General features: G+C 35.1%; 2 protein-coding genes across 2 annotated transcripts; both read right to left on the bottom strand.

The window, feature by feature from the left end:
* Positions 1–12,967: 12,967 nt before the first annotated feature.
* On the bottom strand, positions 12,968–32,940 carry cenpf (centromere protein F). Its single transcript, XM_056476846.1, has 19 exons — positions 32,741–32,940; positions 32,452–32,648; positions 32,153–32,265; positions 31,988–32,079; positions 31,619–31,883; positions 31,285–31,487; positions 30,334–30,459; positions 30,097–30,225; positions 29,869–29,991; positions 29,587–29,722; positions 26,351–29,490; positions 23,868–25,877; positions 23,625–23,777; positions 23,406–23,540; positions 21,613–21,774; positions 21,337–21,511; positions 17,922–18,344; positions 17,616–17,791; positions 12,968–13,538 (listed from the first exon to the last, which is right to left on the bottom strand). Exons 1-19 carry the CDS (start codon positions 32,900–32,902, stop codon positions 13,332–13,334), a joined length of 8,127 nt encoding a protein of 2,708 aa, XP_056332821.1. The 5' UTR covers positions 32,903–32,940; the 3' UTR covers positions 12,968–13,331.
* Positions 32,941–36,670: 3,730 nt separating this feature from the next.
* Positions 36,671–61,286, bottom strand: smyd2a (SET and MYND domain containing 2a). Its single transcript, XM_056477477.1, has 12 exons — positions 60,925–61,286; positions 59,132–59,195; positions 50,444–50,554; positions 44,049–44,109; positions 43,549–43,673; positions 41,279–41,346; positions 41,100–41,202; positions 40,660–40,770; positions 38,837–38,960; positions 37,921–38,095; positions 37,525–37,633; positions 36,671–37,386 (listed from the first exon to the last, which is right to left on the bottom strand). Exons 1-12 carry the CDS (start codon positions 61,095–61,097, stop codon positions 37,303–37,305), a joined length of 1,308 nt encoding a protein of 435 aa, XP_056333452.1. The 5' UTR covers positions 61,098–61,286; the 3' UTR covers positions 36,671–37,302.
* Positions 61,287–72,089: the final 10,803 nt, after the last annotated feature.

The following is a 72,089-nucleotide window of genomic DNA, read 5'->3' as shown; positions in this document are numbered from 1 at the left end:
TGTTGTCCCAACATAAATCGATTAAGTTAACTTAACACTTTTCACAAATGTATGTGGGTTGAACATAAAAAATTAAGTTGTCTCAATGAAATCTCAAGAATGATGTTGTTTCAGCTCATTTTAATAAAGTAGTTTGAACAAGAAAAAATATGAAAAATTTAAGTGAAGTTGAAACCGTTTTTTATATTTTTAAACAAATTTGAAGGTTTATCCTTCTTTAGAATTTATTACTTTTTTCTCTCAGTTGGTTTCAGAACAAACCGCCGCACGTCATGATTTTGCCAAGTATGATGCGATCCTGGATTAACATCTGTGTTGATCCTGGAACATCATTTTTATTGGAAAATGTAATCCATACCTGTTCCCTACCCCCAAGCCCAACCATAGCTGTAAATTATTCCCCAAATTAGAGAGGAATAATAGTTGGAAAGCAATCATGTAGAAGTGCATAAAACTAACTGTAATCCTAAACGTAAACCGTAAACATATCCCTTAATTCTGATTGGCTGATTGGAATGTGTAACATATGTTTATCCAGGAACATGTCCCACTTGGTGAAATCAGGTTTTGGAGAACGAACCACTGTTATTCAATAACTTGCCAAATTAACCTTCCTATAGTTAACATAATAACCTAGTTAAGCCTTTAAATATAAGCTGAACACTAGTATCTAACAAAATGACTAGAAAAATATCAAATAAATCAGTTATTAAAGCTATTTTGTTGAAATATATTAAACAGTGTATAATGTATATTAATATATAACGTTTTTTTACAGAATTAAAATTTTACAGGAGGGCTAATAATTTGGATTTCAACTGTATTCATTCATTTATTCATTTTCTTTTTGGCTCAGTCCCTTTATTAATCTGGTGTTGCCACAGCAGAATGAACCGCCAACTTATCCAGCATATGTTTTACGCAGCGGATGCCCTTCTGACTGCAAACCCATCACTGGAAATACACACTTATTCACACACATACACTACGGACAATTTAGCAATTTAACAATTCACCTATACCATGTCTTTGGACTTGTGGGGGAAACTGAAGCACCCGGAGGAAACCCATGCAAACACAGGGAGAGCATACAAACTCCACACAGAAACACCAAACCGAGCCAGCCGAGGTATGAACCGGAGACCTTCTTGCTGTGAGGCGAACGTGCTACCAATTGCGCCACAATGAAGCCCCAACTGTAAACAATATAACACGATTCACTTTGCTTCAAAAACACTATAGTATTAACAATAATTACTATAGTATTTTTTCATGTGGGTTATAGAAAAATAGATAGTGGTTTGACTCTAAAACTTTCTTATTTATTTGCAAATAAGAAGCAGATGTGATGAAAAACTGCTGTTGATACAAATGTTGATTTGCTGTCAGCTTTACCTGCTTCTGTCCAAGCCTGGAGAGATGCAAACTATCAGGAACTTCCAGTCACATGTCACTTTCTGCTTATCTACAACTCCACTGGGAAACCTAAGGGAAGGATGGCGGAGATGAGGATGGACATGATGTCTCCTCCGGGATTGGATGGAATGAGGAGTCAGCACGTGCTGTTTTACAGTAAATCCCAAGTACAGTCAAGGATGTTGCTGAGAAAATAATCTCTTCTCTGCTTTATTTTGGAACTCACATAACTAGACGCTCTCCGTTTTGTTTACCGACTTTCTCTCGGATATTCCAACACAATCTCACGGCAATTCGTAACTTTTGGATTTAGTGGCCAATTCGTACGAATTCGTATGATGTAATTCGTACAGTTTAGTACGATTTGCTCATCACCCAATGACGGTTGGGTTTAGGGGTGGGGTTAGGTGCCACGCCTCCTTTTTAAAATCGTACAATTTCGTACGACTGAACTCGTACGAATTCATTGGATCTTTTATTATTTATTTTTTTTTTAACAGATTTTTTCCATGTTTTTTTTCTTTTAGTTGTACACACACACACACACACACACACACACACACACACACATACAAAAAACATTCAGGCGACTGGCAGGAATCCCGGGTTGAAGCAAGTGTTTAGATTAATTGAATATTTCACTGACCCATTACCAGGGTGAGATGTGGTCTATTTTTAGCTTGGATGGATGTGTTGGCTCAGCATCAATCGGTTTTCTCCTCCAGTTCTTGCTGACTGAGAGTGAGGTGAAGGCGAGCATTATAATGAGAGGCAGAAATAAAATATCAATGAGAACTCAAAACAGAGGCTGCAGCCAGGGAAAAAGAGGAGCTTATTTTCTCTCTGTGAACTGAATGCAAACGAGTAAATCTACTGGGCTTCTGCTCAAACTGTGTGTCTATTCCAAAAAATCAGAGTTTATTTCTGCATCAAAATAAGAAAACTTTTATCACTTTCCAAATTTGAAAACTAGTTACATTTTAAATTGAGGGTGTTTGGAGCAGAGCACAGTGTGGTGTTGCAACCAGAGCTCACATTTTTGTTTTGGCGAGTTTGTGGTTGAGTTTGTGGGTAACTTGAACAATTTAATTCATATAGATGTAAAGTTTTTAGTAAGATATGTTAGCCTCAAATATCACCCACAAGCTGGTGCTTTTGATGGATGTGGGACACAAAATTGTAAAGACTTCATTTTTAAAGTTCACCATCTGATTGGTTGAGTTCTGCAGGATTTTTGGGAAACGCTCATGCAGCGTTTCTTATCAGTTTGCCTGGAAATAAATCATCATGATGACAGCAAACCCTCTTTTGGTGTTAGGAACTGACAGGATATACTAAAGACATTTGCATTTACAGAAAGTTTCATTTTCAGGGATGAAAGACCACTGTAACATTAATTCATAAATTTTCAGTTTTCTATATTGTGGGTATTCATGCTTTGTTGTTGTTGTTGTTGTTGTTTATTTATGCTTTTAAATTGCATTATGGGACTTTAATCTTTCCTCCAGAAACTTTTGATGTTGAAAGTATTGACAAAGTTACTTTTGTTGACATTTTTAATGGTTTGATGTAATTCTGTGTTGGTGTAGCAAATTACAGTACAAACTGGTAATAAACTGCCAGTACTTAATATAATATAATATAAAATAATATAATAAAATATAATATAATATAATCTAAAATAATATAATATAATATAACATAATATAATACAATACAATATAATATAATATAATATAATATAAAATAATATAATATAATATAATATAATATAATATAATATAAAATAATATAATATAATATAAAATAATATAATATAATATAAAATAAAATAATATAATATAAAATAATATAATATAATATAAAATAATATAAAATAACATAAAATAAAATTATAAAATATAATATAATATAATATAATATAATATAAAATAATAAAATAAAATAATATAAAATAATAAATTAAAATATAATATAAAATAATATAAAATAATATAATATAAAATAATATAATATAATATAATATAATATAATATAATATAATATAATATAATATAATATAAAATAATATAAAATAATATAAAATAATATAAAATAATATAAAATAATATAATATAATATAAAATAATATAGCAAAAAATAATATAAAATAATATAATATAATATAATATAAAATAATATAAAATAATATAATATAATATAAAATAATATAATAAAAAATAATATAAAATAATATAATATAATATAATATAATATAAAATAATATAATATAATATAATAGTACTATTTTACAAACGTATTTTTATGTCTATATCTATTTCTTACAATACAATATATTGTTTTGGACTACTAAAATGTCAATAAAAGTCAACTGCACAGAATTTTCGGAAACAGTTAATTAACTAATATTTTTTTAATTACTTTGTATGTTGCAGCTATTTAACCTTACAAAACACTCCTGTGTTTTTAGTAGATTACGTGCACATTCTCATGATCTTCTCTTTGTATTTACAAGCCAATTTACCATAAATCAAATTTCCCTTATTGAAAAAAGGTATATTTACAATATTTGATTCAGTGAACAAACATGTTGACCTAACTTTCATTTGATTTCATAATCCTGCCAAATATTGGTTTGCAATATTGCAATATTGGTTCCCTGCAGATCCAAAAGTCAGTATAAAACTATAGTCTATATTTGATCCAGCAATTAAAATAGCTTCAAAGTAGAATTGAATTTATAAAATGAACATATATTTACAAATGAACAAATATTTTATATGAAGCAGTACAGTGAATAATTCAATGACTCGTTTGTCATTGTCATCGGGTAAGTCGTTTTTTGGACGTCCATATTGCTCCGTCCGCTCTGCTAATGTGTCATTTTCACCAAGACTTTGTGTCACATGCATATTAGCTTGCTCGATTTACATTAGTTGTGCACGTTTGTGATATGTTAAGTGTCGTACATTGCCGTGATGTTTGCATCATTATGGAAAGCATTGTAATATCTTGGTGAAAATGACACATTAGCAGAGCGGACGGAGCAATATGGACGTCCAAAAAACGACTTACCCAAAATAAAATCAAGCACTATCAATGACCTGTATTTGTGTATGTTTATTTTTAAAAACTTTCCAGGGTCTTGACATTTTTTTCCTACATCACAAACTTTCAAGGATTTGAAGCACTTTTGGAAAGTCTCTGCAAAATTCAACATGGCCAAATCCTTATTTACTTTGCTCCAGTTCCAAAAGTAAGAATAAGATAAACTACAGCAGTACGTTAGAGAAAAAATACAGTTTATTTACTTTGTTCTTTACTTTGGTTTATTTTACATCTGCACAATATATTGTATTGTGTTTTTCAATAAACACTGAAACTACAAATCAGTAACTACTAGAATTCCAGTAGTTCTCATTCTGATTGTTCGCAAGTCATATTTACATTCAAAGCTTCTGTTTAGATTTTAGAATTAAGCCTGAATGTTTGTCATCATATTTTATGTATTATTATTATTACCCTCAATATAAGCTCTTTTTTGAAATATAGCCTGTGTGTACCTCACTTTGTTCAGAAAGTAGAAGTTCACTGCAGTGAAAATATTGTTTTCAAAGACATGTCAGAAGCAAAGTTATGTTTTTGCTATCAGAAAATGATGTTTTTGTTAGCAGAAAGTTGCTAAGCTACAGAGGCATGCATATTCAAAAGCACTGAAAAAAAGTAAGGATGCTTAAATGTATGTGCTCAATTTGACTTTTATGACCATTCAAGATAGAAATACTCAGGAATCATGGGTTTTGTGACTATTATTTTAGAAAACATATATTCACAGGGGCGACGCAGTGGTGCAGTAGGTAGTGCTGTTGCCTCACAGCAAGAAGGTTGCTGGGTTGCTGGTTCGAGCCTCGGCTCAGTTTGGCGTTTCTGTGTGGAGTATGCATGACATGCAGTACAGGTAAATTGGGTAGGCTAAATTGTCCGTAGTGTATGTGTGAATGAGTGTGTGTGGATGTTTCCCAGAGATGGGTTGTGGCTGGAAAGGGATCCGCTGTGTAAAAACGTGCTGCATAAGTTGGCGGTTCATTCCGCTGTGGCAACCCCAGATTAATAAAGGGACTAAGCCAAAAAAAAGAAAATGAATGAATAAATATATTCACAGATTTAGGAAAAGTCAGGCTACTAACGTTATATTGGTTTTATTTTAACAAAGTTATTAAATTACAAAAGTCAAAAAAGAAAGAAACTCAATGTTCATTTTTGGGTGATCTATCAATTAAAATGAGCTTCTTCCATGCTTTCTCTGGTTAGTAGCGGAGTGCATAAAGATTTAAAATTGCCATTATCCTCCTTAGACTTGAACTATTCAAGTATCAGAAACGTGCAGATGTGCATTTTCTATGCTCTTAAGGCATCCATAAATGAAGCCAAGTACATTTATTTTACAAATGTCAATATTTTATAATAGATTTCTTCTGTTCTTTTCAATCAGGTCAAAACAGTTGTACTGCACAAACAATATAACAATGTGAAATTGAAAATAAAATAATACAGATTGTTAGACGCATTATTAAAACTTACTGTTCATTATAACAGTCAGACATACTCTACCGGTCAAAAGATTGGGGTCAGTTTTTTTTAAAGAAAATTATTTTGTTCATCAAGGCGGCAATTATTAAATGTAAAAAAAAATTGTTAAATATTTATTCAAATTATATATAACTGCTTTGTTATTTTATGTTGTTTTTATGACTATTACAATTAACAACAACAACAACAACAACAATAATAATAATAATAATAATAATAATAGAGTGATTTTTTTATATTAAGAGTGATTTTTGAAGGATCATGAGACTGGAGAAATGAACCTGAAAATGTATCTTTAAAATCACTGGAATAAATGATTAAATTAAATGACAAACTACTTTTGAACAGTTATTTTATAGTGCAATAACATTGTACAATTTTACTATTTGTATTGTATTTTTGATTAAATCAATGCAGCCTTGGTGAGCAGGAGAAGCTTATTTTAAAACGTTTAAAAATCCTACTGACCCCAAACTTTTGACCGGTAGAGTATTTAATGTCTGAACTCACTGTACATTATAATTGACAGATATATTTTAACATTTAAACCTTTAAATATGGATTTTTAAATGGATGATAAAAGTCCAATATAAAGAACAGCAGGCTTTCAATTTGGTAAAAACGAACAAACAGTTTCTGCACTCAGGGTCTGAAAGGGTTAAAGATGCTTTCCACAGAACACTGCTGTTTTATGCAGGTAATATCAATATAGTACAGTCAGATCAAGTGGTGCATTTTCATTAGGCTGTAAAAACTGTATTGATTTGTCACCTAGCCATTTTATATACTGGCAGCTCAGCAGTCATCTGATGTAAGTCTTTGAATAGCTTAAAGTTTAGGCACCTTATTAACATCAATGTATTCACTGCATTTTCTTCCCCTAATAGACTGCACATGTATAGTCATCACAGATTGTAGGCTGATTATCTCAAAGCGTTTTTTTTCTTTAAGTCCTCTCAGCATATAATGGATTTTTTTCTGTTACCAGGTTTATAGCACAACAATTTTCATGAGTAGAATAGCCGGATGTTTTAATATGATCAGTTTTTGAAAAACAAATATTTTCATGTGCTTTCAGCGTGCAAACATGTTAGTTCAATATCAGTGTGTTACGAGTCAAAACAATGAGTGTATATCAAGTAAATTTCATTCATTCATTAATTTTGCTCTGGCTTAGTCCCTTTATTCCTCAGGAGTCATCACGGTGGAATGAACCGCCAACTAGTGTCCACACATACACTACGGCCAATGTAGTTTATTCAGTTCACCTATAGAGCGTGTCTTTGGTGGAAATCTTGTGGTGGAAACCGGAGCACCTGGAGAAAACCCACGCAAACACGGGAAGAACATGCAAACTCCACACAGAAATGCCATCTGACCCAGCTGGGACTTGAACAAGTAACCTTCTTGCTGTGAGGCAACAATGCTAACCACTGAGGCACCGTGTCACCCCAAGTGAATTTCTTCTGAGCAAAACATGACTATTTTTTGCCATATTTTACAAAAGACATCAACAAAAATGCCATTAAGTGTGAAGATTTAAAGTGTTAATTCAACAAAAAGTGAAATTCTGTTATTAATTGCTCACCCTCATGTTGAGCACAGAGCACAAGTGAAGTTTCATAAACTAATTTGGAGAGGAGCACGTGATATGATTGAGCACGTCTGGCCACTCATCTGTAATCAGTAATAATCCAATCAGAGTGATCCTAGTTTACTATAAATGGATCATTTTCTCCCTACTGTTTCTATCTTCGTTTGGAAGAATCCCCCCTTCCGTCCTGTCTCCTCCTTTTCCTCCCTTTTCTAAAGGGGTAGCTCTCGAGACCTACCTGATCTCGAATCTCCTGATATGCTTATCGACCGGGCGGGAGCCCTGGACTCAAATATCTTTGAGCTCAGGGTTCTCTCCCGGGACAGCATGCCAAACCTGCTTTATACGCCAAGCATATGTAAGTGGGAACTCTTGAAATGAAGATATTTTAGATGAAATCTGAGAGCTCTCTGGTTCTTCATAGACAGAAATGGTCTTGATATATTCAAAGTCCAGAAAAGAAACTAAAACTCTATCCATTCCATGTGACTTCCATGGTTCAATAGTAAGGACACGTGCTCACCGAAGCATTTTTTGTGCAGCTGAAAATGCCAGTGCTCTTCTAAAAACGCTCCACTGTAAGCACTTCTCCAACTGTCCACAGTTTTCTAAGGCTGCATTTACACTGCATGGTTCAAGTGACCCACTTCTGATATATTTTGTTCTCCCATGTGGCACAGATTGGATATGGCCCATGTACATGTAAAAAAATCACATGGATTCTGATTTACTCAAGTCATATTCAGGCCCTGTTCATATTTGGAAATGTATCTGATATGAATCTGATCCGCGCCCTTCTGTCTGCAGTGTAAGCATGAGGATCTGATTTCAATGCAAGTCGCGCATCATTAAAACCGTAGCGTCAACTCTGACACTTTCATTTCTGAACAGACTTCAGCAGAGTCATTCATTCATTTTCTATTCGGCTTAGTCCCTTTATTAATCTGGGGTCGCCACAGCAGAATGAACCGCCAACTTATCCAGCGCATGTTACGCAGTCGATGCCCTTCCAGGCGCAACCCATAACTGGGAATGACTTCAGTCCCAAAACGTAAATACCTTTAAAAAATAGTTTAAAATGGTAATTTGGCAAAAGTATTTAAGGACGGTCACGAGCGAGAGAGAGAGAGGGAGCAACATCCACACCGTAAAAAATATAAACTAGATAATATTAAACTGTTGCATACATCACGTGCATAAATCATGCCATGGACATGACATTAAGATGTCTACTGGTTTAAAAACAAGCCTAGATTAAAGGAAGATGGCCAAAGGAGAAATCTCCTGTCTTAAACTAAAGTACAGCAACTTGTCATTAAGAATAAAAATATTAAATCCTGCGAACAGCTTAAATGCAGGAATGGAGAAACGAGCGCTCTTTTATTATCAGCTGTCAGTCAGCGCCTGCTCTTTTTTTTCCTGGTCATTGCGTCTTTTTTAAAAGATGAATTAAGCACAAAATCTGAATTGACCACCAAGATCTGCAGTGTAAATGCAGCCTGTATGCTCTGACTGACTGTATGATTATAATATCATTCAAACTACTAGAATTTATTCATCATTTTAAATATAAAACAATTTTGTATAATCACTTTCTTAAATATATTGAATAAACATATACATTTAAATAAACACGTGTCACGCTGAATAACATTGAAACATTAATTCATTTTCCTTCGGTTTAGTCTCTGATTTATCAGAGGTCACCACAGCAGAATGAACCGCCGACTATTACAGGATATGTTTTATGCAGCGGATGCCCTTCCAGCCTCCACCCAGTACTGTGAAACACCCATATACTCTTTCATTCACACACACTACACCCAATTTACTTATTTACTCCGCGAACGAGCAGACGCAGCCATTTGCCATCATGGCTCGAGACTTTCGCTCTCATTCACTTTCATTCGTTTAAAACAGCTCGTTCTGCCGCTTGATGTTCCAAACGGATATTTTCTTATTATATTATGCTACTTTGTCTGTATGGTCATGAACACACTTGTTTGTAGAGCAGGTAGTTCGACCGCTTTCTGCCGTTTATTATTTCTAGTCATTTCTCCCATAGGCAGCTGAAGCGGAAGTTCCAAAACAATTGCAAAAATGAGCGCACTTCCGCATTGAAGAACTTGGACAGTGGAGGAAACTGGAGCACCTGGAGGAAACCCACACAAACACTGGGAGAACATGCAAACTCCTCTTAGCAATGCCAACTGGCCCAGCTGGGACTCGAAACCAGCATTCTTCTTACTGTGAGGCGACAGTGCTAATTACTGAGCCACTGATCAACATTATTTAATCTATATGTAATTTCCAGTTTAAGTTATTTGAAATATTGTTGTAGACATTTGCATGTAATGTGCTTTTTGATACAAAAATCACTTTATTTGGTAAATTAATTACTTTTTGATGCAAACACCAAAATACGGCGTCCCGCTTTTGACCCAAATAAATGAAAGCTAGTTATTATGCAGAGTCAGCATTTATATGAAAGGTGCAACATCTGTTATTCACTAACTATCGCTTTTAAACTGCATCTGCGACTAGTAGTGTAAAAAAAGAAGTCTGAACTCAGAGACAGAACAGCAGATGTGTACACATAATATTTTCTGATAAAGTTATCGCACTGTACATAAAGTCCAGACATGACCAGAAGTGGATTCAATATGGCTCTCTGTTCAGATTCTAAAAGTGTCTTTGAGGACGGTCAAACTGATATTTTCTATTACAGCTGAAATATTGAACATGATCTAATCCAAAGGGCAAAACTCATCAAACTCAAAACAATAGCTGTAAACGTCAGCAGGCAGGTGACGCAGTGATATATAATAATGTGATGTTGTGGGAAAGACACGTTGATCACAAGTTAGTATTGTTAAAATTAGATTTGTTGTCATTTTTAACTTACTATGTGAAGTCTTGACTTTATAGATTTGACAGGTGATTTTCCTCAAAGGATCAACATAATACATGTATTATTATATATGCTAAACTCATCTGTGCTCAATGGTTAGCACTGTCACCTCACAGAAAGAACATTGCTGGTTCGAGCCCCGGCTGGGTCAGTTGGCATTTCTGTGTGAAGTTTGCATGTTCTCCCTGTGTTTGCGTGGGTTGCTTCCGGGTGCTCCGGTTTCCCCCACAGTCCAAAGTCATGTGCTATAGGTGAATTGAATAAACTAAATTGGCCGTATGTATGTGTATGTGTATGTGTATGTGTGTGTGTGTGTGTGTGTGTGTGTGTGAGTGAGTGAGTGAGTGAGAGAGAGAGAGAGAGAGAGAATTTATGGGTGTTTCCCAGTACTGGGTTGCAGCTGGAAGGGCATCCACTGTGTAAAACATGCTGAATAAATTGGCAGTTAATTCCACTGTGGCGACCCCTAATGAATAAAGGGACTAAGCTGAAGGAAAATGAAATGAAACTCATTCACAGAGTAATTTAGACCCTATATGTTATCACATTTTGCAGAAAAAGACTATTACTAAATTGCCGTACATCAATAAACCAGCAATTACTTCAGTATGCTGGAAGTCGCTATTGCTTTTAATTTCCAAACCAAAAAATAATAATAATAACAATAAGTAAAAAAGGCAGCATGCAAGATGCATCATTAATATCACATAGCCATTAATATGGCTACTGTTAAATAAAGAATAAAACTGAAAAACAGCATTATAGGGAAATAAAACAGAAATAAAGTACATTTAAATATTACATCAAAACCTTAAAATATAGTCTTGGTAAATAAATTATTTAAATTGAAGAACTAAAATTTGTAAAACAAACCTACAGTTTATATAAATTACAAAAAAAAAAAAAAAAATCTGAAAACATAAAAATTAGGTAACAATTATTTGTATGTATATATATATATATATATATATATATATATATATATATATATATATATATATATATATATATATATATATATATATATATATATATATATATTGATTAAACCACATGTAAATAGAGCTAAAAATACTAAATTACACAAATTATAATACAATTTAGATAACATTCATTTTACCTTTATCAAATAAACCAACTATGCCGGCAATTTTATCTAGTTACTTTACATTAAAAATAAGCTTTTGCTTTCAGTTAAACTAAGTCAAATAAATCAGCATTAATAAGACTAAAGAATGTTTCAGGGAACAAAAGTTGAAGCAGATATGATGAAACACTCATGGTGTGTCTTTTTCTTCCAAAGTCCTCTAAATTAGACCTAAAGCTCAGGGGAGATTTTCAGAGTGAATTTAAGAGCTGAGATATTGATTTAATAGCCCTGGATGAACCGACAGAGTCAGAAACTGACCTGACTGAGAATTAGATCCCTGTTTGTTATGTGTTCATTAAAAATAGCCATCAGTCTGAGTATAAACAAAGTCTCTTTAAGGCAAGTCATTTCACTCGGCGGCTCGGGTATTCTGTTTGAATGGGGAAATATTAATTTCTCCAAAATTGTTTGCGATTAAATTTCATATTAGGAATCACCAATAAAATTCAACAACAACAGTCTCTTTAGTTTCATTTTTAAACATTCTGAACACACAAAACCAGCAGAAACTCACGTCTGGCCCAAGCCCCTCCCTCAGTGAATCCTTTGTCTATAGCAATCACTGATTGGACGCTGTACTAGAGGGCGGAGCCTTTAGTGACATCTTGTGTAGTGTTCTATAGAATTGGGTATGCATTTCTGTACACAGCTTTGTTTTCTATGTATTTGGTTACCAATAAAGTCTGCTGTAACTCTTGTGTTATGAAGAACAGAAGCACACAGACAAACAGATCTGTAAGACATCGTGAACTTTAGTAAAGTAGTAGAACAATCAGTAAAAAGGGAGTGATAAGTTGTAACATTTCTATATACAAAAAAACAACAAACCTATAGAAGCTTGTTCGTGTACAGAATTTTATAAAAATGCAATTGTGACTTCATCACTCAGTTCTGACTTAATTTCAGTTACAAACTTTGAACAAAATCAGAAAATACTAAATTTTGAAAAATAACCTAAACTTTTTCTTTGCAAATCCAAGCTTATATGTCTTGCAACTGTAATTAGTTTAAACTGTTTAAAATAATTTTAAAAAAATGTCAAACTAAGAAAGCCAATAAACATGAACTTAAAAACAACAACAAAAAAATCATCTCAGAATTGCGAAAACTCTCATAATTTTGCAGAAAGAGAAATCCTATAAACCTAAAATAGCCTAAAATTTTTCCTTGCAGTGATTAATCACAATTATATATGCATAGAGATACTTGTTTTTCCTCACAATAATGTTTTAATTCTCGCAATCAGAATTTTCCTCTGATTTAAAAAGTCAAACAATTAAATAAAACCAGTTGTGAAATTGTTATACATATCACAACCGTTTTATGTATTTGTGATGTAAATTGAATTGCTCAGAATTGTGAGATGAAGCTACGATTCCATTTAAACAAAGAAATTCTGTCAGAAACGGCTTTCAACAGAAATGAGGTCAATATAATACATACAATAAAATGACAGAGCTCTTCTGCGTTCATTAGATACCATCTGCTTTTACACGTTTTAAAATAGTAAAAAGAGAGAATATAAAAAGACAGAAAAAACAGAAATATGACAGAAGAATAGAAGACATATAAAACAGCTGCCCTTCAAGAATATTTACAAAGCTAAAAAGCCAGTGCATAAACAATCTGCAGCATACAGCACTGAAAACCCAGCACACGCATCCTAGAAATCACTGGACTTGGCAGTTGTCGTTTTGTTTTGGAGAGGCACTGACCCGTTCCGGTGTCTGCGGGCTCTTATTGAAGCTTCTTGAGCATCTGCTGATTTTCTGCTCTATAACAGGAGCGAGACTTTCACAGCTGTTTTTCAGTGGACTGTTGGTGAGTGCAGATAATAAAGGCACATTTCTGCTCTGTGTGGCCTTGGGCTTCTGCACCTGAGAAGTACATGGACATGATGTCAGAAGAGAGCTGGGCTGTCAAGAACGGCCGGCGGCGATATATATTACTGTTCAAAAAAATCTCTCTCTGGGCCAAGCGGGAAAGTGCAAATGTAGAACTAGAAGATGCAACCAGTCAATCTAATCTGCTGTCCTCTCCGAACACACAAAGCCAGCATGTAGTTTTGGAGCAGCAGAAGAAACAGTGCTGAAGCGTAATTGAAGACTGGCTGTGCTGAGAGCTGACTAACGCTTTGCTCATCTCATTCTCACCCTGCCAACCACTCGCATCTGTTTTCAAGTTTAGCTGTTGCGTTCTCCTGTCATGGTGTCTGTTAAATAGGGCTGTCAACTGTATACAAATCTTTGATGGAGATAGTTACAATATTCATTAAACTCTGAAATGCAATCAGGTTGTAAGAGACACTCGAACATCTCTAAAAATGTAGTTTTTAGGAAAGGAAATAAACACTCCGATTAGGACTGCACGGTATTGGGAAAATAACACATTGCGATTTTTATTTATTCTGCGATATACATTGCGATATGAATACAATTTCACTAGATGAGTTGAATAAATGTTAGTAAAGAACCTATAATTTCAGATTGATTGGGAAGATTCTGTAGGGGAGTATAGCTACAATAGTATAGTTTAATTGATTAGAACTTAAGCACAATAAGTCTTCTATAATAAGCATTATATTTGTATTATATAGAGCACAATATTTGTATAATAAACAATCTACAAGCATAGATAAATTCAATAAAGAAAAATATGCTAATTAAGTAAACACGTTTTATTGTTTTCAGAGGAGTCGAAAGTATTCAGGTATACAGTAATCAAATGTAAACTAATACTGCATAGTCTTCGTTTTTATAAACAATTCCGTAAAATTAGTCGTTATTCATTTTTCAAAGTAACAAATGGTACATTTTCTTACGCCTGGATGCTTTTAAAAACCTCAGACAGTCACAGGGCTCAAAAAACACTTGGTAAATGGTAAATTATAATCCAGAGTCAACATTGCGTATATACTCGTGACGTGACTATTGCGAATGATCACATTGCGATATCGATGCTGTAACAATACATCGTGCAGCCCTATTTCCGATTGTTTTTTAAAACTTTAATAATTCATTTTGTTTGTTTGTTTTATAAATAAGATCACAAAATGAAGTAATTATTTCACATATTGTCTTTTGGAGCACTGCATGTATGCAGACCTTTAGTTTTGTTAGAAAGAATGACATAGGATACATACATTTGCACTGTTTTGGAGTTTATGAACTTTGTCAAATAAATAAGTACATAAATAAATATATTTCAAATGTAATCTGAATCTAGATCCATCCACACACACAATCTGAGAAATACATATTCACCATACAATTAATAATAAAAAGGAGTAAATGCGTAAAAAAAATGGTAACAACTAGGCAGGGGCTGGTATAAGATTGTGACGGTATGATAACCTTGGATAAAAATATCACAGTTTCACGATATTGTGGTCACTGCTTACTGAACACAATACATTTTATTTTGAGAAACATTTAAAATATTTTGGAGCAGTAAACATGTCAGGCTAAATGATTCAAATGAATCATTGACTTCTGCCATCTTTATTTGTTTTAAAAAACACTGATTTCTTTACAATTTCAAGCGACATCTTTGAAAATATCTTTTTTTTGCTGGAGAAAAAGTTGTTGTCCGTTAAAAAAATAAATAATAAAAAAATAGTCTTACACATACCTTAGGAACACTATTACAAAAATTTGGGTGGTTTTAAAACTTGACTTTTCCAAACTGCGGTATACCTTGAAAACAGTTTATTTGGGTCCCCCCCACCACATTCAGCTAATAAAAGAGCTGCAGATCAGATAATAAAATGGGTTTAGTTGTAACTGTCATAATGTATGGTTTAATACTACACCGAAGGGATTGATGGAATAGGCCTATTGATAAAAGAGTTTTCTTCCATCAATAGGGACATTTCATTCTCCTTTGTAAAAGTTTTTTTTTTAAATATAAAAACATTACTTTTTGATACATGTTGTGGCTGCTGTATTTTTTGTAGTTTATTTTGATACACTTAAAAATTAGGTATTTGGCATTTTATTTTAAAATACTTTTCAATGGAACCAGCAAAAGTAAGTCTAAGGCCCTCAAAAAAATGTGGAAAAAATATTTAAAAGCCTTAATTGACATGGCTATTCCTTAAAACTGCACTACACGTCAATAAAGGCTTTTAAATATATTTTTTTCCACATTTCACGAGTGCTTTGGACTTACTTTTGATGTTTATTCTGATGAATCCTTTACCCAAAGAGCACCAACACATTAACTAAGCTACCCCTGAGCACTTTGATTTAGGATTTTTACCTTACAATGTATATTTGCCCAAGGCTGATTATGACTAGGTTTTCTAATATAATAAATGTATTCGCCAGAATGTGATCACAGCAGGCAGATAAATAGATTTTTGCCCCATCTGCAGTCTGGAGAAGTTTAATAATTGTTGTTACTATATAACCTCATCCTCAAGTGGTTCCAATATATTTTCTCTTTTTTCCGATGAACACAGAAGATACCCGTTTCCAACTGAATTTCTTCAAAATATCTTATAAGTGTTCGACACAAGAAACAAATAAGTTTGAAACAAGTTGAGGGAGAATAAATGATAGAATTTCCAGAATTTTGGGCAAACTATTCCTTTAACTCATACTCAATCTGGATTATTTCTTCAAACTGACACACAGGAGGAGAAATGCAGAACTCTGGCCTTCAGAAAAGCGTAACTATAGTAAGAATCAGCCATTAAAGGAGCTGAAGTGTTTATCTGGGACAGAAGAGTTACTGTCCAGCATGAGGTCTCTGCTTCCCTTTAAATTGTCGAAGAAAATGTGAAAATCTCCAGGAAATGGGGACTTGGGGTAAGGTGACATGATCAAAACTTCAGAGGAAGGCAAAAGCTGACAGGAGCTTTAATGCCTCAAAGCACTTAAAGTTTAGCCGTCTAATGAAATATGTCATTTTCATGGGTTCATTTGCTAATTATTTCATGGTCAGTAACTTTAAGAGTGTCTGAAATGAGTTATCTACAGACTGCAGAAACATTTTGAGAGGGTTTATGATGCCCTCCTGTGGTTAATGACTAAATATTTTTAGATGCACAATGAGAGTTTCATGGCATATAAACCTTTTATAGCAGGCTCCCCTACACTTTTGTTCTTAAAATAAGTTTTATGGTAAGAACTATATTACACATGAAGAGTTCAGATGCAAAGACCTCTAAATGCCATCTGAAATTCTCTCTAAAATGAGCATTTTTCTAAGCCTCCCATGTTTATGTTCAAGTATTTCACTTTAAAGGCAATAAAAAGAACTTATTTGACACTATAAAAGTACAATTTCAGAGCCTACACAAAATGCTAATTTTAGAAGGAACTATCAAATGGCACTTTGGCACTTCATAAACACATGCATAACACCATAAACAACAAAAAATTCAATTGAAAAAAAAAGAAAAGACCAAAATTACTATTAATATACGATTAAACTGAAAGATGATAAAAATAACTAAATTATCAATTATAAATTATGAAAATGATACTGGAAACATCCAGCATATGGGAAAGTTAATGATATTATTCAAGTAAAATTTTATAATCAGCAAAAATAATAAAATATAATAATAAAAAAAAACACTACAAATTTAAATTATTATTATTTTTTAATTTTTATAAAAAAAAAAATAAAAAAAGTAAATTCAAAACATAAAAAAAAGGAAACTAGACAAGTGTTGAGTTGTTGTACGCAAAAATGAATGTCAGATTTCACTATTCATTTACTCATGGCATACTGCATGAAACCGCCAATGTAACTAAGACTGTTTACTTTTTAAAACACTTACTTAATGTTACCAGGGAAAAACCACAACAAATAAAATAATAATAATAATAATAATCTTCCTTCAAAAAGAACATTTTCATAGTTTAACTTGATGTCAAATATTATATATAAATATATATTTATATAAATATTAGATTGCAGGACACAGAGGTAGCTCCACTCACCGTGTTTGGTGTTCTGCCCTCTGCTGTCTGCGTGGAGATTTGCGCAGGATGTTCTGCTGAACCTGAGCTCTGTAGAGCTGCAGTTGTTCGAGCTGCCAGACGAGGACTGCAGCGCTGCGCTGTAGTCCTGCGAACGATGAATGGGCTCATCTCTCCAATTGGAATATCTGCAAAACCTGAACAAAAATAAGTGATGTAGATGTGGAAAAAAGCAGGAAAGATATTGCAGATACATTGCAGATTCAAGAAACATGCCAAGTCAACATACAGTTAAAGTCAAAATTATTAGCCCCCTGAAAAACTCACCTTTCTGTACCAGCTCAGGCAGACCCTCTGGTCTGAAATCCTCATCGTCTTGTTTGGCTTTAGGTGTGGCGGCTGCAGCTTTGAGTCGCTTGGTGATGTTGTGCAGAGCTTCCTGTGCTTTATTAGGAGTGTCATCTATTACTCTCGGTCTCTTTCCTGCTGTAACGCTCGCAGGGTTACTGTTCTCCAGGTCACCCTTCTCAGACCTGAGGGATCTTCTGCTCTTGGGGGTCTTTGTTTGGGTGCTCAGCTGTTTGAGTTGGTTTTTGAGGCTTTCATTGGTTTCTTCCAGCTTGTGAACTTTAACCATGAGGCTGCAGTATCGGTCCATGCTGTCGTCCGCCTCGCGGCTCTTCTCTTCAAGAGCTTCTTTCAGCTCCTCTAGCTCTTCCTGCAGGGCGCCACTACTGCTGCTGCCATCAGCTGTTAACATGGCATATGTTACATTTAAATTCAGTGCATTAGCTTTAGAACACTCTGTCCACAACTCTGAAAACACATATTCAAACTACAAGAGTAAAGTTCGTAGACAAACTTCATGGTGGCTTGACAAAGCTTAGTCTGACAGCCTGAAGTAGTTTTAAAGTTTAAATAATTGAAGTAGTTTTAAGAAGTTTAAAACAGTCGGCACAGAGAGATAACTACATATAGGTTAGCATGTTTCTAGTTTGGATTGGCATGTGTCTAGCTAGGCGGTTAAAAGGGTGCTCTGAGTTTGCTAAGTGGCTGCTAGAGTGTGCTGAATGGTTGCTAAGGCGTTGCTAGGGTGTTCTGAGTGCTTGCTGATGTGTTGCAAGGCGGTTGCTAAGGTGTTTCGAGTGGTTGATAGGCAGTTGCTAAGACGTTGCTAGGGTGTTTTGACTGGTTGTTAAGGTGTTGGTATACGGTTGCTAAGGTGTTCTGAGTGGTTGCGAGGCGGTTGCCAAGATGTTGCTAGGGTGTTCTAGGTAGTTGTTTCGGTATTGCTAAGTGGTTGCTAAGGTTGCAAGTTGTTGCTAGGGTGTTCTGAGTAGATGCTAAGGGGTTGCTAGGGTGCTTTATGTGGTTGCTAAGATGTTGCTAGGCGGTTGCTATGGTGTTGCTAGGGTGTTTTGATTGGTTGCTAGACAGTTGTTGAGGCGTTGCTAAAAGGCATTGCTAGGTGGTTGCCAGGGTGTTCTGAATGGTTGCTAACGCATTCCTAGGTAGTTGCTAAGATGTTCTAGGTCATTGCTAAGGTGTCGCTAGGCGGTTGCTAAGGTGTTCTGAGTAGTTGCTAGGCAGTTGCTAACATAAATGAGCATGTTTCTAGTAGAAATTACGTGTCTAGCATTAATTAGCATAGTTCTAAAATAAATTAGCATGTTGCTAGCATGTTTCTAGTATAAACTAGCATGTTGTTAGCATGAATTAGCATGTTGCTAGTATGTTTATAGTATGAATTAGCATGCTGCTAGTATGTTAGTATGTCGTTTGTTCCTAGTATGGATTGGTATATTGTTAGTATGTCCAATGTTGCTAGGGTGCCATAAGTTGCTGCTAGGGTGTGGCTAGTAAGTTGAAAGGTCATCAGTGATTGGCAGATTGGTAGTCCGAGATTATTGAGCCCAGCCTTAAGTAGGGCTGCTCGATTATGGGAAAAATCATAATCACGATTATTTTGGTCATAATTGTAATCACGATTATTCAAAACGATTATCAGTTGAAGTCAAAATTATTCGCCCTCCTTTTTAAATATATAAATATTTCCCAAATGATGTTTAACAGAGGAAGTTCACACAGTATTTCCTATAATATTTTTTTCTTCTGAAGAAAGGCTTATTTGTTTTATTTCGGCTGGAAAAAAGAAGGTTTAAATATTTTGAAATCTATTTTAATAGGTCAATATTATTAGCCCCCTTAAGCAATATATATATTTTTGATTGTCTGCAGAAGAAACAACCGTTATACAATGACTTGCCTAATTACACTAATTAAGCCTTTAAATCGCACTTTACGCTGAATACTAGTACCTTGAAAAATACCTAGTAAAATAAAATGTACTGTCATCATGGCAAAGATAAAATAAATCAGTTATTAAAAATAATTTTTTTCATTATACAGAAATTGGGGGAAAGGGTCGCTAATAATTCTGGAGTGCTAATAATTCTGACTTTAACGGTATATATGCACAGTTATTTTCCTCCCGTAAATAAAGGAAAGGGAAATAAATACAATAGAATAAAAATATGAAACAAACTGTGCTTTAAGCATCTTCACTGTGAGAAAAAAAAAACTTTAGCTGCAAAAGTCCTTCAGTCAAGAGCAGTGAGGGATTTTTTCCATATGTTGTTTGATTTAATGATAAAAACAGTCGGCAGCAGGAATATTGCGCTGTCACTTTAAGAATAGTGCGGCTCTGATATGGTTTGTCTTTCACATATTTTGATTCTCAACTTGTTTGTTTATTACGCAAATGAGGGTCAATATGAATAATTACTAAACACCGCGTTCTGGCACAAATGTGCATGTATTTGACCATTAAAGCGCTCGCATTAAGATGAAGTTAGATGTGTGTGCTCTGCTCGTCTCTGAGGCTAAGCGCGCGCACACACACAATAGCATGTGATCTCTTTCGAATATAAATCAAATAATTCGAATATAAATGAATGATGCGCATCCCGTACTGTAAAGGTTACATAACAGAACATGCTTTTAGTCATTTTCAGTTGGAATTGAGCTTTGCAGAGCAACAAATGTGTACAACTGGAAAGGTGGCGGTATATGAAGGAATAATCGTTTATTTCGATTAATGGTTTATCACAATCGTTAGAAGCCAAAATCGAAATCAGATTTTCAATTAATTGCACAGTCCTAACCTTAAATCTGCATGACAGTCTGGCACAAATTATGAGGTCACAAAGTTTGGTCCAATGTTAAGTCAATTGGACTTTTCAGAATTTTCCGGGATGGTTTTCGGAAAAGCATAAGTGGGATCAGTTGGAAAAGATATAGCAACTTAATTCAGTGCAGTTTGGAGGTTTGGAGTTAGTTTGGTGGTTGAAGTATGAACAGTCTAGGAGGAGATGTGTTCTTAAAATAGTCTAAGGAAGAAGAGGAAGTTTACGTAGTATAACAGTATGTAGGCTTTCTCAAGCCACCATAAATATAAGTTAACAAATACATATATATATATCCACTTATTTTTGTTGCCATTTTAGAGAGCACAGTATGATGACTGAGAAAGGTCACTCACAGTGCAGTTGCACTACATGTTAACACACCGACCATTAGGTTATCAGTGCAGACTTTAAATGATATTTTACATAATATATCTGAAATACTATAAAAAAATAAATGATCATGTAAACAAAATTTTAAAAATGTGCAATCTCTTGACCTCAAACTAAAAGATCTTCAGTGAAGTTTGACTTGTTAGTTAATGTTGTGTCCATACCTTGTTTTTGTGAGGTCTTCAGAGTTTCGATCTCTTGTCCCTGCTGCTGAAGTTCTTCTTGAAGATTCTGTTTCTCAGCCTCCAGCTGTTTGCATGACTTCATCCACAGATTGATCTTACTCATTGCACTGTCCTTCTCTTTGGACAAGCGTGCAATCTTTGAGTCTAACTCGGTCTAAAGGAACCAGAACAAAATAATTATTATTACTTCACTAAAACTTAAACATATAACATGTCAAAAAAATAATGTAGTATAAAAAGCAACAGAAAAAATACCTTTTCTTTTTGACAATTTTCCAATTTGTTTTGTAACTCTTTTAAGCCAGAGTCCTTCTCTGCATTTTGAGACTTGATGCTCTCAAAGTCTGACTGATACTGGGCAGCCTTTTTTTCAGCCACTAACATATTTTCCTTCAGTGCATTAAGTTCAATCTCGAGCTGTAGAAAATAAATAAAAGATATTTTTCAAGGTCAACAATTTTATACGTTTTTCTGAAAGTGAAGCAAAATTAAATGAAAAACTTAAAGTGAACATAACAATATCAGTGTTTCCTCTAGGATTTTTTCCAGCTGTGGCGGCAGGCCTTTTACACAGAGCTACCAGCTACCTATGGTGTTATTTCAGTGACAAATGTCATGAGCGCAGTATTACAAGTCGAGTTCGCATTTATGTAATAAGAGCATGTGAATCTCTGCTTGCGCGCCGATTTCCTCTGTTTGTGCACAAAACTTATTTACTTAGATTTGCTAGGAATATTTATAAATGTCTTCAAAGACATACAAAGCGGCATTATTCTGTCCTGAAGTAAAGTAAAACAGCTATAAACTCCAGAGATCATTGTGTGCAAAACCATAGACCTTTATCTAAATAAAGTATAATTATGGAAACTGTGTTCATCTTAACTGAAAGCTAAGTAGTGTTTGCTGGCCTCATGCATCACCTTAAAGGGTTAAACAAATAACGTACAGCACTACTACGATGACAGAAAAAGTTTGTGCTGTTATAATTCACTTATATTTTGGTGCGATTAGAATCGGCTATTAAAAAAACAACAACAACTGAATGTTTTGAATGCGAAGCTGTAATTTAGCCGTGGTAGGATGAATTTTGATGTGGCGTCCCACCATGGAAGAAAAACCATGAATATGGTCTTTAAATATCAATTTAAATGTTAGAGAGGCATATATTCCATAGTTATGGTTTCTTACTTTGAGCATAAACTAAATTTTGTTCAAATAAAAAATAAATAAATAATCTTCATTGACATCTTTATAAATAATACCAACATTTAAACCAATGCCATTTTTTTTTGTACTTTAAATGCTTCTAAAACCTTCTGATGTCCTGCACCCCCTCAAAATAAATTAAAATAAAATAAATAAAAGGTAGTAAATATACTGAAAATGCTATTACATTTAGAGACTCACCACTTGCTTATTTTTAACATACAGTGCTCAGCATTTATAAGTACTACCCTCACAAATCTATCTTTTAAATTCATATCTTTAATAGGAAGCTTTACAATATTATATTTGTGCATATACATTAAATTAGTCACTACTGAAGCTAAATCTGGGGCTTATCTAACAAAATAACGATACAAAAAATAGTAAAGCCAAATGTATATGTTATAGAAAAATATAAATACAAAAAAAATAAATAATAAATAAAAAAAAAGGAAAAAAAAAAAAAAAAGTTGAATTTTTGTAGGCTGTAATTTTTTTTTTTGCAATATTTTGCTTGAATTCAATTTTATTATCTTTCAGTTTCTTAATATGTTTGGTGGCTAAAACATTATTTTAATAAATGAATCCATTTAATAAATCTGTTTAAATGCACCAAAATACTTACCTATATATAAATACCGAAATAAATACCTATATCCACTGAGAAATAGATAAAAATATTCATTTTCAAAATGGGGTGTACTCAATTATGCTGTGCGCTGTATACAAATTCTTATAATAATAAACTGATCTCTCACTATTATGCAATATGCTAACATAAGACCTCCTCTTGACAGAATGCACAGAAAAAAGCACATTGTTGCAATGTTGCATCAGCCCACCTGCTGCTGTGTGTGTTTCAGGTTCTCCTCATGTCTCATGTTATTTTCCTTCAACTGAACATCATGACTTTCTTGAATAACAGATATATTTTTCTGCAAGCCATCTTTTTCAGCTGTTAGTGCTTCCAAGCTGAACTGGAAGGTGCAACGAAAATGTAGCTTTAGTATAGGCTGAACAGTGATAAAGCCAAAGTAAAATATGCAGATGAATATTCTTACCTTATACTCTTCAATTTGTTTTTGAGACTCCTGCAGCTGACAAGTCAACAGATTCTGATTAATCTCCAAAGCATTCTGAGTTTCCTTAGCCTCACATAGCTCTTGCTTATGTTGCGTCTCAAGATGCAAACTGCTCTCATGTAGTGAATTTAACTGAAAATTTATAAATATCAATCAATATATGTGAAGTGAAAATGAGGGGAGAAGCTAAATACCACTAAAAATGGGGGTGGGGTAGAATACCTTTCCTGTAAGTTCAACGTTCATCAGCTTCATGGCATCAAGTTGACCTTCCAGCTGTTGGATATTAATTTCTAGAGAAGATATACTTTTCTGCATGACCTCCATCTTGGTAGACTTCATCTGCATCTTCTCTTCCAGCTGTGCAATGGTAGACTGTAACTCAACCTTGTCCTTTTGCAACTCCTCATCTCGCTCCTCTCGAATTAAAGAGAGTGCCTGCAGCTCAGCTATTTGCGACTGAAGTTGTACATTTTCTTCGCTAAGCTCCTGCTGCTTGTTTTCAAAGTCTTTCAAGAGGGACTGGTTGGATGAACGAAGCTCTTCCTGACATCTTTCAAATTCAAGGACTCTCTGTGCGAATTCTTTGTTTTCAGACTCCAAAAACAGCAACTGAGAGGCCAACTCCAGCGCCTTTACTTCCTTTGATTCTACCTCTGTTCGACAGAGTTGAAGTTCCTCCTCCATGGTGCCAACTTTAAATTGGAAGTCCTTAATCATTTGCTGCTGGTTCGCTGTTGCCTCTTCTGCAGATTTGAGCTTATCAGACGCTTCTTGATTGGACAACTGCAATTCCTCAATTAGCTTGTTTTTTTGACGAAGCTCTTGTTCAAGTTTACACTTCTCCTCCTTGAGATCTTTTAGCGCGCTGGTCATCTCTTCGATTTTCTTGGTAAGGTCTTGTGTTTCAGCCTGTATTTCCTCAAGCTCTGCTTTGGCAGTCTCTGCTTGAAGAATAGCATCCTCTAGATTCTGCTCAGAAAGTTCTTTTTCTCTCTCTAGCCTTTCAATGTTGTCCTGAAGAACATCTGCCTTTCTTTGGGCAGCTTTGAGCAGCTGACTCATGTGATTCTTTTTGCGTTCGTCAGATTCAATTCGTACTTTCAGTTTTTCAATGCCTTGTCTCATCTGAGCCACTTCCTCTTGAGTGGAAATCAATCTGGAGGCTATTTCACCTTTCTCCAAAAGAGACATTTCAAGTGACTGGGACAATCTTACGTTCTCATCCTCAAGTGAATGGATTTTGGAAGACATGTTTTCAGACTCTCTTGAAGCGAAGCTGTCATTGTGTTTTAAGTCATTTAATTCACTTAACAAACGTTCATTGTCTCCATTCAAAAGAGCTATTTTATTCTCAAGGTTTTGAGATTGGTGAATCAGTTGCTCTTTTTCTTTCAGCAGGACACTAATATGGTCAGACGCCACCTCGTTTTGCTTTTTCCCCTCCCTAATGTCATCTTCTAGCTCTTTTATAAGTTCTTTTGTATCAGTTTCTCTCTTCTCCAGAAGATCAGCCTTTACTTTCAACTTCATTAGGGAGTGAGTTTCACTCTCTCTTTCATCGGTGCATAAAATCAGCTCTTCTTTAAGTCGCCCACCTTCTGCCATAGTTATATTAAGTTGTTGTTCAAGGCTACAATTTGTCCTTCTAGCAGTTTCAAGCTCCGCCTCTTGCTTCTGTTTCTGTTCTTGCATCTCCTCTATGTCAGCCTCCATGGATAGGATGTGCTTCTCTAAATTGGCCTTCTCCGAACGCACCCTTTTCAGTTCACTCTCAATCTGGAAAAATTTCTCGTTCCACTCACCTTTTGCCATCTCTAAGCTTTCCATCATCTCCATAACATCAGTGAGCTGGCAATTAGAGGTCTGCAGCTGTAGTGTTAAAGAATCGATCTCTTCTTTCAAATCTCCAATGTGCTTGTTCAGTTTCTCGTTTTCCTGAATGATGGATGCCAACTTGTCAGTGCCGTTTTTCTTTTCACTTTCCATTTCACAAACTTTGCCTTCCAAGTCCAAGCACAAATCTTTCCTAATTGCCATTTCGGATTCCAAAACTTCAAACTGGGACTGCAAATGTAGAAGCTCCTCTTCACGCTTCCTTAGAACTTCCCTAAGTGTTTCAATTTCCACATTGGAATTTTTACTTTCTGTGATAATACCCAAGGTGGAGTCAGACTTCTCAGCATGATATATTATGTTCTCCTGTGCTTCAGATGCAATTTTTTCCATATTCTGAATGAAATAAAAAGAAAATATAAACGTAGCATCACAAAGAAAATTTTCAGTAAATGGTGTTGTAAAATGTGTGTGACATTGATTAAAGGTGACCTAAACAATGTTTGCCCAAAAATTTTAAAGCACCTAATCAGTTACTAAACATGCCCCTTACTGCTGATTGATGAAAGTATGTTTTGTAGAGCTGTGGCAAAAAATCATTTCAGACATCAATTCAGAGCTTCGATATTAACAGCAGATGGCGCTCTAGACTAGTTTTCAATGGTACACTCAAATACCAATGAGGAAGAGTGCCATCTGCTGTTAAAATCATCTAAGCTCAGAATCAATTCAAGAGAGAGAATAGCGATGCATTTCGAAGTCTCCGAATCAATTTCTTAAACGTTTTTTCTAGTGTTTTGGGTATTGGTCCCACACACAGTTTAACTTGCATAATGCATAAATTAAATAAATTGAAATATATAGCTTACCTGTGAGGTTTCAGCAGCCAGCAAGGAGGAGGATGCAATGTCTAATTCTTGCAGTTGTTGCATGGTTGCCTCCAGCTGTGAGGACAAGATCTCTGTGTGTTGCTTTTCTTCTTTGAGTTTGGCCTCCAACTCATTTTTTATATTGAGCATTTGCTCCTCCATGCTCTGGAGCTCTGTAGCATGCTGCAATTTTAGTTGCTCAATTTTAATCCCAGTTTGCTCCTCCATGGCTCTGACAGTCTCCTTAATAACATGAGACATGTCCTCAATGTCACTGGATTTATTTTGCATCTGCTCTTGTAGTGCAAAGTCTTTGTAATCCTCTTCTGGAGACAATGGTGTTTTGGGCTCTTCTAGTGAATCATTCTTCCCTTTAGGTGATGACATACCCAGAATAGCAGAATCTTCCTCAAAGGGCAAAAGAAATGTGTTGGCAAACGGCATTTCACAAATACCTTGTTCATTCCCACCTGAAGTTTGCTCTTTGTTAAGCGTGTCTGCAAGGTTCCTCTCAGATTGAAGCTGTTCTATGTGAATTTGCTGTTCGGCAATCTGAGATACCAGACAATCATTTGCCTGCTTTAATTGATCAATTTGCTTCTGAGAACTCTGAGTATCTGCTTTTAATTCCTGGATTTCAGATTCCAACTTTAATTTCTGTTCAATAAGATTAGTGTACATTGCTTCGAGGTTTGCTTGCTTACAATTCTCTTGCTCAAGGGAAACTTTAAGTTGTTCATGGATTACATGGAGAGACTCCAACTCAGCAACTAACACAGAACGAGACTGTTGTTCCTTCTGGGATTCCTCCAAACAAGCAGATAGCTGTGACACTTCAAGTGAACTCTTCACATAGTCTTCTTTGGCAGATTCAAGCTTTGATTCTAGGGTGGACCTCTGGGCCTCACTCTCACTTAATTTTGCTTCAAGAATGCTAATGTTGCCTTGCAGCTCCTCTACTTGTGCATCAAATGAATTAATGCAGTTTTCATTATCTTCAAGATCCATCTGCAACATTTCAAGCTGTACTTTGATTTTGCTCATGTTGATGTTTTTTTCATTCAAAGTCTCTGACGTTTTAGCATGCTCAGACTGAGCCTTCTGAAGTTTTTCTTTCAAAGTTTCAATCTCACAGGACTTTGCTGCTTCTTGGCTTTTCAAATCTGACAGAGCAACCCTGAGACTCTCCATCTCCTGCTCTTGCAGAAACAGATTTTGTTTTAGGTCTTCAAGCTCCTTTGCAACTTTCTGATTGGATTCAGTGACCGCACTGAATTTGTTTTCAGAGAACTTAAAATCTTGCTTCAGCTTGATCATTTCTTGAGTGGCTACTTCCAGTTTCTCTGAAGCATTTTTCACCTCCAGAAGTTTGTTCTGTAATTCTGTTTCAAGAACACTAATGTGCTCCTCTAAACTATTTTGTTTTTTAAGATGAGTTTCCAATTCAGAGACATAAACTTCAGATTCTTTATTATGCCTCTCAGTGAGCTCCTTGATACTGGTCTCTAATAAAGATTTTTCATCAGACATGTCATGCAATTTTTTTTCCAGACTCGAAATTAGCTCTACAGAAGAGTCAAACTGTGTCTGAAGATTTACTAAAGAATTCTTCAGTGTGGCCGACAAATTATTTGAGGCCTCAAGTTCAGTTTGTATTAAAGCAATCCTTTCTGCCATGGCATATTTTTCAGCAAGTGCTTCTGTTATTATGGAAATCTCTTTAAGATGATTTGCATTCTCTTGGCAAACAGCATCATGTAGTTTTTGCAGGCTTTCATATTTCTCAAAAAGATCACTTGCTTTATTTTCAATTTCTTCTTGTTTCACTTTGAGTTGTGCGTTTTCCTGCTCTACGCTTAATGCCTTATTTTTCTCATCTTCAATATCTATTGCAAGATTCTCAGCTATTGTCTTCTGATTTTCCAGCTCCGTGGTGGTCTGAACTTGTAGTTCCTTTACCTTTTCTAGGGAACTTCTGATTTCTTCTGCTTCAGCAACAAGACAATTAAACTGTTCTTCGAGAGAACATAAGGATTTATTCTTTTGTAACAGACTTTCAACTTCATTATTAAGATCATTTTCTCTCTTTTCCAATGAAGACACTTCCTCTACTAGGTCTTCTTTGATTTGAGAAAGCTCATCATACTTTCCTTGGATTTCGGCATTTAAATCTTTTTGACATTTTAGGTCTGATTCCAAGAGGGTAATCTTTGCAAGTACCTCCATCAAGGATGTTTCCATGTTTAGTTTTTGCTGTTCCAGCTCTTTGTTTTGTGCAAGATGGTCTTCACATTCTTTAGCCAACATGTCTTTCTCCACTTTGAATTTCTCCAATTCCTGATCACGCAAGGTAAAGGATTCCTGAAGATGCACAATCTCAGTTTTGTTCATTTCAATAATGGAGTCCTTTGACTTAGCCAGGATGCAAGCACTTTCATATTCTGCAAGCAGTTGACCATGGGCTTGTTCCATTCCTTCTAACTTGCTTGTTTCTTGAAGCAGTTTAGCTTTAAGCTCGCTCACCTTCTCCTGTGTTAAAGTGATTTGTTGATTCAGATTGTCCATCTCCTTCTTATGTTTTGTTTGTGTCTCACCAAACTGCTGTTGAAGTTCCTCATACACTCGTCCTTTTTCTTCCAGCTCCACACATTTTACAAGCAGTTCACCTTTGAGTGAATCAATCTGACCAGACAGGCCAATCTTCTCATTTCCTAAATCTTGCATCCTTTTCTGAAGATCATCATGAACAATGCTTAGGTTGTCTTTGTCTTTCTCCAGATCTGCTATTTTAGCTAGCATTTCATTATGGTTGGATTCAGCGTTGTTTATCAACTGTTCCTTTTCGGTTTTCCACTGCAGAAGAGTTTCATACTCTTTCTTCATCTCAGCAAGTTCTTTCTGATGGGAGTTTGAGGTCCTTTTGAGGTCTTCATTTTCTTTCTCCACAGCACAAACCTTATTTTCTTTGAGTTCAACTTCATGAACCAGTTTTTGAAGCTCAGCCTGAGTTTTCATATTCTTTGCTTCAGCTTCAGCCAGAGTTTTCTTGGAATTTTCCAATTCTTGAGCAGATGATACACTTTGACGATCTATTTTTTTGCACAGCTCTGTTAGTTCCTCACTCTGGGTTTGTGTCTTTACTGAAATTAACAAGTATACATATTTGGATAAATCATATATTCAGGTATTTCTTGTTTTATTTATTGCTAATTATCAATTACAATTTTAAAACACACCTTTTAAATCATCCACCATCATGCGGTTTTTGGCAAGAATTTGCTCGGTATTTTGCTTTTCGTCTTCGAGTTGTTTGACCCTCTTCATCTCTTGGTCTAACTGACAACTAAGAGTGTTTTTCTCTCTCTGCATTTCCTAAAAACAGAAGAAACATCCTATTTATATGCTGTCAAACTTCAATCTGCATATTCTATAAGATCTGTTATTAAAGGCATGATGAAGCATAAGCTTGATATAAAGAAATTAAAGCCTTATCTTTAACAGATACAAAAGAAACTTACATCAAATTTCTTCTTTATCTCTGCCTCCTTTACTTGACTGGCTTGTAAGGCCTGCTCAGACCTAAGAAGTTTCTGTTTCAGCTCCTCCAGTTCTTTTTCCAGTCGATTCTTTAGAGCAGTTACCTTTGAAACCAACACAAGTCTATTGAAATTGACTTCATCCAAATGTGTATAATATTTGAAACAAGAAAGAAAGAAAGAAAGTATAAAATTACAACTTTAAATTACCTTGTCCATTTCTGACTGCAAAACATTGTAGTCTTTTTTAGCTTGCTGGATCTCCATGCTCGTCTTATTTTTCACCTGGATGAACTGTTGATCAAGAGCTTGATGGGAGCTTTGAAGTTGTGCAAGTTCCTGAATTAAGTTTGAAGACAAATATATATTTTCAATATTAATTCGATATAACATTCAGGTGTCTAAAACAAACGTTTAATGTTTTGTATGACAGTAAAGAGACAATACCTTTTGACTCTCTCTCTCCTGGTCCTTGATTTTCTGCTCCAGAGATCGATGCATGCTTTCGGCATTATGTCTCTGACAGTTCATTTCTTCGGTTACCTGCTTCAGCTTAATCTCGAAGGCTGAACACTGAGGAGCCAAATCAACCAAAGATTAAATACTACATGCTAACTGTGATTAGCTTAACTTATTTCCAATTATTCCCATGACAGCACTACACACATTCAAATTCATTAAACAGATTTCAAATATATTTGGACACTTAATGTTTAAATATTTTGATAAATCACTTTAAAAAAAAATTACTTTAATAAAAACTGTTAAGTTTTATGTTATGTTTTTCTTCTAAGTGTGCCTGTTTTAGCTTTAAAATAATGTATACTTTTAGTTGTTTTAATGTATGTAATATACAGTACATGCAGTGCAACAATATTTTTTTAACTGTTATGGTGTTTGTGGTTTATGTTTCTGGTGTAGATAATTTAAAATACCATTACAAAAACGTATTACATTTAACAAAGTGCAAAAGTAATATATTTAATGGAATTTTTAATAAAGATTCGCGGTGGACCCACGCCTCACTCTGTGTCTTTAACCAATCACCTACTTCCTAAAACTTATTTAAGGCCAACCAGCCCTCTAGCACTGTTCTTCTTGTTCTTTCGAACCCACCCTCCCTCTATTTCCTCACATCCCATTCACAATCCTTTAACCCTCTCTTCACTCCTAGATGATTAAATTGGAGGGGGTCCAATCACTCTACAAAAATATTACAGAGACAGTACCCCCATTCGGAGTCCCTGGGCCTCATCGTAGGACGCCTGATCAACCTACCGGTTCACTGTTTTTCCTCCTACTTCCCTTACCCCCCATCCCACTGTTCTCTTACCTTTCCCTTCACCCCTACAATAAAGTCTAGCTCAAAGTGTGGCGTGGTCCATGCAGGTCAATTACCTTAGAAACAGACTGCTCATACTGGCCTGTAGCCTTGGTGAGTTCATCTCTGGACTTGTTCAGGAGTTTGTCCTTCTCTGCCACACCTTTCTTTGCCATTTCGAGTTGACTTTGAATTTCACTGAACTTATTGATCTGATTTTTCATATCCTTTTCATGAGCCTGAAGACGGAGCTCCAACTCAGAAACCTTTGACCTCAGATCTGAGCAGCAGAAGAGACAACAAGATGCGTTACCTTGGGGTATTTGAAAATCCTCACTGTAGTGCTGCATTCAGAAGCATATTCTCATTTATGCAGTAATAAAAAAATAAACCCATCGAAAGTCTAAAAACCTTGATTTATATTCTTAAGCTGTTCCATCTGCTGTGATCCTACTGTGTCACTCGGAGCGCCTGATGTGAGCTGCTGGTGAGGTTTTATTGGTGTGTCATCATAAGACCACGACATCCCAGAGGCTCCATTTCTTCTCCTGGAGGGCGTCTCCATCACAGGTAGAGACTGATGACTGTTTTTTTGGTCTTGCTGCCATGGAAATATTGAGGATCCTGTCTGCTGTCTTGCAATGTCTTTATGGCTCACCGAAGACTGGTTTAGAAGCTTTAAGGGATGCAAAAGAGATACCCATTATTATTAATTAGTATTTTAATAACAACTAGTTATTTACAAGATTCTTTTACCAAACAACTATTCAGTTTACTTACTTTCACATGCATGACTTTAATTTCAGCCTCTAGTTTTTTACGTTCCTCAACCTCTCGATTGTACTTTTCCTGTAGGTCTGTGATTTTGCAGTCTGAAAATGTTAAAAAAACGTTGGTTCCATGTGTTTTGCATTATATTTTGCATTCATTCAATTCAATTCTTACCCTGTTGCCAGTGATTAGGCGTTGCAGGAGTTGCAAATGTTTTCTGCGGTGTACAAAGCTGTTGCATTTCTGAAGCATGTGAAGTTTGGGACCTTTCCAATTCATGTTTGTACCTGAATTAAAATAATAATAACAATTATTATTATTATGTCAAGATATGTCAAGTTTTATGTGGATAGCAGAATATTCCAGCACCTAAAAAAAAAAAGACTATTAAATTTAGTTACAATATGGTTATTTGTATACGTGTATATTGGCAGCTCATGAACAACATATAGAATGACAAGTACTCCACTTACTTTTTGACCTCTTGTTCAAGTCGATCAGCCTGTTTCTTGAAAGTGTTGAGTTGTCCCTCCAGATAATTCACCTGCTGCTCCTTTGTTTGGATGTCATGTGTAAGTTTCTGTCTGGCCTTTTCCAGATGTTCACAAGACTCTACCAAAGACTGATTCTCTCTCTTCAGGGCAGAGGCTTCACTCTTCTCACTATCCATCTGTAGGGAAATATAATAAACAAATTACTCAGATATTAAACTGCGCTGATGAAGATGCTAGCACTGAGAATATCTACCATGTTGTTTCTGACCTTTTGTTTCTGTTTCTGTAAAGTAGCTTCAAGGGAATCCATCTGGAACTGTTTCTGTTGTCTTTCCTTCTTTAACTTGTCAAGCTGTGCTTCGATTTCTTGGATCTTTTGCAAGGCCTTTGCAGGAAGGCCATCCTTCCACTCTTCTACGGCCCAACTCATATTTACTGAAGATGTTGGGTTGTTGTTCACAGACACGCTGGCATACTCTGAAAAATGTAAATGTAACGTGTCATGGTCTTACAAGCATAATAAACTCATAATCATTTTGAGTTAACATCATTTTGAGTAACAACTTCATTACTCCTTTGTACGTGATATGCATAACTGAAATGTCAACAGCTTTCTATGAAAACATATGAATGGAAGTTTATAATAAAAGCTGACCTTTGTTTTATAAAAACCCTGTATCAAGCAGATGAAACATTATAGAACATAGTCAAGCCGAAATTATTCACAACCCTGGAAAATTCTGACTTAAAGTTAACTTATTCAATGAGCCATGTTTATTTTTTTGACCGGAAATGACACAGTTTGTGGACAGTCACGGCTAAGACAAAAGGAGCTTAGTAAGGACCTGTAAAAGAGACCAGTCATTGCTAAAGTATAATCTTGGTCATGTCATTTTTTTTCCAAATGTAGGCTAAATAAAAGCTGAGAAATATTTTTCTCACAATGATGCCACTTGTACATCGTATTATCTTTTGGGAGAATCATGTCATTTCTGGTCAAAAAAAAAATTGATGGTTAAATAAAAGTAACATTATGTCAGAATCTTCAAAGGGTATGAATAATTTTGGGCTTGACTTTATAATAAAAAGCAAACAATGAGTACTGTGGCAAAACAGCAGAAAACAATAACAACACTGTTTATAATATAGAACAGTATACAAAATTTATTTTAATTGTTATTTATTTGAGTTTTTTTTCTATTTAAGTGTGGTTTTACCGATCATTTAATAAATATCACAAGTTATGTTTACAAGTAAAATAAAATCATTAATTAAAAATAAAAAAGACATTTGAAAGCCCAATCATGATTATGTCTATGACAATTAATTGTCAGCAGAAAAAACATGACAGGTTGAAATTTTACTTAAATTAGTATGGTAACATTAATTGTAAAACATAATTTCTACGTAGCTCATCAGATTACGTGTAAATGGTCTTCATTGAAAAAATAAATAAAAAAAGAGAGAGGTAATTCTGAATGTACGCTAGTATCATAGTAACTTCTTAAATTGTAATTTTAAATACTTAATGTTCTTTAGTTTAAAAAAAAAATCATATTTAGAGTAACTATATTTAATGTATATTACTTCTCTGCATTTTCCTCTTCTCAAACTAGCATCCTAATCTAGCAGGTAGGTAGACTTAAAGTTATATTACGAATATTTTTTTTGTCCCAAACAACCTTTGTTCCTCTGTTTAAAGTCGCGTTGGATATAAAGGGTCTATATGATGTTCATTATTGGTACGTGATCGTTTTTATAAAACAAAGAGAACAAATATCACCACAACTTTAAATCACATAAGTTTTAATGGCAAGTAAAGTGTATAAAAATTTAAACAACCACGAAAGTGCTAACGTTAGAAATTATATCAAAAATAATGCAGGTTGGTTTTAAGACATAACCAAGACTTCGCACATAGCTCACTCGAAACAATGAAATCTGCATTCTACAAAATATAACGTTATAAAGTCTTACCAGATTTCAGGTAAAACCCCTTACGGACACTCCACGCTTACTGTCTTCTTCTCGTGTTCTTCAGTTACTCCAGTGGAAAATTCAAAAAGCGTTTAACTTCGTTGTTGACTGAATGCAGCGCTGTTATTGGCGCGTTTGAGATATGACGAGTAAACACATCGGCCTCTGATTGGACGGTTCTGTCCATTCAAATGTAACTTCACAGCCCATTCTTTTGCGTTTTATTATTTCGAAAATGAAAGGATGCATATTCGGCTGGATAAATAAACTCTCTTCCAAACTGCACACAACCGACGAGTAGCAGGAAAAAAGATAAACAACAACAATATTCATATTTAGAAAATAAAACTAGTTTAAGGCAAGACATTGCAAATAAACCTGTTATGCATTATAATTTCCCCAAATAAATAATGGCTAAATATGCAAACTATACATTTCTAGCACTATTATCTGAAAATTGTTTCCTTTTTTTAAAGGGAATTTTGATCAAATGATGTATCAGGACAATTCGTATAAAAATAGCCATAACATCTGTCAGACTTATGAAAAGTAAAATATTAATTAATAACAAAGTTGAATAATAATACATTAAGAAAACAGCCTTTAAAAGAAGGCTATACTGAAATCTACCGAAAAAAACTGAAAAAGAGAGAAACGCGTAAAATGTATTCAGGATGTTTTCGTTACATAAACTAAAGAAATATCAACAAATGAACAAAACAGCAACACTTTATGAAATTCCAAAATCATAATCTTAATATTGAATCGTTCATAAAAAAGGTTTATGCCTGCAGTGTCTGCGCAAACTGTTGATAACAGTAAACGCCTCTGATTTGTGATAATGATCCATAGCTGTTCTGCTCTTCTGAATGGTTACACTTTTGATTGTGCTCCTGAATGCAGTGATCTGTGGAGAGATGAATGGCATCACACAGCTTCCACAGGTCCCTGCCAAACACGTGCTCCGGGTCATAACAGATGGTTTCAGAGCCATAAAAGGATTGCATCACCATGGCTACTGCCAGGATGCAGCTTATGCAAAGACTTATGACAAAAACAATAGCAGATGATGATGACTAGAAGTCGCTAGATGTATTCAGTGATACAATTAAAGAAAAAAGATGCAATGGCATGTCTCAATTAAAAAGACCCCATTTCTCTGGATTTATTAGGTCTGGGTTCAAGTGAAATTATTATTTATTCCATTTAGGTAGCATTTGATAGCATTTCTTCTAAATTTAAAATAATTTGTAATGGGGAGCTTTGCTTTTCCTCCCGAAATTTGAGAATCAAAGTTCCATTAGCTTTACTCCTTGTCAGAATTTATTCCAAATATTAATTGCTTAAATCTTCTCAGGTTAAAACACTGGAACTGTGTTCTCTAAAAAAATGAAGATTATTATTTTTTTATAAAATTTGCTTTATCAAAAATAAAAGATTTACTCAAACATCCCTATAAATTGTTAATATGAAAAAACTGAGAATTTGTAGTAGTCTCCATATATATAGCAGCACCATTGATGTGATCCAAGACCTGTGAAGAGATGATGCCAAGATATCCATAATCCTGGACCAGGCTGTACCCTGAGCAGATGCAGTGTTGGTCATAGAGGAGCATGAGAGTGATTCCCGAAAGACCCAGTAACAGACACGTCTTCGCATTGATTTTGTGAGCTTGAAAACTCGCCGGTGACCTACTCACACCTGCTCCGCAATGGATGTCCAGCGTTCTCCAGGGTCTGGTGCCTAGAATGCAGCTCTGCACAAGAAGTTTGGCCAGAGGAGAAATGGTCGTGCCCAACTGAGCCTGGTTTTTCTTGATGTTTTTTAATCCTTCACTTTTGCTAATTGGTGAAGTTTTTTCCTCGACGCTGTCGCCACTGGCTTGCTTAGTTCGGGACTTGTGCAGCTGCGCATCGATGGATTCTCTCTTTAGTGTTTGAACTCCCAGCAGTGAATATTAAACCACACTGAACTGAAATTCAACAATGAAAACTGAACTGACACGGTTTCTATTCACAATAATCTTCTAGGTAAAGCTGCTTTGACACAATCTACACTGTAAAAGCGCTAAAGAAATAAAGATGAATTGAACTAAACTGAACTTCAACTGTGAAAACTGGACTGACAGTTTCAATGTACTAGAACTTTATGTAAAAGCACTTCATAAATAAACATGAATTGAATTATAGTTGACAACATATAATACATAAAGTCAGTGTTTGTTTTAAGGGATTTATTACTTTAGTGTTATTACATTAAATGTCATCATTTTTGCATGTGGCAGTCTGCACCTTTTTATTTTTTTATTCCCCCCTTTTTTGCCCATGCTACTTGTCAAAGTTGCACAATACTAAACAAACAAGAAACATTTAATAAACAAAAGTAACACTATAAAACGCACTGATTGACTGGAAGTCCAATATTTTAACAGTATCCATGATCTATTCTGATCCGCGCCAAAACAATAACCATGCAAACAGACAAGTAAAACAGAACCAGTGATCTGAATCTTTCGCCTTATTGAGAAGAAGTAAACAACTTACATTCGTTAGCTATTGAATAATGTTGTTGCTACATGAGAGGGCAAAAAGGTATCCTTTTAAAAACCTGCCATATTTGATATGATTCTTAAATCTTAGCCCTTCTTCACACAAAACAGTTCAGCACATGTGGTCAGAAAGTGCAGACAAAACAAGCGACAAAACATCTCAGACTCAGGCCATCTATTTACAAACCTAAAATGCGTTTAGATGACTTCTCGGGAAAACACAATTTTTGACATCACTTTTTTTTATATTCCCATGATGAGAGGTGTAAGACGCATGCCAACGTTTGATGCATATTCCTCCATTATGTCTGCTCTTCCATTTCCTTCTTAATTTCATCGATGTACGGGTGGTCTTTCCCGTGAGCAATGTCCATGATTGCGAGAGCCTGTGACAAATTCAGACAACAATTTTAAGCATCCAAAAATATTTACAGCACCAGTTTTTTGCTTCTCTTAGATTTCAAAAGAACGCCCACGTCTAATATTATTACATAGTTTTTCTATTAGCACCGCCAATCCATCACCTTGTTTAAAGCTTTAACTCCTTGAGTCCTCTTTTCAAGTCCTAGATACAGTCTTCCAAGTTTCAGGTACATTGAAGCCACATTCAGGGAGTATGGAGGGTAGTGCACACTGAAAGATATTGATAAAAGTGACATAAACTGTAAATTAAAGCGATTGTTTACTCAAATGGGAAAATTTGGACATTATTGAATCAGCATCTTTCTTCAGATGAACACAAAAAGAAAATATTTCAACTGTAAAACCATTGACTTCCATTGTATTTTTGTCAATATCTTCTTTGGTTCATAAACTCAATGTTTCAAACAACCTGATAGTAAGTAAATGAATGAGAATGAACTATCCTATCTTTAAAAAATGTGGAATTTGGAGTGGAAATGTCCTGGATGCCACATTACCTGTAGGGATGGATAATTTTTTCACCGTATTTCATTGCTCCGTCCCAATCCTGCATATAGAGACAGACACCCATTGCCTGATACATCATGTGCAGCATGTACACGTTGGTTTCGGCGAAGATTGCACCCATTTTCTCCATGCTTATTTCACAGATTTCCAACAATTCACTGGGGGGTGCTTGGATGTCAAGGAACTTTAAGTCAAACCCACAAAACCACAACTTTAAGATTTAAACAAAACTGTCATATACTAAACTGTCATAATCATAAACAAAAAAATGTCTTTATCATGTTTGGGTTCTTATATTTGTATTACAGTGTAAAATAACCTCTCTAAATAAAATTTTAAGATGCATTATGATTCACCCAATAAAATATATTCCTACATTGTTCAGTCACCCTTCACTAGTCACAAACTAGTTTGAGTCTCAAAAAAAGAGATATTCTGAACGATGTCAAAAAAAAAAAAAAAGAAACAGTGGGCAGTTATTGGCTTCAATATTATTTGTTTTTCCTACTTTTATATATCTGTTCAACAGAAGAAAGAAACTCAAACAGGCTTGGAACTACTTGAGGGTGAATAAATTTAGTGTATTTATATTTTTGGGTGAACTATCACTGTATATTTTTGGTTAAGAAATAGTTATTATAATTCTCAATTTTAAGAATATATTGTGGAATTTTGGAACATCTGAAATAATCCGTAATTAATCGAAGTTTCTTAAAAATAATTTTCCTTTCAAATCTTTGAATTGGAATGTTGTTATCATCAAAATGGAACTTCATCAAGCAGAGACGAAAAATAAACCACTGCCATTGGGTTGCTCCAATTTCAAAAATTGCCCAATAGCACAGAACTGCAAACCTTTATACAGACAGACACACAACAGAATTTAACTAAGACCAGCGAAGGATATTTTGTAGTGCTTTGCTCTCCTGAACTCCTCGATGACATTTCTTGCGTATATCACCATCTGTTTGATTTCCTCTTCCTCTGGAGGTGTGCTGAGCTTCTGACGGATCTCCATTTTGGCTTCATCCTACGAAAAAGGAAAAAAAGAGAGAAAAGGTATTGCACAAACATGTATTGCACAAACATCGACTTAAAATTCTTTATTCAGTTGAAAAAAATATTACGGTCATCAAATTTAACACTCTCCAAACTGCACATACGATAATAATCCAGTGTAGTCAGCTGATCTATGCTCATCTAGAACATAATGTATTATTAAAAACTATAGATTCTTTGAGCTGGTCTCAAACATCAGTATTAAGGCAGATCAGGGCATTGTTGTTACTGATCAGTATTGGCTGAATGAAGCCAAACTCTTTTATCTTACATGAGAACTTTTTTTTTTCACGCGAGCACATGAACTCTTTGGTCAGAGCTACGGCTGTGTAATTAATCGAAATTAAATCCTAATCGCAATTTGAAACGTTGTGATTAGTTAATTGCAAGAGGCTGCAATATAACATGTATATATGTAACGAATAACATCTGAGGTGAAGTGCTTCAAAACCAGTCCGCTACGCAGAATTATTGCCATGGCTTACAGATTGAGCTGAAGCTTGAATTAAATTATAACCAGCTTGAAGCTTGAATTAAATCATAAATCAAATTGCAATATCTGTCCCCCCAGCCCAAAAAAAAAAAAAAAAATATATGAAATAAATAAATAAATAAATAAATAAATAAATTGCAATTAGATATTTTCCCCAAATCGCACAGCCCTAGTCAGAACAGTAATAAATGTTTTTTTTTATTTTTTTTTTACTGTGATTAAATTGATGAGCTCCATCCCATTAACTTGATTGAAATTGTGTCTGTTTGAGGTAGTTTAATTGCAATATTTACGAAATCTCAAAACAGCAGAGATGCTGATGTTCATATTTAGTTTACTATACTGCTTCCTTCAATAAGCTGCACGGTTAGTATAAAAAGAGTAAACATATTTTGTTTTTTTAACATTAATAAAACTGTGAAGAACAGGTTGGATTTAAAAGGTGCCATACAGTGCATTGACTCGATATGTTTAATTGTTCTCTGATATCTACACATAGCAGGTATGTGGCATGGTTAAGTTAAACATTTCTGCAGAATTGATTTTGTAGTCATTTATAACCACAGGATTTATCCCTAGAATGAAAAACTCTGTTTTGACCATATTTAGAAGGGTCGTGAATATTAATGATAATATTAATGGCTCATGTCAGCTTCCTATGTTTATGTTCAGTTATTTTCAATTAAAAGGCAATGACATATTAACTGGGACATATTAATTGGAATAAAAGTGAAATTACTCAACCTAGACATAGGAGGATGAAAAAACAGCTAATTTAAAGGTAAAATTTATGGTTGCACTTTTAAAGTTTTTTTTTGCATCTGAACTCTTCAAATTTTCACTAATTGAGTAGATGAAGTGTTAACAATATTTTCACCTGAAGAAGTGGAAAAGTTTTTTTGAGCTAGGAGTCGTCAGTGAGATATCTTTAAGCCAACATAGTAACCTAGTTTGCTCCTGAGTAGTATTTTGGATGAAATATAGGCTAAATTATAATTATACTCGACAAAAGGCATCAACATAGATGTATTTAGAGTTCCATTTTGAAGCTTTAATATATTCGAAAACACAGGCAGGATTTAATGTCAACCGGTGCATTATCTGCATCCCTTAACTCAAGAAAAATCACAGCTGAATGATATGGTACAATGCACTTCATAGAAAGAATGACACTAACCTTTGATTTTGAGGTGCATTCTTTACAGTCACAATTGAAGAAGTATGAATCTTTCAGCCGTTCAATTCTATCCTCTGTTGGATACAGGAGGTCAATATAACTGTTGAAGATCTATTCAAGAGAAACAAAAAGAACTGTCACACAATACGCAACAATGGCATTAGTAACTAGATTATACGGAGTTAGAAAACGCAGTACGGCTATGTCAGGTAATGTTATGCAACTTTTACATTACAAGTTGACTAAATAACTGTACAGCATAATATAAGCAGCAAAGTCTGCTTAAATGTGACCCAGTAACAAATTAAATAAGATCAGGTTGGTATACGCTGTAGCTTTCAGCAAATTTTACATTACATTAAGCAATATATTGTATGTGTTTTGCATTTATAAATGATAATATGAGCAGCACTGTTCTTTTAAAATGGTTCCCTTCTCACCTCTTCCTCTGGGTTGATCTCCTGCACGGCTCTCACTTCGGCCACCGTACCCTTATACGTCACAATCACATTTGGGCTACAGCTGTGGTTCATCAGAGCAACGCTACCACACAACAACACTCAATTACCAGCATGTATTTAACAAACCATGCCAATGCTTTAAGATGTGTGAGACTTACTCTGGAAATAGAGCAGATCCCAAATGAGACAGCTCTTCATCTTCAATGGTGAAGCCATTACAGTTCACCTGTGGTGAAAAGAGGGAAGAATTACATTACAGTGCTACTCCTGGTGTATAAAAGCATGCCACGCATAGGAATGTCATTAAGACGCTTTAAATAGACTCGGGTACAGAGACCTACATTTAAAATGTAACTATGGTGTTTTCTGCAATATATAGTTGGCTTTGTTTGTAATCTGAAAGATGTTGGAACTTACAGTATATAGGTGATTCTAGAATCGCAAAGTACATTTTGCCAAGAATAACCTCCTAGTATTTTTCAAAAACAAAACCTTTAATGAAAAAGTTTTGAATAATAACAACAAACTATATCACGTCATCACTAAAAATAATGTTTGTTTGTGTATTTAGGGACATTTTCTCTTGAAAATATTAAATGAATGACTCGCACTATACCTACTTTTGACGGTCTCTGCCTCCTAAATCATTTATTCAGCTTCAATTGTCATGAAACAATTATTTATTTAAATAATTTTTGTTTGCCAACTCTGTTTCATGGGTTATAAAAAGGTATGACAAAAGCACTGACAGAAATAGTATGTGACTTGCTAGAAGTGATTTTATTTCCTCTGGAGGAAACTAGGCACTGAGACATCGATTCTGGTCTTGGCGTAACACCGCTCTGCACATCTTGTATGTTTCTCTTGCCACTACAGAGGACATCACAGGATATTCTGCCATGATTCTAGTTCAAATAGTGTTCAATTCAAAGGATATAAAACCGTATGTAACTTCTATCCAAAAGTGATGATAATGAGCTGCTTATCTAAATCAGATGTGTTAAACAAGTGAGAGACATGTAAAATATGTAGAGAACTTGTACGCCAAGACCAAGCGGCAACCCTCGTGAAGCAAATACAGAAGTAAATGAAACTGCAATTCATTGAAATTCTGCTAGTCCTGGCTCCATGATAGAGCAAATTTCTATTGAGCCTACTGTTAAAATGGCCAACTTTACAGCAGTAAAAAAGGTGTTTAAAGCCTGATACAAAGAACGATTTGGTTCATATAGCTAATATTACCCTTCATGACAACTGTGAGTTTTTTTTTTTTGGTTTTTTACTCATCTGTCTTGTATTATATTAAGTCTGTGGCCACTTGAGTGATGGCTAGGTCTCACTGGTCACCGTCACTTCACCTCAGCTGATTCTGGCTGAGCTCGGCATATACATCGTATTTTTGTTTTGTTTTATGTGGCTTTACACAGTCAGTTGCTTTTTGGAATTATTTCTTACAACTATCAGATAATATGGCATGCTGTGTGCACTTAATTATGCTCAAAAACAATTTACGAGGCCTCCATTTCCCAGGTGAGTGAAATTATATACTCAGACCATACCAATATATGAATTCGTTTAAGATAATTTATCATTTATAGTTTTATTTTAGAACTTTAATGCACTCCATAATCTGACAGATTGATTAGCTGTATGCTCTAGAACAGTCATCTAAAACGTTGTTATACAGTTTTATGCCTGGATTTCATAAACAGCCTTGCATTTACTAACACAGACTATATTTGAAGTGTTTGGAAGTAATTTGCGTATTCCTCCTGTAGAAAAATGTCATAAGAACAATGCTAAGTGGCTCAATGTGTTAGAAGAGTGTTTTTAAAAGACTAAACACTTTATTAATACAGTGAACAACCAAGCACATCAGAACACAAACGAGTCGCAGGTAATGAAGTATTAAGCATTTCTCCCAAAGAAAAGCCTGTCTAAGCAAAATGCTAGCAGGCATATGTAGCTCCGCCTCTTTGCCCTTGTTTGGTATCCCCTGGTCGGTGCGATGACGAGTGAACAAAATGGTGACAGGAGGCCATGTCTACTTGTAGCTTCTTTTGCGTTCTTCAGAAACCTATGGGTGACGTCACGGATACTACGTCCATATCTTTTAAAGTTTATTGCCAAGACCAATTTTTGGGAACCTCTGTAGTGAGTTGTCATTTATTGTTGCCATTTATGGATTTATTGTTCTCTCACACTTATTTGATCCTCATTTGTAAATCGCTTTGGTTAAAATTGTCTTTCTAAATAAATAAAATATAAATTTATCCTTGAACAGTTCACCAAGAAATGACTGCTATGTCACTTATTCACCCTTTATGCCTTTCAAAACACAAATACTTTTTAATGGAACATACGAACAGACATTAACGAAGTCATTGTTCGTGAAGTTTAAAAAGGTAAAAATTACAGTTGACTTTACCTGAGCGATAAGTTCAGTAAGTGCTGCATTATCAGGAAAATCAAGATGCCGAGAGTAAAAGTGGTGTAGCGCAGCAATGTCTGTATCGTTCATCTCATTCTTCTCATTATCCAGCTTGTCCAGATCTGACAAACATGTACCATAAAGGCAATTAGCATTTCATCTTTATGAAGGCTCCAATCTCACATGATCACAACAGACAGTATAATAAAATATAATTGAATTTCTAGGCAATACCATTAATAATGCTCTCTTTTCATTAAAACGTACAATGTCTGACATTTTGGCTTCCCTAGCCACAATTGCAGACTAAGAGCTTTCAAGACTAAAGTTCTCTTCTAGGTGTCAAATATCTGAGACAAATGGTAGGGGCCATTAGACAGGTGTGGATAGTCACTAGCTGATGGATAGTCAACTTCAAACCTTTCGAACAGCCTTTGAATTTTTTAAACCTTATAAAGACAGTATTTGCCTCACTGAGAAATCATCTAGACACTTACGTGCTTCTAATTCTCGAAGCGTCAACACTCTTTCTGAAGGAGTCCTTTCTGTTTGGTGCTTCTGGAAAACAAGAAAAGTGCGTTAGAGAAGTTAGACTTCGCAAAGTGTCAAACATGCCAAACAAAACCTTGTTTTTGTGTTTAATAAGATGTAACAGTTTTCCAGCCAACTGTCTAATGGCGCTTGCTGTGTGACACAAAGCACCATGTGTCGAATGAGTGAGTCAGAGAAAGAGCTGACGCATTCAGGAAAAAAAAACATCCATGAAAACACATGGTGGCACCATATGCGCATTGAAAATGCTGCGGCAATATCTAAACTTACAATATATTATCAGCTAGACCGTCCTGATTCTGAAATGTAGTGGTAAATACATGATTTAACAGCATCATTTCACAAATACACACTAAAGTTGATCATGAAACCATTTTCCACAATGATCAAATGTTAGGAACTAAATAAATCTAGTTTCTTTAAATGAACTAAACAAAACATTTCAAAAAGTTAAAAAGTTTGTCCTTATAAACATTAAAACATTGTTTGTTTAAAATCAGGCATCTTATTAAAATAATTGGGCAGTTCTAAAATAAAAATACCCAGAAGTAAATCTGAAAAGTACTGTGGGGGAGACGGTAGAAAAACTTGAGAGCAGATTGGGAACTACAGTTTGGGCTAGGAAATATACACAATTGGATTACCTATTGAAAAGCAACACATTTGGTGATACAATTTCAGTAAAATTTTATTCTTAGCTTTTTTTATTGATTATAGAAGGTTAATACCATATTGTCATAATGTCTATACGTCCTAATTATATTTCTTTATTGTTTAATTCAGGGGCGTAGCAACCGGGGGAGATCCGTCCCCCTCATTTTTAGAGACAGACCATTTAGAAACATGTGATTAATAATTATATGAATGTATGATCTCATACAGCCCCCCATACAGACTTTGGCATTCATCAGTTGCTCAAGTGTACAACCAGACAAAAAGCCGTTTACCCGCACGTGCCTGTCAGAATCGGCAGGCTAGCGCATAAGATCCATTGAATATACTGGGGTAAAATAAATGCTCATATTATAAAGACATGGCGGGGAAAATGTAATTTAATGCAGTGCTTCTTACACTATCTGAGACCCACTTTATATCGGATATCACTCGGCCAGTGGAGATCGCTGATTTTTAAAGAAAACAATTGCAAACAGTTCACCGGAAACGCTTAACCCAGGTTACTGGCAAATTAAAAGTCCTATTAGCATGCTTCGGCATATACCCTATTTACGTCACTGTCTGAAAGGTATATCAGTGGTAGGGAACCTCTCGAGCCACATGTGGCTCTTTGACCAAAAATATGTGGCTCTCCAGCTGTCTTCCTTCAATATTATTTTACCATTAAAAAAACTATAACCATCATTAAAAATCAGTTTCCTATCGAAAATACAATTGCAATCCCCTTACAATTGTAATTTTATACAGCACAATGAATAAGAACTCAGTTAACAATAAAAGGACGTGTGTATATATACAGTTGAAATCAGAATTATTAGCCCCCCTTTGAATTTTTTTCTTTTTTAAATATTTCACAAATAATGTTTAACAGAGCAAAGACAATTTCACAGTATGTCTGATAATATTTTTTCTTCTGTAGAAAGTCTTATTTGTTTTTGTTTCGGCTAGAATAAAAGCAGTTTAAAATCTTTTAAAAGCCATTTTAAGGACTAAATTATTAGCCCCTTTAGGCAAATTTTGTTTTCGATTGTCTACAGAACAAACCACTGTTATACAATAACTTGCCTAATTACCCTAACCTGCCTAGTTAAATGTCACTTTAAGCTGTATAGAAGTGTCTTGAAAAATATCTAGTCAAATATTATTTACTGTCATCTTGGCAAAGGTAAAATAAAACCGTTATCAGAGATATGTTATTAAAAGTATTATGTTTAGATATGAAAAGTTTTCTCTCCGTTAAACAGAAAATGGGGAAAAAATAAAAAGGGGGACTAATAATTCTGACTTTAACTGTATACATCCAAATGGCTCTTTACAAAAATGCATTTGCTTAAAAAAAAAAATCTGAATTGGCTCTTTGCCGAAAAAAAGGTTCCAGACCCCCGGTCTATATGCTTAAGGACATTTTTTACTTTTAGTAAGCTAGATCAATCGTTTTCTGTGAATTGTGATACCAATATAAAATTGCCACGTTTAAGATGGGGTTTCTTTTAAAAAAAATAAAAATGAAAAAATAAATGAGCTTCACTGCCTGACTAATATATTAAATAAAGTGGGTATCAGACAAGACAAGAAGCACTTATTTAAAATCCATTGTTCCACACTATGACTTTAAATCATGGAAATGTATTTTACCACAGTATTTTCAATGGAGTTGCAGTGCTCGTCTGCTGCTCTTGGCGGCGCTTGCCTTTAAACAGTCTTTTATCTAGTTTTCGAATTGAACAACTAAATGCTTAAGTCTATTTCACGAATTATATTTGAATTAAATTGCATTATCAATGTTGTAAAAGTAACCTTTTGAAATTGAAGTCACGTTAACCTTTCATCTGAAGTTTATCGGTAGCTGAAAAACACTTGCAGTGCATATAACCCATTTGCTCACCCATTTTAATTCCCTTATTAATCAACTCAACTGTCATACACTACATAGGGATTGGTGAATTAGTGAAAAAGCGACTGGTTTCGGATGTAACTAATGTGTCTGAAATCAGATAAACGATGTCTTAACGGGCAACATGTAGAGGGAGGAAAGCAACAAGGCACATCTAAATCCAACATTTGTGTAACAGCCAGTCTTCTCAAAGTCTTTGTTTGGGTTGGATTTTGAAGACAGCAGAGATCTGTGTGGTCTTTGCAGTCTGCTAGTTTCCAAAATTTTGTGCGCACACATTTAGGCACATAAAGGAAAATTACAACAGACAGCTTAAGAGGAGGAAATGCATTTATTACCATGTATGTATATATTTTTTAAAACAATTTCCAAAATAAAATTTAATATTTAGGGTCAGCAAACACTTTTATTCAGTAAATATCCAATACTGACAATGGCATTCAGAGGTTCACAAAAGATACAAGATTTTGTTTTAAATTACAAGAACTCATGGCACGTCCTTATAAACCACATTAACACTCATACCAACATCATACCTATTTTAATTATACTAATTTTTGTCCTCATAAACCACATAAACAAAAATACACAAAGACAAATACATATCCATACATACATGCATATACACAGATACACATGTAATACTATATGAACACTAAAAAAGTAATATCATCAAACCTTTATCGAATACAATAAATTAGCACCTTACCCACATTAATAAATTGAGAAATCTAGAACAACTGAGAATTTTCAAGTGGTCTCTTACATTTTTCTATATAGTTGTATCTAACTACACTGCAGTACAATTTTCCAATAAATATGCACACTGTAAGCAGCACAACTATTTTCATAAATTGGATAATTAGAAAGGATGACTGTGTGGACCAATTCACCATAATAGAATGATATCTAAAGAATCATGTAATGGTGAAGACAAAAAAAATATTTGTACTAAGTTATAAAGTTTTTAAAAAATTTATTCCATGTAAAAAGAAATAAATATATAGTTAAAAATAGCACTATTACTGTGCATTCACATTGAAGGCAGCGAGAGCGTCAAAGTTCGCTCTGGCAACCCTGGTGAAAACGATGTCTGCCTGAGTGTGTCAAAATTCGCAACTTGATGTCGTAGTTAAAGGGGCCGTTGCAGCATATCAGCAAATCAGTTACATTCCTGCATAAAAACATGCTTTCTACAACTTGATCTTTCATTGTTAAATGAATTTGATAAAAAGCTTGCAACATTTTCATGCTTTTTATCAAATTCATTTAACAATGAAAGATCCAGTTGTTTCATGTGGTGTGGCTTTGCTCCACTTATCCAATATGTGTCTATATGTCTGAAACATTCTGAAGTCATTATAGTTTACATGAGATTCATGCTTTTTTTAAAGAAAAAAAAAAAAATATATATATATATATATATAACATTAATGTTAATCAGTAACTCGGCAGTACCTTTTTTTAATGTACGTCCCTGTAAGTAAAACATCGTTAATAATAGGAAATCCGGCGACCGCAATATTCAAACTCTTGGGAACAACTGTGGTTGGAAAAAGTTCACAGAACTGTGTTCTCTAAAGTCCTCTCAAGCTGTGGACTTCCACATTCCAATTGCTTGTCGCCGAACCGCATCATAGCTCATTACCATAAAGTTGACTTGATTTCAACTCTCCTTAACGCCCACACCAGCGAAGACGCACATTGCCACTCCTCGCCGTTGGCTCCCAATCAAAATGAATGACTTCTGGCCACTTTGATGCTCTCACCGCTTTCGGTGTGAATGCACAGTTAGTACTTTTACCACTATATTTTGGTCAAATAAAGCATACGTTTTTTGAACCATCCATTTGCTTCCGATCCCTCAATAACAAATATTATCAATGTATTCACAGAAATAGAACAAATATCAAAGACTTTCATGTAAAGATGTGAGGTATGAAGAAACTGCTTACAAAAACCTGCATTCAAACAACTGAAACTATTACCATAATTGTAAGAGGAGGAATGTGACGGCACTACACCTCTTATACTCTCTGATCTGAAGTACTGATGAGTGGAGTGGCTAAAGCTATATAGACATCAGTGCAGCAGACCAGCCAAAGAGCCGCCTCTTCAACACGGCTCCACAGCCAAAAAACATTTTAAGATCTGGTAGGCACTATAGCTCTAGCAGACTGTCAAATGCACTGTAATTAATACAATGGAGTTATTTCTGTAATCTGTAAATCTCCAACTGTACCAGTGTGCTATTAAGCAAAATAGCATTAACTGTAAAATAATTGTGCATTCAAAGTTGGCTTGAACTTGACTATTGTTAGTATTGTCATCAACTAGAAGTTAAAAAGATTGTTTTGGTTCAATCAAATGAAACTAAAATATTAAATAACTTGTAATGAAAAAAATGTAGATGAGAACTACTGCCTTGGTGTAGTTGCTGAAATAAGGTTTAGTAGTTCTTAAAAAATGATAATGAACTGAAATAATAATGAAGGTAGGGCTCCAAGATTCTGGTTAAAATGAGAATCACAATTTTTTTGCTCAACATTCTGTAGATGTAAAATAAAGGTTAATATGAGTAGGCTTTTATTATTGTTATTTCTCAAAAATATGGTAAAACAACAATAAGAGTATGTGTAGGTCTACTGCTGGTTGGTAAATGAAACATTTTGCATAGACTTGGAATTGTGGACTTGAATAGACTTTAAAATTGTCCTGGTCGTTAATGCACAGTAAAGATCATCAGACTACAGTTATTCATAAAGTTGAATCCTTATGTTTGAGAAATGCTTGTCATTTGTCATTAACAACATTATTAGACCAGTTTATTCACTGGTAAAATGAGACATTTGTCATTATCAGATTCCCTCCTGCATTATATTCAACGTTATACATGCAAGATATACTGACACTGTTAAACATTTATAATAACACTGTGTTCGCTATGAAAGAAAAAAATATCGAATAATTGTCGTAATCATAACTCTAAAATTCGATTCGATCATTTAAACGATGTGCACGCTTTTGGTTTCACTTTAATGCCGAGTGCACTCATTTCATACTTCCCACATGGCTCCAAATTGATCGCTCTGTGCAACAAACTGAATGTTATCCAAAAATTTATGACCCATTATTCACTACCTATATAGGTTCTATGCAGACCTATTCATCATTCACAGGCGTGTGCATCCTGTGGTGTGACAACTCACGCGTGATTTCGCGGCCAAGTGTGCATGCTGTGGTGTGACAACTCACGCGTGACTTCGCGGCCACGAATATGTCATTAAATGAAGAGATAAATGACATTTTTGAGTGAATTATATTTTATAAATATAGTATGTGACTCTTTCAACACCATTTGGAGGTGTCTACGTTGATGAGAAACATATATAAAACAATCTGAAGACTTGTGCATCTGCCTTTGCACTTCTCTCCAGAACTTGAAAATATAATTGGCTGAATCGTAAAAACGCTGGATTAAGATCGTGTAGGGTCGAGATCACAATCATTTTTCGATTAATCGCGCAGCCCTTAATGAAGGTACAACGTAAAAAAAAAAAAGATTGAAAGTTAAAAAAACTAGGTTCTACACAATCCCTTCATTTCTTCTCATTGCAAATTGATTCATTGAACTTAATAATTTTTACAAATTTAAGTTGATTGGAAAAAAAAGGTTGTCCCTAAAAAAACCTTAAGAACAGTTGAAAAACAACAATGTAATCATGCAACAATGCAATGCAATAAAATAATAAAATAAAATAGTTTCCTCACCTGTTTGAGAATGATTCTGGCGACCAGTCGTACTGTTTCCGATGGACACCAATTCTCCCCATACGCACACATGGCCGAACACTCCAGCTTGTGCATGGGCCAGTCTCCTCTCTGTAAAAAAAGACAAGGCCATGGTTTATTTCCCCAAAAACTGGAAACGTATCATATTTTTAAATTTCACCTACAGATCACAACATATACAGCATAACACACTTAAAGGTGAATATAACCCAGCATGAAGGGTCACAGGCAGCTCTTCTTTCTGATATGATATGCTTTTGATGAAAGCGATCTCATGTCGGCTCGCTTCCGTTTGATGACTCATGCTTTCTGATTGAATGAAACCTCAAGGTGAATACGAGAATTCCTGCGAGATAGGACTTTGAATTAGTCTCGGGCTGCCTCACAGGCTACTGGGCAATGAACGAACCAAATCCTGCGTTCTGGCGAGCATACAGAAACTGATCCCTAATGCGTTTGAGATGGATCGTCATAGCAACAGTGCGGCCAGAATGCCTTCCAGCTCAATTTAGGAATAGAGCAACAACCAAGTCCCTTAAAATAGGCTATGGGACCTACTCCATGATCATTCCTTGAGCTATATTGGTTTGCTGCTCTTTTCTTTGACTTCTTTTGATATTTAAACGGAAAACCGTGTGTGTGTGTGTGTGTGTGTGTATTTTTATATACTCTTTCTTTACCATTTGTTGCTTTTGTGGTGTTATCAAAACATGTTATGCGTGTTTGAATGTCTGGTCTGTTGTGCCAAAAATCACAGGATTTAGGCATGGGACGTCCTGTAGGTAATCTAGCAGGCAATAAATTCCATGATAACACTAATTTAGATGAGCAGTTTAAATATATATAATAATAATTTAATAAAGACTACATTTCTTTTTGGAAAAAAACTACTTTCAAGAGTTCACACTTAGCTGATGATTTATGAAAAGCTTGTTTGGCATGCTGTCCTGGTAGAGAGCCCTGAGCTCAAATAATCCTCGAGCCCAGGGCTCCCTCCTATTTGCAGGGTGAGAGGGGAGATTGAGCTCAGGTAGATCTCAAAAACTCCCTTGCTGATGTGGCTAAAGGTGCTTTGAAAAGGAAATACTGATGCTGGGAGCTAGACTATGGTGCCCATTTGGCTTAGTCGGTTTATGTATGACGCATGCCTTTGGACGGTGGGAGGAAACCAGTGAACCCGGGGGAAACCCAAGCGGATACTGGAAGACCATGCAAAACAGAAATGCTAACCACTGTGCCACCAACCTAGGTTAAACGGGGAGGAGAAGGGGAGGAAGGGGGTTTCTTCCAGACGAAGATGGTTGTGGAATGAAGACTATGGTTATTTAGAATAACTTAGGAATCATCTGATTGGAGGATCATGTATTAGCTAATGCGGTACCGGGTGTGGTCATAAGCATGTGATCCTCCCGAAATTAGCTTATAAATGAACTTTACTCAAATGATGATATGTGTACCATAATGAGTTTGTTCTCAAAATAAAAATAATCATTTTTTAACCGCATGTTGTTGCCAACCCATGAGAAATCTGTTCATCTTCGGAAACCAAATGAAGAGATTTCTGTACCTTTATTGGAAAAACTATTCAGAAAAAAACTCAGTCAATGAACAAATCTAAATTAATAAAGCTCTTGTATCCAAACATTGTTAATTGAAACTTTAAACTGCTTTATGATAAGTAAACCAAACAGTACACTACTAAAATCTGGTCATGGACACTTGAGAATGCTGGCTTGATGAGTGGGAACAAATGAGGTTGATGCACTATGTTTGAGCTTCTGTAAGATCCAATGAGGTTTGTTCTTGTTGCACATATCTTTGTTCAAGTTTTGCCTAAGTTCTTCTAGTGTTTATAAATGCATCCTCTGATTACCATTGAGACAGTTGTAAAGGAGAAGGTGTCAGTCCAATATTTGCGCATACACAGTAGCTGAAGCAAACTGTGAAAATCATGTTTTAAAAGGCAACTAGAGCTTAAGCAACAACAATAAATGACTGTAACTTCAGATTTTGTTGCTGATTTGAAATATGTAATTTAACTGTGAGTTCAGCAGGCAGTACTTAAGATTTCAGGATTCTCCCATTCATTTAGATAGGACTTGATGAACGGCCCAAAGTGTTGCAAAATTGGCCGTCGAGTGAACAGACTTTCCTTGAAAGGGTCTTTGATAATGTTCAAATTTAGATTCTTAATAGTCAATTTTGTCTCTTCAGAACACTTAGATTAAATAGCTTAATTCATATGAATTCATCAGCATCAGAGTTTCTGGTGAATAATCTTTCAATGGAGGGCCAGAAATCTCTCAGATTTGATTGAAAATATCTTTATTTGTTTCCAAATGTGAACAAAAGTCTGGGCTTGGAATGACTTGAATTTGATTAAACTGACAATTTTCGTTTTTGGGTTGAACTAACACTTTAACATGATGTACAATCTTTGTAATTCAACTCGAACTGAGAAGCTAAAATCCACAGAGGGACACGTGTGAACACTGTACAGCTGTATGATGATGGATAGGCTGACTCTAATGCCACAACTTGTACGACGCAGAAAAACAGCAGGGACGAGACAGAAGGGACTTGTGGCAGAGTGCAAATGGATTATTGATGATCTTTATTCTCTGTGCTGGATTCTGGACTGTGCTTGGCACTCACCAGCAAAGATCAATTACCGAGCTGTCACTCTGCCTGTGGTTTCTACACAGCGCTATTCTGGAGGAACTCATAATTGAGGAAGTGACACAACTGTGCTTTGTCTTATACAAAGATTATGAGATAAAATAAATATGTTATAGCATGGCAGGGAGTAAAAATCTATATATGAATTACTGACATTACACCACAGGAAAGAAATCTCTGATCAAAACACCATGAAAACGGTAAAGTTGTGATATAATATTGCCATTTCAAATAACGTCCTGTTAATAGACTTAAACCCTTTATAGGACACACATTGAAGATGCTTGAACTTTTATTTTTATTGTAATAAATGTCAAATGAAGTCACCACATTCTTGCCTAAAAAGGGGTTAAAATATAGTACTGTTTGTGATGCCAAAGCTCAACGTTTCAAACAATATGGTACTCTTAACTGTATGATCAAAAACATCAGTGCATTATAAGTTGGGAAAAAAATCATTTGTTCATTCAATAAACAGATCCTGTCACCTGAAGCCTCAAATAGTATCCACACTATATGTATTGTTAACTATTTTCAGACTAAGCATCTCTGGATCTTTTTCTGTGTCTGCCTTTTCAGTGGTGCAGTTCGGTACAGTATAGTACAGTTTGCATTTATTTCCATGTTCACTGTCAAAGTTACCAAAATAGCAAATGTTATTGCACTGTGCCACTTTTTTGGCACCCTTTTTTAAGGGTACCCTTCATAACCGTACAGTACCAAAAATATGGACTCAATGCTGAACAATATTCATTTACAGAAAATTGTCACCAGTGTGTGACAAGACAATGAATTGACATTGCAATCAGTGTCATGACACTGTTTGTCACAAGAAGAGACAGTGGCTTATTTTTTTATTTTTACAGACACATGCCAAGAAGCAGGAACAGGATCTTCTGTATGACCTCTATTGTTTTTTTACAATGCGTTTACTCTATTGTTGTTTTTGATTGTGCTTGCAGAATATCTACATTTAAAATAATGAATTTGAGTTTGCAGAAGACAAGATATGTGAACGATATGTTTCTTTTTAAGGGAGAATGACGTCGATCTCAATGTTTTGGCATACATCACACTAGGACTCCGCGATTTGGTGAAAATATCGAATTGCGATTTTGTTTTTGACAGATATTGCGATTGCAATTTGATTTACGATTCAATTCAAGCTTTAAGATGATTTTAATTTAATTCAAGCTTCAGCTCAATAATCTGTAAGTCATGTCAATTGCAGACCAATGCAGACAATTCTGCAACAGCTCTTAAAAATTACCTGTTTTTGTTCGGCGTCTGTGACTTTGAAACCAAGAAAAACCCATATTACAAATGCTGTTTTTTTTTTTTTTAAATTAATTAGTCTATTAATGCTTCTGAAGTAGCAGACGCCATAAATCCCACTTGTCCGTGCTCTATTGTTTTATTTTTTCATTGTGGGCATAGTTCAGTTAATTATGCAATTCTGATTGGGCACAATGAAAGTGTGCTCACTCAGTGGGCTAGTTATAAAGCCCAGGTCAGATCACACAATTTCAGCACTATTTCCTTAACGTAGGGTGTCATGGGAAGTCGTGACACAAGATTCAATCGTTGCTTCTCGTGTAATGTGGCATAGTTCACAACAACTGATACCATGCCTGAAATGCCTCACGACACCATCGCAGAAAGTCTAGCGTGTTTAATTTTCTGAACTGAACTTTCTGGACTGGTTTTAAAGATTTTATTCGTTATTTTTGTTTACATATATACATATATATTTTATATTGCAGCCTCTTGCGATTAACAAATAGCAACGTTTCAAATTGCGATCCGATTAATCGCACAGCCCTACATCATACCGACTAAGTAAGGGTACTGTTGGCAGTGGAAACTAGGGGTGCACAATACTGGGAAAATAAGCAATATTTTAGTTGAGTGTCATGATAACGATATTTCTTACAATCTATCTAATTAGAAAAATGCTATTTTAGCAGAAATTAACACAAATATTTTATTTATGATCACACTGAATTAAATAGGTAATAGATATTTTAAATAAGCTAATTAAATAAATCAAAAAACTATGTCAAGGTGCAAACATTTAGGCCCAATACCAATTCTATTTTTGTACCCCTACCCCTTCCCCTTGTCCCTTAAAACAGAATGTGAAGGGAAAGGGCTTTAAAATTTACCCCTATGAAATGGGACACCACTACAGCATCTGCACACGTCATCATATGTCATCGCAATCTACTACATATGAGATTGACGATGGTGACTGCTGTAGTTATTCCAGTTGTGTTATTTTTTGGTATTTATCTTCAGGAAATTACAGAACACAATGATATCATGTTATCATAATGATATAATGCGGCCATAAGTTCAAAACTGTACTGTACATTTACAACTGTGGCCATATTCATCAATATAAACACATAAAATTGTACATTATACCAGACAGTGTAAAAAGCTAATTCCTGGTCACTAGACTTTTCTGACAGGGTATTCAAGTTTCAGATGTGAAAGTATGTTGTGGGAGTCAAGTACTATACAGGAGTTTTTATTAGGGATTATAGATAGCAAAATTAGCGGTTTTTATTTTAAGCATGACTGTAAAACAGGAACGCATTTATTAATGTATTAAAACATGTGCTTGTTTGTCATAAAAATTCGTAATAATGACAAAAAAAAAATACTAATTTGTGCATCTCCTGGCTTCCGTATGCAGCTATGGTGTCGTTGTAGATGATGTATTCTGGGAAATTTTTGTACCCCTTGGTTTCGAGTGTGGTCCTGAAAAATCTCCTTTCAAGGGGTATCTAAGTCCTTCCCCTTAGCCCTACGCCTTCAAGCTAAAGAGAATTGGGACACCCCTACCCTTTCACGTGAACGCACAAAACGAGGGGTAGGGGTAAGGGTAAGGGGTAGAATTGGGATTGGGCCTTAGACTTTAAAACACCACGAATGACTGGAAATCTCATTCATATTTATTTTCAGCTCTAGGTTCAGCTAACAGCAGAAGTGAGAGGTGGGGATGAAGTTAGTATAATAAATGCCCCATCTGATTGGCCATATTTGGATAAACAACCTATGCATGCAGCACATAAATGCTGGGCACATAAAACTAATTTAATTTATTAAACTTCCATGCGATATGGATACTGTATATACTATTATCTCAATAATTATAATTCTTTCTATATATTTTGCAGTCCTTGTGGAAATGCAAGCCTGATCAAGGAGATCTGTACTGTACCACTCAGAGGAAACAAGCATGTGGTGTAAATCAGATGTAGGGTATGGGTTTTACATATAAAAGAATGTGTAAGCTGACTGTCAAAGAAAAAAGAAAATGTAATCAACAAATCAAAACTAATTAATAATCAAGACCTGTAAACGCGGCCTGAACAGATCAAGAGAGACATGTGGCTAAATGTGGTGTAGGTCCAGAAGTTGAGGTTTTTGTCTGTTAAGAAAAAGGTTGCAGGGGTGTGATTTCAGGTAAAGTGATTCTATTAAGCACTGAGTTCATTCGGAGTGTGTGCTACTCTAGCTCATACACAGAAGCAGCACTTCAGCTAGCGTTGCTCCAGTGGGACCATCCACACAATTAGAGCACTACAGTGTAAGTACTAAGAGTAAGGGGAGAAAAAAAATAGCTCATATTGCTGACAGAGCAAAATGAACTTTATGAAACAGACAGTCATGGCAATGCTGCTTAACTGGTCAACACAGTGTTTCAGTGTTACACACCATGGTTTAGTAACTGCTTTGACCAGTTTATAATATAACTGCTGCACTACATTTATAATGGGTCATTATTTTTGACAAGACAAGTTGTCTACACAGAATACTAATACGCTTTAGTTTTAAAACGCATAAATTTTGCTATGGCTATGCCATCCGTCCACACTACGCCGGAGTTTTCGAGCGCCGAAAACGGAGCTTTTTCAAAACGCTGGAACGTTTTAGCTTTAAAACGCTGCTGCTCCGTGTCAATGTGGATGGGGGAAAATGGAGACATCTGAAAACGGAGGCGGGGCTGCAGACATTCGACTCTCTGATTGGGGCTTTTTCCTCAATATTAAGTAGCCTACATACAGTTCAGTCCTGCATCCTCTCCTTGTAAGTTCAGACTTCGCATGTTTGGTATGGAAAACACTCCAGAGGACACGTCGGATAAATCTCCAAAGGGAACATGTTCTTTATAATCTCATTCACATCACCCTGGCTACGTTGTTTCACTTTCTTAACAGTAAGATGAAAACATGATATGAGGAACTGCTTATTTTCATTTTGATATTGGTAACTTAAACACAAAAATGATGACACGTCGTGTAGCTACATATTTATACGACTGTTATCTTCACTGTATGCATATTTATGGAGCCTATAACATAACTGCCTCCTTTCATTTTCATTGAAAATACGAAACATACCCTCTTACTTGCTGAATATCTGTTCTAATAATCAATAATGGCCATTATAAAAGTAATACGTACAATAAGTTTATACAACATAGGAAATAAAGGCAAGCAATATGTCAATGTGCAGAATCAGTGTACGCAGTTACATAAATTAATATATGAACTTATCTTTGCGCTCAGCCAAAAAAAGTAGACCAAAGTCTGGGAATATGTCGTTAGATAGAGACAAGAAGATTAATTAAATATCACGTTTAACAAATATAGTGAGATTAGATCCAGCGGTTGATCCTTGATAAGCAGTCCGACATGCACAACTCTCATCGCTGCAGTGCATGCCAGAGTGTGTGTGGTCACATGATGTGCATTTTCAGCGGTATAGTGTGGACGGACAGATGTTCAGAAATGCTAGGTGAAACGCCAGTGTGTACACGGATTGTTTTCATTCTAAAAAGCTGCTTTAAAACTAAAATGTATTAGTGTAAATGGGGCCTTAAACATCAAACATGGAACTGACTGGGACAAGGCCACTGACTAGCCAGTCGTTTACTGCAGCTCTGCTTCTTCATTCGATTTCCAGACAAGAACTGCTCACCGACCAAGGCTGGTCTCTCTTGTTGTTTTGTTTTTATTTCTGCCAACTGATAGAGTTCGGATTCTTTGCTACTGTCATTTAGAGTTTGTTTATTGGGGACATGTAGAGCTGACTTAGAGTCAGTACACCAAGCTGACATCAAACAACTAGCTAGCACAGACAAGAGTGCGCGTTCTGCACCTACACAAGTAAACGTGTCTTTCCACATCGCTGGGGGAAGTAGTGTGTTTTTACATTAGAATGGAAAACCAGAACTTTCGATGCACGTGTGCAAAAATGTAAACAAAGCCGCAATTAGTACCATTATCACAGTAAAACTCACCATGGAGAGAATCTCTCTTGCAAATATGTCTGATAATCTAATAATGCACATTATTTGGAAATATTTGAGAAATGTAGTGAAATTACAACTGGCCTCTGTGTTCCTTGACTTGTTTACTTGCTACTTCATTTCACTACATCACACTCAAACTGATTCATTGCTGAACAACCAGTCAGAGCGCTCTCTTCAGCCAACACAGAGTCGACATGCTGAATCGGGTCAATGAACTCTGACATTAACCAATGAGAGGCGACGTGTGGAACACACCAAACCAACTAGCTGGACTGATGCTGACTGACGGCCAACCGTAAGTTCGGTTTACTGACCCTTACAGCTGAATCTCTTCATGCCACATCTGACATTTATATTGAACTGAATTAACACTGAATAGACTAAGATTGAAAATGTAATCTTAACTTTTCAATTAATGATTGCTTACTGTAAAGCTAAAATTCTGTATTGTATAAAGCGCTACAGTAATAAATGCCCATTCACTATGAACTGTCAGTTGTGGGGGAATAAAAGTGGCTTAAAGGCTCTTTAAAATGCATCTAATGCTTGTGCAATATAATAAACTATAAAAAAAATTTTTTTCTCATGAACTTTTTTGGAGAAAATTTACATACAGTCTACGAAACAATATACTTCAATGACTCAGTCAAAAAGAGGCTTACCTGACACTCTACATTGCAGTAATAGGCTTGTTTACATTTCCCACACTTCGACAGCCCCTCTTTCCTGCAAGAAAAAGAAAATGACAAACGAGATTTAGAAGAACGTCTTTTCACACTCCAGAATGTTACAATTTCTCTTTTGATATACAGATTTATTTACCTCCATGTTTCCCATAATTCTTTAATTACACCACAGAAAAAAGCACAGTAGATGCTACACAAAATGAAAATCAAAGTTACATACGCTTATTTCTAGATATTGAATGTAGTGGAGTCTGTCATTTTGCTGTAATTGTTTAGTGAAAATTCACTCTTTCAAACTTTATATTGTGTGAAACATTTAAACACATTTCAAAGAATATATTTTATGCTCAACAGAAGTGTTTTTTTAAGCAGGGAGAGTTTACTTTTCCATTTGATGGCATGAGAGTTTGACAGACATTTATTTTAATAAACATGTAATAATACAATATAAACTATAAAATATACAATAAACTATTTTATTTAACAACCAACATATAGGTCAACCAGAAATGCAATGAAAATTTACTTTTAATTTACTCATCCATTTAATTTAATTTACTCATTCAGGTCATTCAAGATGGAGTTTTTTCATACGTAAAAAATAAAAGATGATTTGGACTAGAAACCGTGATCCTTAGTGATAAAACATAAAATCAATTCAATTCAATTCAATTCAATTCAATTCATCTGTATTTCAATAGTGATTTTACAAGTAACATCCATGGTTGGTGATACACTGAGGTTTTATTGAATCTGTGATTTTCTTCAACATTATAACATTTAATCCACATCTTGAATGAATGTGAACATAATACTTTATTTAGGTTGCAGCAGGTAGGATAACAACAAAAATGTGGCATTTTGATGAGCAACACAACATACACATCAGATCATGTCTGAGTTTGTGTTCGTGCAGGTCATGTGACTGGAGGCTTGCACTACAGACTGTTGTGAATATGTGGACTAAAGATACTTATGATGCAAATTTCTGATTTAAGAAGACCTCAATGCACCAGGAGCCACATGAATTTTCTTTTGCTAACTGTGTGTTTTTTGGCCTCTCAAGTGCTAGTAGCTGTTGTTTCATTCAGTGTCTTAATCACAAAGACCACAATTTAACTAATAAGTCCTGAATGGTCTCAGTTCAGTAAATTAATCTACAAATTTTCAATTTTGCGTGAACTATCATTTTCAAAATAACAAAAAAAGCTAAAGTGAAAACCTGACAAGTTCTTTATTGTGATCAAAAGCAACCACACCACAAACTTTAAATGAATTGTATTACAATTTCACTTGCACAGAGTTCACAAATACTTTTATTAGAGATGCAGGATTTCTCAAGTCTAGATCACATCACAAATGAGTCAAGTCAAAACTATTTTTTTTCTGACTAAAAAAGAAAAACAACGTTACTTCACTGAGCATTCATCCACAGCACAAACTGTGCTGGGTGTGTACATAAACTGGGTCACTCTTCACAGCGTGACCCAGCAGCATTTAAACACAGCGCAAACAGAAAGCATGTGCCAGCCATCTTTAAGATAGATCAGCCTTTTATGAATTCAAATGACCTGCTTGTCCACTAGATCATGACCAAAACAAAATTATCAGCCATCATTAAAGTTAACAAACGCATTATTGCGACATCTTATGAACGCGCGCATGCATTCTCGTGTGAAACACCCGTAAACAACCTGACAGGAGAGGAGAATCTAGTCTCGTGCACAAACCCATAAAGTGTGAGTCGTGGACTTATAAGGAGCGCTGACCTGGTAAAGCAGCATTCGCAGCGTCCGCCTCTCTCGTTCACGGTCAGCACGTACGAATAAGCCGGACAGGCGAACACTAGATCACCAACTTTAAAATGCTTGATGGCTTTGAGTCCCCGGCCTTTACCGGGGCTCAGAAACCTCTCAGTACCCTCGATGCCCTCTTTTTTCATCGCTCTTAACCTGCTGCTCGCGTGTCACACTTCCTTGCCCTCGTCAGAAAGCGCTGTCTCGGTCTCAGTCGGTTTTGTTAGTGACTGCGGCAAGTGTAGTGACGCCACTGACACACCACATGCTCGGCGAAAAGACTCCGAACAACGAGCTGCACCAGCAGACCGGAGGCTCACAGCAATCACACACACATACATACACGCCCCGCGGTCCTAAAGCCCGATCAACTACAGCAACAACAGCGGCCACCCACCGACCGACCGGGCCGACCTCAGTATTTGGCCGCATGGCGCCATCGCGTGCTCATCAGGCGAAAACGACGCATGATGGACAAATAATCGTGGCAGAGATCGACTTACATCCCAATGACTGCGTTCGATATATTCACGTACCTTTCTTTCTTTCTTTCTTTCTTTCTTTCTTTCTTTCTTTCTTTCTTTCTTTCTTTCTTTCTTTCTTTCTTTCTTTCTTTCTTTCTTTCTTTCTTTCTCAAACATTAAATACAAATTTACAAACTTTGTACAATGCTATAGGAATAGCAAAAATGTACAAACTGTACAAAAATGTTTTTCTAAAAAATGTACTAGGCTCCAGAGGACAGGAATTGAGAACCACTGCTTTGAGGCAATATGGAAAAAAATACTTAACTTAATTTTTCAATGCTATACTACATAAAACATGTTTACTCTAAATTTACATTTGAGAAATGTGGCCATTAAAAGGAAATTAATTCTTAGATCATTTAAATAAATACATCAACTAACATGAGCTAGTGTGATGTTTTCCCCACCAGACATCTTTATATTGTTTGGTAATTTATGTTAATATTTATGATTCTGATTATATTTGGTTATAATTATATTTGAGTAAAGTCAAATATTTTTGGTCACAATATGAAATATCTTAACCACAATTATTAATTGTTCAACATTTACCAATGCATTATTAAAATCTAAAGTTGTGCTTGTTAATATTAGTTAATGTTAATATTAGTTAACAACAAATAAAGAATGACTTTATTTTTATTTAATAGCAATGATGAATAAATTGCTCACTGTGATAAATGTATTGTTTATTGTTTGTTCGTATTTGCAAATCCATGGATAGTTCACCCAAACGGCAAGATTCTTTCATCATTCACTCACCCTTGGCTTGTCACAAACCTGTTTGAGTTCCATTCTTCTGATGAGCAAAAAATAAGTTATTTTGAAAAACGCTGGAAACCTGTAACCATTGATCTAAGACAATGGTCAGAGGTTTCTAACATTTTTTTCAAAATATTATCTTTTGTGTATAACAGAAGTAGAAACTCATAAGGGTATGTAACCACTTGAGGGTGAGTAAATTTTCATTTTAGTTTTTTTGGTAAACTATAACACACTATTTACATCTTATTTTAAGGTGTTATCATATGTATTATAATTAATTAAAATATAATTATTGATAAAATATGCAAATAATAATAATAATAATAATAATAATAATAATAATAATAATAATAATAATAATAATAATAATAATAATAATAATAATAATAATTATTATTATTGTTATTGGGTTAATATACCCTTTAATCATTCCTAACAATTTTTTTCTTAAAAAATTTATTGAACGCTTTCTTTCTGCTTTATGATGTTTTTAAATATGTACAGTTCTGGTTCAGAGCTTGTATCAAATTGGTGATCAAGTGAATTTAGCGAACAATCCTTACGTCATACTTCATCTTCGAAATTTCAAAATATTCCAAACGTGCTCACTCACTGCAGAGCCACTAGGGCAGAGCTGAGCTCCAGCAAGGGGGTGCTTGAGCTCCAGCTCCTCCTTCCTTGCGCTTCTTCTACGAGTGATGTCACTACGCCATATAGGAGGAGCGAGAGCTCAAGCTCCCCCTTTATGGAGCTGAAATGGCTCTGCAGGCTATGATTCGACGTTCGACGCTAGATGGGGTCGATATACATGTTTTTGAATTCCCCCCCTCCCATTGCGAAATACAGCAACTATTGAAACTGGATATTGGATAAACTGGATAATGAAAATTGCTTTGTGAAAAATGCATTGGTGCTGCAAATTCGACCAGGTAAAGTAGGCCTAACTTATCTTTTATTTTAGAACTTTACTGAACGTTAACCATCCTAATCTAAGCTATCGTTATTGTTGGATTCAGTCTGTCAGTGTTGATTTTTTTTTTGATTTTTGAGTTGAATTTTATAAGGACTGGGATGTATCGTGGCCTATCACGCTGGTTATGTCCAAAATCACGCACTTGGGCCTTTTACAGTAGGCCAAAACGGACGGAAGTAGGTTTTGTTACAAGTTCTAGTCGGCCTCTACTTTTGAAAGAGTTTTGAGACTACTTCCGGCCAGTTCCTGATATCCTGATATCTCATATCACTGTAATTATTACCTGTTAATATTGAAGAAACTGGTCAATGTAATAATATGTGTTTGTATATGATACGTATGAGACCAAACAACGCTCTTGTCATGTTGTGGGTCCAAAATTTCATACTGTCTAAAGATCTCCTTTGTATTTACAAGGATGTGAATGCAATCTCATAATTACAGCAGTAATGTGATGTGATTGCATCTATAAGGCTACACACCTTCATAACTTGTGCATATTGCATTAGCCTACATTTTTTTTACAATTAACATTTTTCACCATTTCATACAGGCTATATTTGCACTCTCAAAATGTATTCAAAGTAATCACCAACCTGAGTATTATTTCAATCACAACCAGTCTCTCTCTCTCTCTTGTATATTAGTACATTTAACAATATTACATTTTATTTCACAGCATAATGTAGTGTCAGTGATAATATTGAACTCACACTAGATTAAAAGACCTCTACAGTAATTAGAGATTTCACGAATGTATACATAATACATTCATTCATTCATTCATGTTCCTTTGACTTAGTGTCTTTATTTATCAGGGGTCTCCACAGTGGATTGAGCGGATGCCCTTCCATCTGCAATCCAGTACTGGGAAACACACATACACTACGGCTGATTTAGTTTATTCAATTCACCTATACCGCATATCTTTGGACTGTGGGTGCCTGGACAGGAGCACCTGGAGGAAACCCACAGGAACAATGGGAGAGCATGCAAACTCCACGCAGAAATGCCAACTCACCCAGCCGGGACTCGAAACAGCGACCTTCTTGCTGTGAGGTGACAGTGCTAACCACTGAGCCACAGTGTTGCCCTTGCTTAATACATGTATATTATAAATTAATGCCTATAAATAAAAGTAAAATATAACTTTTACTTTTTCACCCGTATTGATATCTATTTTCTGTTTTTTTGGCTTTTTGAGTTGCCATGTGTTACAAATTCCAATATGCATTTATTCTACTGGCGTTTGTTATGTGTTATAATACATAATGGATGGAAATCAATTGTCAACAGTGTGGTTTTAATTTAAAAATATAAAGTTATGTCTATTATAAATCATTTTAATGCATTGTTACGATTACAATGTCTCATGTATAAAAATGTCCTTTCTTTCTTTCTTTCTTTCTTTCTTTCTTTCTTTCTTTCTTTCTTTCTTTCTTTCTTTCTTTCTTTCTTTCTTCTTCCTCCTTTCTTTCTTTCTTTCTTTCTTTCTTTCTTTCTTTCTTTCTTTCTTTCTTTCTTTCTTTCAGGACAGACAGAAAAAGAAGTATGCAGTTTCATACTACATCTGTTGGCTCTGATGTCTGTCTCCATCTGCTGACCATATAATGCACTGACCCATGTTGAAGCAAACTCCAGTTCCAGTACCTCCATCTGCTGGTAAGAGCAAGTTTTACTCAACGAGACAAGATATTCAATCAGTCTGTCCCACTGGGATTGTTGTTTTTCCATGTCCTGTTCTGGATATTATACGTAAGAATTATAAAATTAAGAAAATGAAAATATCCTGATCTGATTTTTCTTTTATGGCAAAGGATTTGTTTTTGTGAACACTGATGTTGTTTTTTAGTATCGATCTGAATATATTTTTGGCAAGGAATTGCACATGGAGAAATTATTCCAATATATGAGGAAAAGGAGCCAAATGGTCAAAACGTGAATGACAAAAAAAACCCAACCAACACATCAATTAGGTATTTGTACAAAAAGAAACCCTAAAAACAAAGATGTTTGAGCTTTTCATTTCAGAATGGTACGAGCTGTTCCTACATTAAAGGGTGGTAATGTAAGGCCAGTATTCACATGCAAAGCATCAATTAGTCCGATTGGCAAAGTTACAGAACAGCTCTTTGTGTTAAGTTATCATCAGTGAGCTAGAAGAGTTGAATTATTCATCACAATTGTTCATCTTTTTGTCATAAAAGCAGTAGGTTTTGGCTTGTAAATCAATATTTATATATATTTTTAGACAGTTTAGATTTGACAGCCTCACAGAATGTGCTCAGTGCTTGTGATTTTATGTTATTTTATATATTATAAAATATTAACAATTTTATACACAATGCAAAAGTGTTTGTTTGAATTTTTTATATAAAGACAATTTAACACCACACTTTTTAGTTTTCAAATATTATATTTCTGTGTTGCACTTCACTGCTAAATTTGACTGGGGAATCCCGTGCGACGGATTCATTTGTAAAAAGATTTACAAGTTGTTCCAAGCTCTTTCAGAAGGATCAAAGATTAAGAAACGCCTCACGAAATTCCCTCTCTGCCTCATCCGTCTCTGTATTAATATTTCACAAAATCACCTTTGAGATAAATACAAGGATCTGAAACAAACATGCACCTAAAGGATTTATCCAACCCTGCAGCCCATCAAAATGAATTTTTCTTAGCAGATCTAATCTAAAGACACAACCTTTTATAATACCATCAAGGCACAGAAGAATACACCTATCCATTTGTGAATAATGCTATCATTTTCATTCTTTTCTTGATTAATATGTAACCAAATGTTTCTTGGGACATAACCCCCCCCCCCCATGTTTGGTATCCCCCGCTGATCATCATGTCCCAAATACTAAATCAGTTTTGATATTAGCAAGGGCAGAGCCTATGGGAATAATAATAATATTTTTTCTAATAAAAGGAAGATGGATTAGATAGTCCGGATTGTCATTTTGAATTAAAGAAAATGATAAGGAATGAAAAAAAATTACATAAGTAGATTTAGTTCTCAAGGAGACTCAGCTATGATAAAATGCTTCAATCTGTGCAGATGACAGAGAGCAGTCTGAACCCTTAAATCTCCCCATAACAAACATGTACAGCTTAACGCTACACGCTGAGCTCATTTAGTTGGGACCCTCAATTGAAAATATATATATTTTTTCCTTTTGTTGTCTGCATTTTTTTAAACCTTCTTAGCTTTGTTGACGTCATTCAGGTACTTTTTTTTCTTGGAGGTTCCTTTAAATCTTAAATTAAATCTTTCTCAAATTTACGGCCATAATATATTTTTTTTGAAGAAAAAATATCTAGAAAAATCTTACATTTGGCAATGGACCAAAATAGGAATCATGATATGGCTTGATGTAAACTAATGATTTTAAAATACATGCATATTTTGCCATACTATCACACAACCAGACAAATAAAATTGTGTTTTTTATAACTAGCATAGACATTGCTGTGCCTCAATAGCAACGTAAACACAAAACAAAAATGACAGCACTTTAACAAGCATCAATATGGGTATTTTTAGACAAGCTCTACAATTCACCTGCATCATCTCAACAGATGACATAATTAAAGGTGCCTTATGAAAAACTGGTCATACCCAGGCATAGCTGAGTAATAGGAGTTCAGAACATGGAAATAACATACCATGAGCCTCAAACACCATTGTTTTCTTGTTCTCATGTGAATCCCATGTGTGTAAAATCCCGGTCAGAATCAGGCCAATCGAACAACACACAGACTCTGACGTTACTCACAGGATCATTAATATTCACGTCCTCAGCAGCGCTTGATTTGTCACACCATTTTCTAGTGAAATCAACAACAATCATTATATATATTTGTCCCTTATTTTCTAAGTTTAACACCGCTTGTACAACTTATATTTTCTATGTATGTGGGACTCTTATTTTGAAAATGGGAAAGGATTTTTTCTGGGTTTAGCCAATACAACAGCATCTTATCTGTTTACAGCTCATTAGAATGCAAAATATGAGATTTATTAAAAGTAGCACCACCCTGAAGAGGCATAAGGTCTGTTTAACTTTATGTTTTTTTTTGTTTAACGTTTATATTGTGATATTTTCAGTGTATGTTTGTAATGTGGCAATAGACACGTGTACATTTGTAATGAGGCAACAGACACATAAACACTCATGATTAAGTGTTTATAGCATGTTTATGGTCTGCTCAAGTCTGTTATTTCAAATGGAGACATTCAGCATATACACACAAATAGAAAGTGACACAGTCATGGTTTTTCCGGGCACGCATTCAGTGCAGCGAGTTGAAAACATCACACATTTTCTAAAAATTTCTAATAGCGTTTTTTATTTTTTAATATTAGTATTTTATTTATTTATTTATTTATTTATTTATTTATTTATTTATTTTTGATTAAATTTTGTGGTCAAGCTTCAGCTCCATAATCTGCAAGCCATGGCAACAATTTTGCTCTTAAAAATTACCTGTTTTTGTTTGGTGTCTGTGACATTGAAACCAAAATATTCCGATATTACCAATGCTGCTTTTCTTTGATTAATAATTTGTATATTACAGCTTTTGAAGCAGCAGATGCCGCTTTATTCCACTTGCGTGGTTTGGTTGCACAATTCTGATTGGGCAGAACGGAAGTGTGCTCACTCAATTGGCAAGAAGACTGTCACACACAGACGGCAGTCACGCATTTGCTCTGGGCAGAGGAAATTAAATAATACAAATATATTTCATATAGCAGCCTCTTGCATTTCAAATTGCGATTGCGGTTCGATTTCAATTAATCGAACAGCCCTACCAACCAATCAGCTTCACACTGTGCCTCAATTATACATATTTCAGAATCACAGAGGACAAATTATCTCAGGCAAACACAAGCACCCAAACATTGCATCTCCTTTTCTCAGAAAATACAACTTGTATCAGAGCTACAGCATGAGTTTGTCAATGGTGGTTTGCACATGTGGATTTCAGAGCACATTTATGCTGTGTGAGCATTAGAGACATGAGCCGTGTGTATATAGAGCCATTTATGCAGTGTTCTGAGCTTTGGCGGGAGCATGAAAGCAGAGCTCATAAATATTCATGACCCTTCCAAATAAGGTAAAAAAAGCTTTTCATGTATGGGCAATTCCTGGGTTTCTAAATGGGCTTGTAAAACCCTTTTCTGGGTATTTTCTGTACTTACCGTAGCCTCATACGTACTTTGTAGATATCAGAGAACTATTTAAACCAAATTTATCAATGCATTCTTTAAAATTGCACTGTTAAAATTGCTTTTCGAACAAAAGAAAATTCTTTGCAAAATATCTGAGCATTCAGCATTATCCTAAACACCTTAAGCATTCATTTTATGTCATGGAAAGAAAAAGAGACTTAAATCCTTTTACTTTCTGTGTCAAAAAATGTTCTTTCACAAATAAATCAGTCTACAGGCTTTGATTGTCTTGTATTATTAGGTTTTCTAACAAGCTGTTCACACACTGACAATAAAAGTGCGTAATGCATCTAAATCTCTATATAAAGCAACTTTAAAATTGATTTACAGATGCCCTTTTTTATATTCATAATCATTCATTTTCAATGCCTTCTCCAGAGGACTTGCTGTTCTAGAACACACTTGCAAAAATGTACTTTCACACACTCTTCCTCCACGGTCTTTTTAGAGCACATCTCAGCAGCTGTTGCAGATGTGAGTAATGAGCGATTGTTGGCCCATAAAGTGCTTTAAGAAGATTCGCCGCAGTTGTAGGCGCTGCTCTGTTATTAGCGGCCGCTCAGATTGAGTGCCAAGCCTGTGGCCGCGCTTCACCACGCTGATCTCTGTTTTCACTGCACAGCTTTGAATTCAGCCATCTGATTCCCTTAAAACAGGTGCAGAACTGACCTCAGTTTAAGCTGACGATGGTCGCACTTCTGTTTTGAGTGACATTTTATTAGCGCCATACTGAAATTAGCACCATACTGTTAGCACCTTCACACCTGTGACATTAAAACAAGAACTTAAGAGTGTTAATGTCAAAGTTTTTTTTGGTAATCTATCTATCTATCTATCTATCTATCTATCTATCTATCTATCTATCTATCTATCTATCTATCTATCTATCTATCTATCTATCTATCTATCTATCTATCTATCTATCTATCTATCTATCTATCTATCTATCTATCTATCTATGAAATTATTAACTTAAGAAATATACATTTTAATCATCACATAACATTCTTGTATCATCATTTTGCACTTTTTATGCAATATTAATATGACTTGCAGTATATTATAGCAGTTATATCATATTATATTTATAGCAAATTGTTACATTTTGTTTATCTTTAATAAACCACTTAATTTTAAATAAGGTCATGATAATTGTTTTAATACTAATTATTCAGTTCCATTTTATATTCTTACATCAGAAAATCAGTACTATGTACTTATTGTGTTCATAAAGTATTGCACAACATTTCTGGGGCTCTTGTAGTAAGGTTAAGTACAGATAAGGTTACGGACAGGTCGAGAAGGGTATAAACGGAGGTCAGAGCCAGCTCCAAGTGGGCGGGACTTGAGCTCCAAATTGATGGGCCTCGAGCTCCAAGTAGACTGTACAAACCTGGAGTTTTAATTTATTTAATGTCATGTACATGACGCAAAGTCTAATATTGTGCTTTATGAATGTCTACACCTACCCCAACCCTAAACCCAACCTCACAGTAACCTGATGTGGTTTATTTATGTCTACTCCACTTACACCACCTAAACCCAACCTACATGTGGCGTAAGTCTCTCCCACTTGGTGGTCACCCAGCCTGCTTGCAGTGTAATCCCTCCCTCTTGGAGGTCTTCGGGCAGCAGCGATACCTACTTGGACAGGTCTGGGGGTACTGGTAGATTTAAGGTTGGGTTACGCCCGATTCACACGGGGCTTCAGCCTCTCCATCAGCGTCTTGATGGAGTGTGTGTCCGAAGTTGGGGCTGACGTGATCATCATAGCAATGCTAGCCAATGAAATTAGTCCACAATCGGCTACACACTGAGCTGGGGTATTTGAAAAAAGTGATCTGATTGGCTGACGCAAGAGTTGGTGCTTGAAAAGTTGAGAAATTCCCAACTTCTCCAGCGAGCAGCGTTGCTGAAGCAGCACCGACGGATCCACAATTCAGTTCGGCAATACTTGACGTCACCTTTTCAAAGTGAATGGGAAGCGTTGACGTGTGAATGAGGCTGTAAGGGATGAGTCAAGAGTGTAATTCTGAATGTAATTACAGAAATGAATTACAGATGTAATTACAAGCATATCATTTTTAAAATACTTCACCCATGTAAAAACACATTTACATAATAAGTAAGCACATAATAATTAAGGTCACGTAATATACTTAACATAAAGTGGAACCAATTATTCTAATATTATCAGTTAAAATGCTATTAATATTTGATTTGGTACTAAACATCTTAGCTTTTAGCACCATGTTAAAAGATGATGGTGATTAATTTTTTTTCTTGACCAATTGTGTTACCTTGCTTTTTATTTTGTTATTTTAAATTTTAAGGGAAAAGTTTAACTATACATAGTGCAGAGGATCTCTACCTCCACCATTTTCAGTTAAAGATAATAATGTGGGACTTATTAATTTATAAAAGATCAAGTAATACCATTGCTTTAATTATAAACATTGCGTTTTGTTAAACGCAATTTTACAATAATACTAAACATTACTTAAATGCTGTATTTATTGTTTCCAATAAATAAATTGCTCTTATTCAAATATTTTATTCATTATTATAATAGAATAGAGAACCTCAACTTGATACTTGATGAAATTGTCTTAATTTTATATTTTAAAGGTTCAGTACTTTCCACCATGAAATCTTAAATCTAAGTAGTAGCACTTTTAGCTTAAACATCAAAACATCAAAGTTAACATATATGTACATTTTTATCAGATGAAGATGATTCACAAGGATGCAAATTGAAGGCAAATGTAGACCCTGCTGTGCTTCTGCTCTACTGAGCTGATGAGAGCAGTTTTCTTTAATTCCTCCACCACAATCACTTTATTAATATGGGTAAAATGGGACATCTGGACATTTAAATGCGAGCCATTATGTGTGCTAAGCAGATGCTGTTTTATAGCCATTTACAGATGTTCCTATGACCTGTTTCATATGGATGAGGACATTTCTTGTTTAACAAGATCAACATTGGAAATAAATAATTCCTAACGATTAAGATGTCATAATTCTGCCTTTGTTTAGTATATTCTTAGTGTTACTACAGCAAGTTTCTGCTTATTTTTTTTTCTGGAGCATCTTGACTTCTGTATATTTTTTTCAAACTTTATTTGCTGTACGTGTCTAACCGTTACTTCTTTATAAATATATACCCATATATACCAAAAATATGCGATTTATAATATGAAATGGTCATCAAGAAACAAATATTTAAGTGATATCAGCAGTCAAAATATATCAAACCTTTTTAATGTTCGACCCAAATTGTTTAATGAATGAATTATATTCTTTAAATTACAATGGACATACTTTTTGTGTATAAAATACAAATTAAAGATCAAGTTTGAAAGATGAGACCCACAGAACCATCGAGATTTTTACACTATGTTGAAGTCTGTGAAAAAATCTCACCTGAGCAATTCATTTGAACTCATTTTCCACATGAGTGCTGTCTTTAAGCTACCAGCACCAAAAAAGCCTTTTATTTAAGGTATTAAATGCGTTTTAGTAGATCAGTACTTTCTCCTTGTGTGATTTCATTGTTATTACACTCATTTTCAGATTTTTTTGTTTTATTTTATGTTTTTATTGCTTGGGTTTTTACCAAAATCTGGTTCAA

This window comes from Danio aesculapii, chromosome 17 (genome assembly GCF_903798145.1).
Source record: "Danio aesculapii chromosome 17, fDanAes4.1, whole genome shotgun sequence".
In the NCBI taxonomy this organism is placed as follows: Eukaryota; Metazoa; Chordata; class Actinopteri; order Cypriniformes; family Danionidae; genus Danio; species Danio aesculapii.
The sequence above is the reverse complement of the archived record's forward strand: the minus strand, read 5'-3'. Positions and strand labels throughout refer to the sequence as shown.

Bases quoted from the DNA above. Each gene is read 5' to 3' on its own strand.
- smyd2a (XM_056477477.1), bottom strand. From the start codon at position 61,097: ATGAAAAAAGAGGGCATCGAGGGTACTGAGAGGTTTCTGAGCCCCGGT. The intron at 50,555-59,131 runs GTAAGCCTCTTT...CTTTTTTTACAG, and splicing joins ACTGCAATGTAGAGTGTCAG to AGAGGAGACTGGCCCATGCA. The intron at 43,674-44,048 runs GTAAGTGTCTAG...CATGTTTGTCAG, and splicing joins GCTTCGAGAATTAGAAGCAC to ATCTGGACAAGCTGGATAAT.
- cenpf (XM_056476846.1), bottom strand. From the start codon at position 32,902: ATGAGTTGGGCCGTAGAAGAGTGGAAGGATGGCCTTCCTGCAAAGGCC. The intron at 29,992-30,096 runs GTAATTTAAAGT...TTGGTTTCAAAG, and splicing joins TGCAGTCAGAAATGGACAAG to GTAACTGCTCTAAAGAATCG. The intron at 25,878-26,350 runs GTAAGCTATATA...TATTTCATTCAG, and splicing joins TGGCTGCTGAAACCTCACAG to AATATGGAAAAAATTGCATC.